The sequence below is a fragment of the Gossypium hirsutum genome, chromosome D12 (genome assembly GCF_007990345.1).
Source record: "Gossypium hirsutum isolate 1008001.06 chromosome D12, Gossypium_hirsutum_v2.1, whole genome shotgun sequence".
Taxonomy (NCBI): Eukaryota; Viridiplantae; Streptophyta; class Magnoliopsida; order Malvales; family Malvaceae; genus Gossypium; species Gossypium hirsutum.
Window position 1 is genome coordinate 11914264 of NC_053448.1, and position 72089 is coordinate 11986352.

Consider the following 72089-nt stretch of genomic DNA (forward strand, 5'->3'; position numbering starts at 1 on the left):
TTGGGAAAATGGTAGCAACATTATGACATGGACATTTTGTATCTCAACATCGTGGGTAGTAGCGAAGAATTACAATAATTATATCGACATCGCAACACCACTATCCTATGTCGCGACATGGCAGACAACCTCCCAGAATTTCAATACTGTAGGGCGTGTCACAACATCGAACCCTGATGTCACAACATGAGCAATCTACTATAGATGTCACGACATAGCTGTAATTTTCTGCATGATCAACTCGACCCAATTTCGCAACCTGACTCTTTAACCTTAAAAACACTAATTTTAAACATTAAAATACCCTATCAAGTTAACCTAACCTAGTTTTAACATCTAAAATCTTCTAAAACCTCTCTAAACCCTCTAATTTCCAAACCACTTTTTCACTAAAGCCTAGGTTTTCAATCCTTCATCCCCAATTCTAAAGGCCACATTGGAGGAAGTCATCATCAATAAATCAAAGAGGAAGCACAAACGAGATTGAGGTTAAGTGCTCTTGACTCTATTTTACTGTTCCATCATTTACTATTCATTTACATTCTTGTTAGAAATTTTGATTATAGAATGTCTTTGCGTAAGAGTAAGAGAACTACTATTTTAGAAACTCTGACTGTTTCAGACCCTATAAGATTTCATCATTTGAATGTTGAAAAATATTTTCTCGGGCCACAGGGGAGGCCTTTCATATAATAACGGGGGTTCAGACCCTCTATGGTCCACTGAAAAGAAATATGGACTTTAGCCTGATATCACCATTGGGAGCGACTCTATATCATTCCCGAAAGAAAACGCAGTTATTCTTGTAGTTCATGAATTTTATGCTTCTTTTAAACATCAAATAATTCGAGATGGCACAGGGGTATATGTGACTATTGTCACAATTTGAGGGAAAGAAGTTTCCTTATTTCCTATCAATATTTGTGAGTTTTATAACATTCCGTTTTATGAAAAAAAACTTTATTGATGGTACAGATTTGGAAAGATTTCAAATATTGATATGGAAGATGTCATAAAGTATTTAACTCAGGTAGGGGTAGTTGGAACTATAGGCCAAATACGGGGATACCAATAAATTTTAGTCAGGTGATTATGTTTCTTATCGCCAAGATATGGATGCAATTCATCGGTACCCGAATTGCACTCGCATTAATGTTTCTAACATTAATATTTTCCAAGTTGTTTTGCTATATGTATTTTGAAGCGTAAACAAATCTGTGCAAGGCGTTGGATCGTCTGAGAAATGAAACGATGCATACAGAATCAGAAAGTCAGACTTCTCTTTCCTCATTTAGTGACAACATTATGCCAAAGGGTGAAAGTACCAATGAGTGAAAACGAGTAGTTCATGAAGCCAAGAAGGAGCATAATTGAATACATATTATATACACAATTTGTTAAGCTTCAGCGAAAGGAAATTACCTAATGGAACCAAAGAAGGGAGGAGAAGGTGGACGTTCCAATGTTGCTAAGTCAAGAAAAACAATCAAAAGTGGGAAGAGGAGTCAGGGGAAGCACAGAGGCAAAGCTCAATGGAATGATTAGATGGATGTAGGGAGATGATGGGGGGCCAGTTTCGAAGATGGAGAGGATACACAAGATCCTCCAAGAACAATGGATGGGTATAAAGCTGCCCTTCAACTGTAATTTTCTACACCTAATGGGCCCATTATCCGAAGCCCAACCCAAAATGCACCCTCAACAGGTAGGAGTTCCCACCAAGAATATGGCTCGGGAAAGGGAAAAGCCCCGATGGAAATAAGGCGGGCGCCACAATGGGATGATGAGGAGGATGATTGAACTTTGTTTAAATTATGTTTTTTTAAAAGACTTGTATTAATTTTTGGATAATTTCAATTTAACTTTGTAGGAGTAGGATTAATAATATATTTTTAGTTATGTTGCATTTTTTAAGTTTTCTATGTAGGAACCCAACACGAAGGAGACACACACAATACGAGCGTTACACGATCAAAGAAAGAAGCACCCACCATTAGCATTTGGAACAACCATGATCAATAATGTAACTTCTTTCCTTGTCTTTTTGTGAGCTACACATGGAGGACAATGTGTCAACTAAAGTGTGGGGGTAACATAGAAATTTTTTTTAAAATATTTACGTTTTTCTTTTATTTCTCTTGTCTTTTGTGTGCTTCAGCTTGTAGAAATACAAGTGATTGGTTAGGAGCATGTACATAGATTGCTTGTGTTTACAAATAAAGTTGGCATGATGATAGGTGATTTTAATTTTTTATTAGACTACTAATTTATGTATGTTACACTAGAAATAGGCATTAAGCAATTAACTGTACCAAATGATATAGAAAATACAAGAAAACGAGCATGCTTGTATGAATGATAATGAAATTTGAGTTTGTTTGGTTGATTAAACTCGTGTATATTGAGATATTTGTGGGGTGACCTAAGGCATTGTTTGGAACATACCCAGAGCCAAAAAGCTGACTTACTTTTACTCACATTTGGAACCAATTTTTGAATCTTGTTAACACTTCTTAATGAACCTTATTACAAAACCTGAACCTGAAAATGTTAATTTGTATTTGCCCTTTTTCTTTAGTCCTACACTGCACTACTCTAGATGTCTAGCCATACGTATTGAGGGTTAATTAGATACATCACAGAAGAGTTTGTAAAAACATAGTGAAATAGGAAAGATTGATGGGATATAGGAACTATAGGTTAGCTTGAAAGTGCAAAACAAAAGAAAAATTCAAAAAGAAAAGTGACAAACTCACAAGAATAAGAAAAACTATTTCATTAGTGCACAGAAACTTTTAGGTTAGCCGTAGTTACTATGTCATGCTATGATTTCCTATGTGGAGAAACAAAGAAGGTGGGAGGAGGAGAAATAACGGAGTGAACGGGTAACGGTCACTGTGGGGAAAGAATAGGGATCGATACGATGTCCCAAACTATTTTCGTGTTTGTAACCCTTTTGATGCTTACTGTTTTTTATTTCCATACTTGTCCTAAGACTCAGAACGTTACAGGCTAAAAATTTCTATGAGACCTAAATGTCCTTATGCATGAATGGACATTATATTAAACAATCATAAAATCGACTATTTGTATTCTACTTAGATAATCAAATTACTTGTATGATTTGTTGATGGATTCGTACAGGTGAGACCCTTAATGTTTGTATACTATTTAATATACGGAACTTAGATGTTTGTAGTCAAAAGTGGTAAGTCAATTATTCATCATGCTAAATTTGTTTATGGAGATGAAATACCTAGTCATGTGCTCTAAAGTCAATATTGTTATGATATTTTCTTAAGGGACGTCTTTTCTATTTCTTGTTTTTGTTTGTGTTGCTTAAGGACAAACAATAACTTAAGTGTGGAGGAGTTTGATCTGTCGTAATTTAGTGTAACAGATTAAACTAATTTCCACACTTTAGGAGCATGAAAGCAAGCATTTCCATTAGGTTTTAGTCATGTTTTCGTAAGTTTCCATTAAGTTAGTAAAATGTGCAAATTAAGTCTTTTATGACTTTAGAGGTAAAATGAGGCCTAAGAGTGAGCTAATAACCTTTGTAAGTGTGCAAGAGACCATCAGAAAGCATACTAAACCGATACTGGTCACTATGTCACAACACGGAATACTGAATGTCGTAACATATAGAGCAGAATAGAGAAATCATGAAACTGTCTTAGGTGTCGCGACATACCCCTGAAGATATCCCAAGAGGAGTACGTTGACTCCTAAGTCATGACACAGGTCCTGGTGTGTCATGACATCGACTTTGGACGAGAATTATACACAATCCAGGGCGTATTTTGGTCCGTAAAATCAAACTTAAAGCTTGGGAACGTCAGCTAACCAAGGGTTAAGGACAACGGCCACCTGAAATCTATAAATAGGCTCCTTTGTCACATGTTATAGATACCAATTACTTAGTTTAGAATTTCTTTTTAAATTTAGTTTAGCTTTTCTTTATTCTTAGATTTTAGATTTATCTTCAAGTTATTCTTGTTTATTTCGAGAGATCTAATTTGTGGAGACAGTCAAACTTGTGGATTCACTTCATTCTTAATACAAATCAGGTGTTTTCTTAAACTTTACACTTCAATTCATTTATCATGTTTTCTCTTTACATCAATTCCATATTGTTTATGAAAATCATAAAAAACTAATCCTTCTATGGGGGATTAGCGAGTGGAGGCATGATCTATCAACTATTTTATAGGGTTACTCAACGGATCAGCTGTTTAGGAAAGGAAAAACCTAAACCTAGGTCTGACAACCCTAGGAAGTCATCAAGGTGGAAATTAACCCAAAATTGGTATGGTCTATCCGTGAACACCTTTACCCCAAAATGGTCTAGATCGTGAGGTCGAAAGATAAGTAGTCTTTGTTGACTCATTATTTGAGTGGAAGACCGAAAGATCCTACTGGGATAGCGACTAGTTGATTGACGAGGAGCTCAAAGCAATAGTTGATAAGGATTACCAAAGCGAGCTAATCACCCATGATCAAATTTGATTTATTCTATTCTTTATCTATTGAATCTTATTTCTTTATTTTATTATTATAAAAAAACCTTAAAAATCCTCTTTTTTATTTCCGTACTATAACTAAAATAAAGTACAAATTAGATCTTTCGGTGTTTAGGTTAAAATTGATCTAACACTCACTTCCGTTGGGTATGATCCTTGGAGTACTCACCTACTCTGTTGTAACTATATTACACTTGGACCCGTATACTTGCGAATACCATCTCATATATCTATATCTTTTACTGCAGTATTCACACTCTAAACATTAGTACGTCTGGAGGCAGTCAATGGTCCTATACCAGTTGGTTTGTAAAGAAAGCTGGTTGGAAAGAAACAAAATGTGAACCAAAAGAGTCAAAGGCTGGAGGAGTATCAGGTAAGTTTCTTAGACGTGGCAGATTTTGATAAGCCACTCAGTCTTTACGTGACATTTATCAAGTCCCCATGAAAACTTAAGTTAGGTTAAAAGGACACTTAGGTTAAGTTAAGGAGGGTTGTCTCCCTTCTTAAGTACAGAAGGGCTAAGCAAAAAGGGGATGCCTCCCAAAAAGACATGTCTGGAACTCTAGTTTTCTGCTAGCAATCTCCCTCTCAACAAGGTACGTTTTCATGACTCTGTCTACTAAAGCAACACAGATCTATGAGTATACTTTAAGAAATAATGCTTCATGATATATATGAGTTAAAGTAGAGGTAAAAGGTTGCCTGAATAGATTCTAAAAATGTGCCTCTGTTTGACAAGGCGAGGAAACCATAGCATTTAGTTGAATGGAAGATCTGGAACTCAAGCTACTGTTGTCACAAGGAAGGATTAGATTTAAAGTTTGACAGCCTTCTAGGTTATAAGGTGAGTCTTTAAGCCAACTCCTACAAATGTATTATGCATGTTAGAACCTTTTGTGTAAATAAGCTAAGATTTGCATAATGTGATAATTCTATATTAAATGTATGTCTAATGAACTTTCATGAATGATTCGTATGGAAAATGGATATGATCTTTGAGGATAATGTGTCTGAATGTGTAATGTGTGTATATGTGTATTTTGATGATATGAATAAGTGTGTTGTGAAAGATTCTATCATGAGCAAGTCAGTTGTAAATGAGTCTGCCAAGTATTAGTCTACATGAAGTGTCTGTGTCTGTATCCAGAGTCGTCTAAAGGGGTCCATCGGGACTAAAAACATGAATCTCTAATAAGGAAAAGTTCATGGAACTCTGAAGGCCATATAGTGTAAGACCATGGTTGGGACATGACATTATATGGAATATGTAAAGGACGGTTAGGTGAGTAATAGCGATGAAGGGCAAACCTCAAGATGGTGAGTTTAGGCAAATCCCTATCATCAAAAACACTAGTTTCCATATAAGTGAGCCTTTGTGGCGATATCTATTATAAGGAAGCCTTTATGGCGATCTTTGTTATAAGGAAGCCTTAGCGGCGATCTCTGTTATAAGAAATCCTTTATGGCGATCTTTGTTATAAGGAAGCCTTAGCGGCAATCTCTGTTATAAGAAATCCTTTATGGCGATCTCTATTAAAAGGATGCCTTTGTGGCTATCTCAGTTAAATGAATGCCTTTGTGGCTATCTCTGTTAAGAGGATGCCTTTATGGCTATCTCTGTTAAAAATATGTCTTTGTGGCCATCTTTGTTCAAGGAATGCCTTGTGGCAAACTCTGTTAAAAAGGACACCTACATGACGAGACTCTGAAAGGAAATCCTCTGTGGCTATCTTTGGAAAGGAACACCTATGTGGCGAAATATGAAGAATGGATCTCATGATGACCATCTGAAAACAACACCTTTGGGGGAACATCGAATGAATGGTGAACCCTGTATAGTTACAATGGATTAATAGAAAGGCTAGTGTGTGCCAGAGTATGTGGTGAGACAAATATATAAGCTAAAAGTAAGTACACATAGTGTACTAAGTAAGGAAGATATAGGCAAATTCTAATATAAGTATTAGGCACAATCTACCCTGTCGGAAGATAATGATAAGACTAGAAAGTATGGAATAAGTTATTAATTCTGATAATAAGGTAAGAGAATAAGTTAAAGAATGTGTAAAGATAAGATTTAAGAAAGGATACAGAACGTAAAAAGATGTTAAGTATAGTATGCACAAGACAAGGATAATGGTTCTGAGGGAAAAAAAATTGGTAGCTTCAGTATTGTACCCGCCAAAGAAGAAAGAAAGGTCAAGGAAAACCCAAAGATTAGCAAAATAACACAAGCAACGTAGAATGAATGAAAAAAGTATTTTAAGGTTTAGCTTACTAAGTTCTTACGAACTTACAAAGGTTGTTTTTGTTTTCAGGTTTGTAAAGGAATGTATGCCGAGATACAATGTCAGGGCTACGCCAAGAAAGCGGTGCATTGGGCTGTTATGCATACAAAGGGAAAACAAATGGCGTGTCAAAGTCTGCAATGAAGTTCATTAAAAAGCATCCCAAAGTATACCCGGTAGACTAAGAGATAGAGTAGGAAAGTCTGAAAGTTTATTGAGCCGAAATAGTAACCATACATTGTATTTTTACAAGAAAATCTATAATAGCTTTAGTCAATTGTACATAGGCAAAATGTAAAAGTAATCATACAATGTACACCAATAAGAGATTTTGTTACATGTTTAAAAAGATGTTTACATAAAGAATAAGAAACAATTTTAAGTTACATCTATAAGAAGGACATAACACCCGAGATTTGGGTCTGGTAGATCGGGTTAGATTAAGGGTATTACAGTGCGAGTAGAATTTCTTGACAAAATTATTACGAAAATTACAAGTTTTGGGCTTTTTATTCGAGTTTAAATCATATTATGTTCAATTTTTAGGCTTAATTTTTATTATATGTGATCCCAATATTGTATTTATTAAGTTCTATTATTTTTTTATTTTTTTATTGCAAATTATGGATAATTTTAAGCATTTTAAGTTATTTAGGAGTTTTACGTCAACAAGAAAGTTTAGTTTAAAACTACTTCTTGTTTAAGTTACTTAGAGTTTCAGTGTACTTAAGAATTTTATTTGAATTTACTTAGCTAGTCTCTTCATTTTACACAATCAAATAATTCATTATTCACTTTGAGTTAATATAAATCTATTTGAGTTTTCTTTTCAAAAACTTCTCTTGAGTTTTCTTTTAGAAATATTTTAACAATCTTTTCAGATTGTGTTGATTATCTTCAAGCTTTTTTTTTTTGTCAAGTTTTCTTTCTTGGAGGGAAAGTAGAGTCATTTGAAATGAGTTGTGGATTCATCGGGTTTCCAAGGCTCCTTAGGACTTCTACACATTATCTTCATCTTCTTCCATCTATCTTCTTTATTTTATTTTGTTTCTATTTAATTATTCAAATTTTTTATTTATTTAATTTTTTTCTATCTTAATTATTTATTTTAATTGATTCTTTTCAAAAAAATATATCTGAGTTGGATTTGTTTGCATTTCAGGTTGTGTCAAAATCCAAGTTTCTTTCTGATTATCTAGAACCCTAAGTCAAATCCACGACTTGAACAAATTTAATGCCTTCTTCCGCACCTCATCTGTACCAAAAATCTTCTGTTTCTCTTAGATTTTAGTTTTCATCCTCTTGAAGATTTGCTAGGGAGGTGGAAGAAAATGGGTAGGTGTGCTCGTTGCTCAAGTTTTGAAATTATGGATATCAAGGTTGATAAACCTCTACCATATCATTTTGATCCCATCATTTAAATCTACCTTGGTGTCAATCAATATAGGCATCTTGGTCTTCTTACTCTTGCTAGTAGGTTCTATAAGGTAGAGACATAGCTTTTTGTTTGAGTTTTACAAACTATGCCAATAGTTATAATATTAACCTATACACAATGTAAAATAATAGATGAATGGTTGTTTCATGCAGTTGGGCACATAAAGCCACTAAGATGGGTGAAGGATGAGGGGTGTTCAGGCAATATCCGAGCAAAGTGTTTCCTTATTAGATTGATCATATATCTTCTGCTAAGTGTTCCCTTGCCTTAATGTTGAAAAAGTGTGTTTATAGAGAAAAGTCGGCTAAACGTAAGTCCCAGCCATCAATGTTGGAAAAATCGATTTAAAAAATAGCATTTTTAAGCACAACTAATGTTTAATTTTTTTTCTTAAAATCAAGCCTTGTGATATTTATAGTAATAAACCCTTAACTGAATTATTACATGTGCTTTGTACAAGGCGATCCAAGTCGTTTCCTGATTTTCTACGAATGATCTTCTCTACTATCATAGAACCCCAAATGGCTTTGAGTGTAGGCTCAAATAAAACGAACCAAGTGCACAAAATAAAAAAATTATTAAATTTCAGTAGGAAAGTTAATTGTCTCTATAGAACTGAAAACTATGAGCTTTTCCAGAAAAATTTAATTTATTCTAAAAATAAATTGCTACTATTTTTCAACAAAACAATGGTGCTCAAATAACTTGTGTAAGTAGGTTAGCCCATAATTGTTATTTATATAGAGAAATGGTATAAGAGTTCTACTTGAACAAAAGTTAATTAAATAATAATATTTTAATAGAAAATATGGTATTATACTAAGAGCGAAATACAAGGGGCAGCGACAATCTTATAGGGAACTAGGATTTGCTATCCCTTATCCCTTGGGATAGGTTTTCGAGCTCGTCTCGTATTTTGTGTACAATTATATGTATTATCTAGATTTTTATTCAACACTTATAATTTGTTCAACCCAAAAGAGATTTTTTTTTCTTTTTCCCAAATATTATTTATTTAATTAATTTTCCTAATTAAATTATTTTCTCAACCGAATTCTAATTCCATTAAATTCATGACAACTTTCTCGTATTAGAGTTTGTGAGGAAATAAATTTAAAGGCCTCATTTAATAAATCTATGATGGCTAATTAATTTAATTCTCACTTTGAACTTCAATTGTTTAATTACAATCAATTAAATAATAATTCGAAAAATTGAATTAATTTTTAAGTCATATTTTGTACTTAGCGAAAAAATGCATTCACTACTAATAGTAATACATGCGGTCTATTTCTCTTACTTATTGTTTTCATTCATTCCACGATTGTTAGTTCTACGTGCAATTCATTTCGGGTTATCTCAAGCTAGTAGAGTGACCGTTTGGACATATATAATTAGGTTTCAAATAATTTGTAATTAATTTTTGGCTCTGCACCTATTAATTACAATATTACTTGATCATGGAGTCATTCCATTATAGTGTCATGATGAACTCTCTCTTATTATATACCCTTATGAAAGCTACTCAATAATTGTTGGTCCAATGGCCTTTTTATAAGTGTGTTTCCTTCATATGATATCATTAATATCTTTGGGATAAAATCTATTCCCCCAACCTGATTATATTTTATCTCATGATATCCATTACATCTTCTAATATGAAAAAGTCAATTGCACATAGTAATTAAGTCATTTGTCTTATGATAAATGACATATGGCCACCTTCCTTTTTCAACAACCATGTAATGTCATTGAGAGGATATCATTTACCCTTATAGAGCTATGATTCCACTATTGTGGATGACGCTACATCATGCAGAATTCGTATACCCAACGTGCCAGCTTTGGGTTCTTTATCTATTTGAACTTAGGTTATCATAATGTCAAAGTATACGAGTCACGCATATATATTCCACCATCCACTTAGGATTAAGATATACCACACAATTAATGTTACAAGTGAATAAATTCATAAATGAATCTAGGATAAATTCACTTGGTCCTGTTCGGTGTATAGTTATTGTAACAGCCTAATTTTCAGTAGTGTCGAAAAAGACAATTTTAGAACTCCATTTTTGTAAATCGAGTCTGTAAATATCAAATACGAATATTTATCAAGCTGGTATAAAATAATATTAAATTTTGGCCCATCAGTTTTTTTCTATTAATTATTTAATTTAGGTATAGGGACTAAACTATAAAGTCCAATTGCTATAGAGTTTTTAATTGAAAAAAAGGCTTGATGACCTAAATGGCAATTAAACCAAGGTCTAAAATAGCAATTAAACCCTGAATTAACATGAGATAGTGGATGATGATTTCAGAACTTATTAAGAATTAATAATAGTTAATTTAAGTTAATAAAACAAAATTAAAGTAATTAAGTTAGATTAGCCTTAATTAATCAAGGTATATAAAGTTGAGATGGTGGAAAATTGCACTATCTTCTTCTCTAAATGATCGCCCTCCATAGATGAACAAAGAGAAAACCTTCCAAGCTTTCTCAACTTTCGGCCAACAATTATTCAAGGCTATTAGGTCTTTTTTCTTGTAATTTTTATAGATTTGAGATCATGGGAGCTTGATTTAGCTAACTCATGTACCAATTTGCAAAACTATTATAGTTTTTGAAAGTTTTCATTATTTATTTCTTAAAGATTTTGGTGTTAAATTAGATTTTGAGCTTAGATTATGAAAAATGACTAAATTATAATAGTTAATAGTTAATTCTATGCATAAGGACTAAAGTGAATAAAATGCAATTGTTTTATGAAATTTTGGTATAAGTAGATAGTAGAGGTTCTCTAGTGAATGTAATTGAATTTGTTTTTTAAACCGAGTCTAAAAATTGAAAGATATGGTTATTTTGAATTTATGGAGTAAATTGAATAAATTTTAAAATTTTAGAGGCATCAAAAAATGAGATTATATAGGTTCATACACGTCATGGAATAATGTACAAATGTTTGGTATTGATGAATTGAATGGAATAATTGTATATATCAAGAATTGAATCAAACCAGTGGTAATCGAGGAAAAGCCGAACTTGTCAATTAGTCCCTAAAAATTCAACTGGTTTGCTATTTTGATATGGTAAGTTTATATGTTATTTATGTATTTAAGTAGTTATGTGTTGATTTGTGAATGTATATTTGAATGTGGATTAATTGGTTGTGAATTGGTATGAAAGGTGAGAATTGGACTAAATTATAAAATGATGGTTATAAGTAGAAAATAGGCCCATGTGAACTTAGTAAAGGTTAGGATACGATTGGCATGCCAATAGGGCTTTATGCGCACCTGTTCGAGATTGATTACAAATGTTACCAAGGTCCAGCATTTGTTGCAGATAGTCAAATATATGTGACACAGGTTTAGCTCAGACGGGTAACCTGACATTTATATATATTCAACTTGGATAAGCAATCAGATGTGTCGTTATAATTATTTAGCCCGAACAAGTAACCTGACACAAATTTATTCAACTCGGACAAACAATTGATGTGGTGTAGTTGCTTGTGTATCCAAGTCCGTTTACTAGGGTTCATCGGGTAAAATAATTTATATGAAATGAGAAGTGGAAATAAGATTAAATGAAATTGAAGTTCAAATGAAGAAGTTCAAATGAAGGGATATTAAATGAATTGAGTGTAATGTTTTTGATATGAATGTGATTGTAGTACCCTTGGATTGAATGAGATAGTGAGATCGACAATCTAAAATGATATGTTTTGGCTTGTTATACAATTTTGATATTATGATTTGATTATAAGTTAACGCTCACCTTGTTGATGTTGTGATTTTCCATGTCTAGCAAAATTGTGTCAAATTATGGTAGCTTATTGTATTTAATTATAAGATAAGATAAGTTTTGTTTAATGCTTATGAACTTACTAAGAATTTTATATACTTACCTAGTTTGTTTTCCCTTTTCCTTATAGATTGTCACCTTGCGAAACACTGATCTACCATAATACGGTGTAGCAAATTAAACTAGTTTTCGCACTTGAGGAGCTTGAATACAAGTATTTCCATTATGCTTTAGTTAAGTTTTCATATTTTAGTTTAAATCCAATAAATGGTGTATTTTGAGTCTTTTATTGACCTTAGAGGGCTGAATGAGGCCTAAAGGCGAGCTAACATACTTAGTGGGTGTGTAGGAGACCATGCAAGTGCAAAAGAACTTAATGATGGTCGTTGTGTTGCAACATGGGAAGTTCGATGTCACAACATAGGGAGTAGAATGCAAGAATCTCGAGACTACCTTCGGTGTTGTGACACAGCCATGGGATGTCAAAACACACCCCTAAAGCTACCCTGAACCTGAGCATACTACCTTCGATGTCGCGACACAGGCACTAGGGTATCGTGACATCGATCCTGGATGGGAAACACTGACGAGCCAAGGGTGTTTTGGTTTACACAATCAAAAGTTAAACACAAGAGCGTTAGCTGACCTAAGGTTGAGGACGACATCAACCCTAACTCTATAAATAGGCTTTTAAACACTTGTTAAAGGACAGCTTTTCATACTTTAAGTTTTCTCTGTAATTTTAGTTTCGGTTTTCCTTTCTTTTAGGACTTAAGTTTATTTTCAGTTCTTTTTTATTTTGTGTTCTTCGGAGAACGTGATTTGTAAATGTGATCAAACACTAGTAGATTTTTTACGCTTCATCTATCAAATACAAATAGGATTCTTTAAACTCTACTCTTGATTTGTTATTTATGTTTATCATTATCATCAAGTTTATTGTGTTTATGAGATCCATGAGGAAGTAATCCTCTTATGGGGGATTAATGAGTGAAGGTATAGTTAATTAATTGCTATGTAGGATTTTCTTAGCGAATCAGCTATTTGGGAGAGGAAGAACTTAAACCACAGGCTTGCTAACCCTAGGAAGTCATTTAGGTAGGAATAAACCCAAATTTGGTATGGTCTATCGATGAACACCTTAGCCCCGAACCGGTCTGAACTATGAGGTCGAGAGATAAGTAGTTCTTGCTGACTTGTTAGTTTAGTGGAAGACTGAGAGCTCTTGCTGGGGTAACAACTAGTTGATTGAATAGAAACCCAAAATAGGAACTAATTATGACCACCGAAATGAACTAATCACCCATGCCTAGATTTGATTAAGTTTATAAGTTAGTTTTCCGAAGTCCTTTTCGTTTAGGTTTTTGTTATTTTATTTTCTTATTTATAAAAACCCAAAAATCTTTCTTTTATGTTTTATCGTAATACAATTTGTTTAAAATACTAATTAGATCTATTTGTGTTTAGGTTAGAATTAATCTAGTAGTTCACTTTCCTTGGGTATGATTCTCGAAGTACTCACCTATTTTGTTGTAAAAACTATATTACAACCTAACCCTTATACTTGCGGACACCGCCTCGATTTCAAATCTTTTAGTGGTAGTACTCAAACTCTAAACGTTAGCACATCCAGAGGCGGTCAAACACATCAAGCTAGATCATCTTGAAGCTCACACTACATTTTCATCGAATTTGTAGCTTTTTGGCCATTTTGAATCTAGGATTATGGCATGTATATAAGTGTCTTGGTGTAATCCTTAAGGTATAAAAGTCTTGATGAATTTGGCATATGATAATTTTTGCATGTTGCTCATGGCAAGTGGTTTGATATATGCTTGACGTAGCAATGTTTGATGCTTTTGGAAAGTTGAAATATGAACCTACTTAAACTTGGTATGTTATGTTTGTGGGATGAGGTGAGTAGAATGGCTAAAATTATGCCTAGTTAAAATGGTAAGCTTGATTTATATGTTTGAGAGATGTGTTGGTTGATTTGGTTCATGTTTAAAGCATTTAAGCCATTAAGGTATAAAATGAACATGTGTATGAGGTTCTAGTGGAATGGTATGATTCAATGAGATATGGCATAGGTATTGATTGGTATTTGAATGGTTTGGTTGATTTGTTTGAATGGCATTTGATGGAATGTATTGAAATGGATACTTTTGTAATAGGTTAAAATTATATTGAATCGGTTTTGATTAAAACTGGCTAAATGACTTGTTTTGGTATAAAATGTTATGTGTTTGGTATGTTTTTAGGTAGCTATATTGGATGGTTTGATTGGAAACTATGAAATAGGTACCGAATGGTTCAATTTTACCAAAAAATAGGTCCACATCTCGACGACCAACCTACCTCATCACAACGTTGACCTATAGTAAGTGACATTGCGACTTCGAGTAGCCTAACATCGTGACATAACAAATTGTTTTGGCAACATCACAAAGTGAAAGAGATAATGTCACAACATCGGCCCTGAACTTTTAAAACTTTTCAAATTGGTCTTATTTCGTGTTCGGATTGACAAAAGAGCTTTCGTAAGCTCGATTAAGACTCGAAATTTATTGTTTAACATGATTTGAAAGTGATTGACATCTAATTGCATGTGCGAATAATTATTTATTATGTATTTGACTGTAGTTGCTCCGTCAACGAATGTGGCATCTTGTAGCTCAGACCTAGTGACTGGGTCGGGCGAGGGGTGTTATAGCTAGTCCAAACAATCACATCTATGTATCTATCTTTTGGGAGTCATCTGCTCCGAAACCCAAGACAAGGTATCTTCCCAATTGGACTTGATAGACAGTATAATAGTTTTTCAATCAATTTACTCAATTTCAATTAGACTACACAAACTGTTTAAATTATCTACTAATATAAGTTGTCTTCTCACATTATGATCTGACCACATAATGCAACTTAATATTACTTAAACTTTAAATAATCAATGAGCCAATATTTGCTTCATTTTGCTTTGTGTGAAAAAAATCGTTGAGGAAAAAAACAAATGATATTAATGTATAATGGAATTTATTTAAACCAATTTGTTCGATGAGGTAACGCAGTGCTTTGATGAGGCTCTTCTCCTAGCGAGGTCGCAAGGCCGAGCTTCATCTAGTTTTCCTTTAACCATAATGTTTGGTGTTTTGGTGATGGGTGATATATGACGAGGATAAAAACACATGTATACATCGCATATAGGCTTAGGCTTTAAGTTAAAGAAATCATGATATAATCGTCGAGGTAACACAAGACAAAAGATCGAATGGAAGGGTTCATAAACAAGTATGTCCCTTGTGGCACACCTTTAACTTAAATCTAAGAGGATTCATCATCTTTTGAAATAGACTACTGGAGATTTTCACATTTCATTTGTCATAATTTTGAATTTAATAAAGAAATAAGAATATCTAAATCAGTAAACAAATAATGATTTGGATCAAGGTCAGGGTTTGATATTTAAAGGATGATGAAAAATATTTACTTTAAGTTGGGGATAATTCTAAAAAGAAATTGTTTTCAACTTTTTTAATTCTCCAAAAAAAATTCCTTGAAAATAATAAAAATATTTGTTTTATTTTATTTTTTCACATTTTTTATTTTTTATTTTTTATTTTTCAACCTATTGAGAGAAGGTTGGTCTCGCTCTTTAGAGTCTTTGAAGTATCATTCTTTGAGAACCAATGGACCCCTCAATAGTGGAGGTATTGTGCTCAGAGTGTTTTGTCTCCCGATCTAAAGAAAGCCCTATCGGGTTCACAAAACTAATATCATACAAGGGTATGTGTTTGAATCCTACCAAGATCAAATGCTCACATTTCCTTGGTGGCGAGACACTCCATAAACTCCGTGAGCCCAGTTGAGCTCTCCTTGGAGTGGGGAGACAAAACCCGAGGATAATATCAAGTATAGACACCTTGAGCAGAATACCTCCATGATTGAAGGGTTCATTGGCTCCCAACGAACAATACTTCGAAGACTTCTCCAAAGTACGACACGGCCCTCCCCTCAATACAACCAAATTTTTTTTTTCAAAGAGAACTAAAATAATTGTAATTTTTTAAATATTTCTTCATCTTAATTATTACTGAATAAAAGAGAGATTATACAATGATTAGAAAATAGAAAAAGCAGATTATAAAGTGAAGTCGCAAACATTTCTTATTTCTTAGTCAATCATGACAAAATTGGATCTTTCACTCAAACATGTCGTTAAGTGGATTCTTCATCATCCAAAGATTACCCTTTTTTTTTATCTGTCCAAAAGTGGACTACCGGTAGTGACAGCTATGGCCTCTTGCGAGTGAAAAACGATGACAATGTTTTTTTCTTTTTCTTTTATAAATAAAAGGCGAATACCTTAAGATAGAGAAATATTACTGCAAATATGAAACATAAATTTGGATTTGTTAAAATTGACGTTTGCAGTGGGAGACACTGTATTTTTGTCAAATGGAATAGGCTTTTCTGTTTCTCCCAGAAAACTGTATTTATCATTCGTAAGAAAAATATACATAGACTACTTTAGTCATGGTTATAATTATTAGTATTTGTAAACTAATATATTGACAAACAGCCCACTAGAGTTGGTTGGACTGATTATCTTTGCTTGTCTCCCTTGATAGTGATGCTTTGTACAAAGAAATAACATAATCAACAACATCACGACTGGTTTCATAGACTTTTATATGGATTAGCAGCCCCACAGTTTAACCTCTTATTTTCCCCTCTTTCTAAATATTTTATTATTTTATTGTAGAAAGAGTAGACAGTAGATTTGAAAAATCATAAAGTATATATGCAATACTTGGGGACGAAGAAGGTGTCCCTTGATTTCGTTGGTGACAAAATTTGTATTATAACCCAATGGTGGAAAGGAAAGCCTAATTCTTTACTTAAAAGACGTTACTTCTGTTTCCATCTTTGTCATATAGTCTATTAAGATGCCGAAGACCTTTTCACAGTCCATTAATCACTTATTTAACAAATTGCGGTGGGATAACTCAGATTTTAAGTAGTAAGTAGAGGTGTTCATATAGACAGATCGAATTTGGGTTAGGTCGAAATATATATTATTATATTTTATATTTGTTCAAGCTTAATTTGGCTTGAAATATAATTTAAAATTTTGTTAAAATCTACTCATATTTGTAAATGATTAATTTAAATTCATTTTAAATCCACTCGTATTAATTTTAAAAGATATATTTATATCATTTTAATTTAATATTTAATGATTTCATATCTTTTTATTTGTTATAATTCTTTTTGAAAAATCTGATTATAGGTTCTAATCATATCTGTTCTTTTTGACACAATACTTAGAACTGCTCATAATTCCTCCCCAACATATAAATAGAAGAATAATGCACTTCAGTGCGCTCGATTTGAATGTCCTCATGTATTGGCAACAAAGTTCATACTAATCGAGCTAAATCAGTTATTTATTATAATTTTATCTATAATCATTTAAAATATTTTAATGTTTACATTATAATAATATTATATATTACTATAGATTTAATTTTTATGTGTTATAGATTACATAATATATAAAAATAACATAATCTAAAACATTATAAACTTAGAGAAAAAACAAATTAGCCAAATTAGACCTTAAACCCAAATTTGATTCATATTTTAAATTATCCTAACTTTTTGTTTGAACTCATTTTTCGAGCCTAATATTTTTATCTAAATCCTTCCAAATATCAAGGGTCTATTGAATCTGACAAATAACTCAATCCATGAACAGATTTATAGAAAAACATCCATTGGATGAGCTGGATGAGCCTCACTATTTGAAGGTGGGCGGCATTGGGTTTAGAGAGTTTGATGACTATAATATTGCACATGTGGCAAAGCAGGGAACCAGGGTACCAATCCACGTAAGGAAGGCCCAATCCACTATTGGGCCGATAAATAGCGGGGATGGTTTAGCATTGAGTTTTCTATCTGATTGCCTTCTATCTCATACTCTGCTAAATATGCTATGATAAGTTGTCCCAACAATTTGGTGGCTTTCCGTAGCAGAAGCTTTTAAAGCTCCTTCCCCTGTAATGATAGTTCCTTTTTTGTGTACAAGTGGTACCGCTTGTTTTTTTTTCCCCTTTTTTTTAAAAGAGTACAGTATTCTAGAAAAATCTGAAATAACTAATCAGTTTATGTTGTTTTAAGATGAGAAAAACTTCTCTTGAATCTCGTACCTTAAATCAATGAGTTGCAAATCACACAATATATAGCCTACGGGCATATGAATGGAGCCACATCCCAGGAATCTCTCTTCTTCCTGAAGTGGGAGGTTTACTGTTTAGCTAGAGGTATTGAACTTAAAAATGGGTGTTGTCAGTCCCTATGCTAGAGCTGAAGTTTGAAGTTAAAAGAGGTCACTGAGTATAAATGGATTGTTTAATTCAGCAACCATAAGCTTATTGCTGACCAAACAAATACAAAATTCTGATTCACATTCGAACTTATTGATGCTTTCAACCACAAAAGTTCCAAGATTGATGAATGGCACAAAAAGATTGCCAAAATGCTATGCTTACAAGTATTTTATTGCATCTCTGTTCTCCATAACTTATGCCGGGCTGAATTGTCGGATCATCATAACCCATTTGCATTACAGCATGAGTTTTAATAGACACGAGCTTTAGGTGGGAATGACTCGACTTCATCATCTAATGTGTTCATGTGAACTGGCCGATAATCCAGTCTCACTTTCTCATTCTCCCAATAACTGCAAATCAAAGTAGAAATAGTGAACAATCGAATAATGCTGCAATTTGGTGATTTGCATTCTTCGTATATCCTAGAAAATTACTGATAACATAGAATAAATGATTATCGGTAGCAAGAGTAATTGTTCTTTTATTCACTCTGCCAATGCCAATAATAAAATCCTAGATTTGATCATATCAGATGCATGTCACTAACTCTCTACAATGAACATAAATACCATGGAGAGCCCTAAACTTTATGGTCTTCACTGCAAGAAACATTCTACAGCAAGCATTGATACAGAAATGCCTCACCTAAACTACTTTTTTCTTTTAAGTGACTAAGGTTCATATTCTAAATAAAACTAAATAGCTTAAAAGTTCAAACATTATAAAACTATAAGTACGGATTATGCTAGATTGTTAATAACAGAAAGTTGTTCTTAATTCAAATAGACCTGTCAATAAATTCTGAACCCCCCCCCCTCTTTTTTCTTTTAAGTGACTAAGGTACATATTTTAAATAAAACTCAATAGCCTAAATGTCCAAACATTATAAAACTATAAATATGGATATCACTAGGTTTCTCAATAACAGGAAGCTGTTCTCAACTCAAATGCACCTGTCAACTAATACTGAACACCCCACCCTCCCAAAAAAGCAGCACAGATAAACCAATCTACATGTTCACATTGTATTCTTCCAAGTGAAAGAGATCATACCCCAATGTGTGTTTCATCCAGTTCTCATCATCTCTTTTCTGCAAAGTAACAGCAAAAGGAAACCTTATTGTACCAAAACTAAGCAAAGAGGACATAGCCAAACTAAAGAAAGGTAAAAAAAACTAACCGTAAAATCTTCACGAGCATGTGCTCCTCTGCTCTCTTTCCTAGCTTCAGCAGAGTGCATGGTGATACAGGCATTTATCAAAAGATTTTCCAACTCGATAGATTCTATCAAATCAGAGTTCCTGCAAAACATTTTATATGTGAAGTTTATGAAACAAACTGAAACTGAAAGAATTATTAGGTCACCAACATCTTAAGTCCCCACAATCTTACCATATTAAACTGCGATCCTTCAACTTAACATCATGGAAGCTTTCCCATGTCTTATCAATTAACTGACAACCTACAAAAAGTCCAAAGAAAGAAAACAGGATTTCCCAAGTGTCATCAGTGAGTAGGAATCCCACGAGCAACATAAAGCTAAACTAAATTTGCCTGCAAAAGGAACAAACAGAAGACCAAAAGGCAAGAAGAAGACACAAGACGGAGAAAATGAAAGGGGCAAATGGCACACCTTCCTCTAGTGTTTCCTGTGTGCGGAAAACAGCAGCATTATTTTGCATTACTCGTTGCATATTTAATCGAATGTTTGAAGTTGGAAGAGAACCATTAGAATTTCTTATTTTGTCCAACCATGCAATTGTTCTCTCACCAGCATCCTTTTCCAAAGGTTTCTGCTTCTGCCCTGAAAATAACTAGTAAATGAATCAACATTCAGGCATAAATGGCAAAGCTATTTATATGTTGAGGATTGCAACACAGCTTGCCTGGCCTTTGGATCTCTGCAACTCGGTTTGCACAAGCCCGACCAAAGACGACAATGTCAAGAAGGGAATTTGCACCCAACCGATTAGCACCATGAACTGATGCACAGGCTGCCTCTCCAGCAGCCATCAGTCCAGGAACCACAGAATCTGGATCACTGCCTCTGATAGTAACTACCTGCAAATCAAAGCAAAATTATTTGTGTCAAATGAGCCTGAAAAATAGCAAAAGATATACACAATTTTTTAAGAACCTGATTGTTGCATGTTTCATTTTCAGTTAGTATTACATGTCATTCATATTTTAAATGCGTTTAATAGTTAAAAGATCATACAGACATATATCAACATGCATTTGTTTTGTTTATATCTAAAATAACACAATTGTTGTGTGTATCTAAAATGAATAACACAATTAAGTTCCAGTAAACTTCTAGAATTACATCCTAGTATATCAACATTATGTGCACTGAACATTCACACCTCTCCATGATGATTTGTTGGAATTCCACCCATGTTATAATGTACAGTAGGCAAGACTGGGATGGGCTCCTTCGTAACATCCACACCAGCAAAAATGGCAGCAGTCTCAGAGATACCTGGAAGCCTCTCCTTAAGCACCTCTGGAGGCAAGTGATTCAAGTGGAGATAGATATGATCCTTCAAAGGTCCTATTGGATATAAGTATCACAGTTAACAACCCAAGTTCAAATAATCTTGCATGTAACTAGTAACTGTCTGCATCACACAAACCTAGAAACAAACCTATATTTCTTACAATGGCACCTACAAGAATGAGTGCAAAAAGAACATCTAAACCTTCATAGAACAAGGTCTAAACAATCATATGAAACGAACAAGAAAAAAAAAACGAAACCAGATATCTACTATAAACAACAGGCACCATAATGCAATACCTCACTGCACTTCTGGCAACCCCGCCTAAAGGAACAAAAACACAGATAACACTGGATGCTGGAAAATAGAAATGTCAATAATAATAAGATAATCATACCTACACCACGACCTTCCCTGATTTCCATGGTCATAGATCTCGAAACAACATCCCTTGAAGCAAGATCCTTGGCTGTAGGAGCATATCGTTCCATGAAGCGTTCACCTTCACTATTTCTAAGGATGCCACCTTCACCACGAGACCCTGCAAATTGCAGATGCAAATTAGAAACGAACCCACTCAACTTCAACTAATTAAGTGGTGCAGTAAAACTAAATTAAAAAAGGAAAGGTATAATAACTATCTATATGATGTAACCCAAAAATCAACCATAATGCTGCTCTCAGTAAGTTGTATACGCACAAACCTTCAGTAATGAGGCACCCAGCCCCATAGATTCCAGTTGGATGGAACTGCACAAACTCCAAATCCTGTAGGAAGCATAAATAAAATTGGATAAAAACAAAGGTAAAGAGATAGAAGATTAAAAAATAAGAAAAAGGTTGCAGCAACACAGAAAAGAAACCTGGAGGGGAAGCCCAGCACGTGCAACCATAGCATTGCCATCACCAGTGCATGTGTGAGCTGAAGTTGCAGAAAAGTAGGTTCTACCATATCCCTGAAAGAAACAGACAACACACACAAAGGTCCTTCAATTTATTTTGATCATTCATTTTGAAAAAAATAAAAAATAGATCAGGAATGCATATATACCCCTGTGGCCAGAATTGTTGAAGAAGCCTGGAAGCGATGTAGTGTTCCGTCCTCCATGTTTAAAGCTATCACTCCCTGGCAGCTTCCTGCACAAATCATAAATAATCAAGTTATCCATGTTACACTAAAAACAAGGATAAAACAGAAAATGGAGAAGGTGACATGCTCATCAAAATTAAGAGAACAAATAAAGCTCAAAATTATGGACAGCTAAACAATAACAAGGGCTGCAAATGAAAGTAATATGATTTACATTGATGAGGACTTAAATTCCCTACATGAACCTACCATCACTGTTCATCAATAGATCCAGAGCAAAATATTCCACAAAGAATTGGGTATTATGTTTCATAGCTTGGCCATAGAGAGTGTGCAGTAGAGCATGCCCCGTTCGATCAGCAGCACATGCACAACGATAAGCCTGTCCACCTGGTCAAGATAGAAAATGCCAAGCTAAAATCAGAATTCTATCACTAAGCACAACAATCAAATTTATGTACTTATACCTTTTCCAAAGTCTAGGCTTTGACCACCAAATGCCCTCTGATATATTTTCCCATCTTCTGTTCGAGAAAAAGGCAGCCCATAATTCTCGAGTTCAATCACAGCTTTTGGTGCCTCCCTGCACATATATTGAATTGCATCCTGATCACCTACAATCATACACCCGCTTTTTGTTATAACAAGGAAACAGATTGTTAAAAAGGTAGTCACAGCACTACAGACATACAAGTAAAATAGGTAGTTTAGTGCAGCATGGCTCTTCTGCCTTTAGCTTCAGCCAAATTACTTTGGCACAATCAACTAATATCAGTATTTTGAATAGAGTTCAAGGGGGGGGGGGGATCAACAGATGTGGAAACCACTTCAAGAATGCAAGGAAATATAATAAACTACATCAGGCAAGACTGAAGTGTACTTAAGGGGGAACATGTACTTTTCGTAGAAAAGAGAAAGCTGATAAAAAAATAAACTATTCTTAGAGAGCCAAAGATCAAGTAGAAGCATATGCTTAAATGCATTCCATGTACCAACTGAAAACCACAAGAGATACAAATTCAAACAAATCATATACCTAACCAATCACTTCCTTTAACTGTGTCATACATGTGCCATCGCCAGTCATCTTCAGTCATATTTCCCAAAGCAGCATTTATGCCACCCTAAACAGAAAAGTCCAGACAGATAAATGAGTCAATAATCTTTCAATGGAATGGAAAACAAACAGCATCACTAACAAAACCTTTCTACAGACTTTGCTTTAGACATGTAAATAAACAATGGATCTGTTTTATCAGAATGATCCACTTTTAAAATGAAAACAAAATACTTAAAAAAAATTGGAGAAGTGCATTGTATCTTATAAAACACATCAATATAAGAAATTTACATAAACATGTATTGCACTTTAAAATGCAAAAGAAACAAATAGATCATAATACAAAAAGTTTAAGAGTGGCAATTTATAGTATTTGAAGAACTTTAAAAGGAAAATCATGGTTATGGTAATAAAAATGCTTTTGGTATAATTCATGTTTGTTCAGTCTTAGTTGGACAAGAGAAATTTAAATACCCATGTATTACACTTCAAAGTGCAAAAGACACTATATTTAAGAAAAATGCAAAAGAAACAAATGGATCATAATATGGAAAGTGTAAGAGTGGCAATTTATGATATTTGAAGATGTTTTAAAAAATTCATATTTGAGGTAGTAAAAATGATTTTGGTGAACTTCACGTTTGTGCAGTCTCTTTTCTTCTTCTTCTTCTTCTTCTTCTTCTTCTTTTTTCTTTTGAACATGTTTGTTCAGTCTTGATTGGACAAGGAGAACATCAGTTATTGTGCAACACAGACATCTGTGATAAGAAAGGGAACAGTAGCAAAGAGACAAGTACCATGTACAGAAACCACTAAACTGTAGAACCAATATGCCCATAAAATCAAGAATGATGAATCCCATTTATCTAAAGCCACCGTAACACAAGCATGCCCTGAATAATAGCAACAGCATAACTCATAATCATGAACACCATATAGTCTAAAAACCTGAGCCGCAACAGTATGTGAACGAGTTGGGAAAAGCTTAGTTATGCAAGCAGTATTAAATCCATGCTCTGAAAGACCAATGGCTGCTCTCAGCCCCGCACCACCAGCACCAACCACAACTGCATCATACGTATGATCCACTATTGTATAAGGGGGCCCCTGCAATGATCGCAAATGTCCATCACCAAAATACTTCTGGTTCAGTTTTTTTTTCTTTTAATAACTATATAAATTCTATAAAACATTCCCAACCAATCAGAAGAAAAAGATAATACTGAGAAACAAATCGAAAATATATGCATTTTGCATAAAATCAGCTAAAGTAATCAACATGGGCAGAAAACGGAACTTGTCCCATTAGAAAAAGATGTTAACTAAGATCAAGTTCCAGATGGTATTTGTTTCTACTGTATATTAGGGAAGTCAACTGAATGGAGCTAAAATTAAAGATGATTTAAGAAAATAATGCGTAGATTCTATGGATTCTTTTCCTTGGACACCTTTCTCAGCAGCCAAACAGTACAAACACTAAAACGATTCAAATTACATATAGGTTTTAATCAGAATCTACCCGAAAAAAACCAGCAACCGTTGAGAAAACGAGAATATAAAAACAAAGCAGGAATTGATTTTGAAAGCAGAAAAGAAATAGAAATTAAAAGCGGAACAAAAAGCTCAAAAACCCTAGAAAAGAAAGAAGCATACAGCATGAGTGGAGAAGAAACTGGAAATGTTAGATCTAAGAGAGTTAGCGGCAACTGATCTGTTGGAATATGGAGCTCTAAGGCTACGAGAAACGCAGCGCCACATCTCCGCCTACTTTGTTGGATGCTTTTTTTCCTTTTGCGAGTAGCGGGTATTGGAAGGCGTGTGGTTAATTTTGTTTATGTATAAATATATATATATATATTTGCTGGGAATAGTTACTGCCTGGCCGAGGGAAGAGAGCAAAAATGATGGCGGCGTAGTTGGAAAGGGCCTAATTGCTCATTTGACGCAGTATGCTGTTACACTTACCCTTTGTTTTTCAAGATAACTACCGTAATGCCATTTCTTTTGCATTCTATGAATTTTTTTGAGGAATATAATTAGTTTTTAATGTATTTTTATCTTAATCGTTTTTATTTTATTATAATTATATATAAAGTTAAATTTTAATTATTTAATTAAATTATTGAATTTTTTTAGTAATCTTAAATTTTATATTAACGTATAAATATAGTTATACATATGTAATTAAAATATATTTATATAATATATATAATTATTTAAAAACAAAAAAAAACAATATACCTATGAAAAGTAAAAGTATCACGAGATTTAAGCGTCAAACTATGAAACCATTTTTTATTGGGGGGGGGGACATTTTAATTTTTGAAATATGCCAAATTTTATATCAAAATTATATATTTTTATGTCAACAGTTTTTTATTTTAATAACAAAAGCATTATGTTTATAAGTATAATAGTTTGAGTTTAATCTCAAATAACTCTATTTTTTCTCACTAATTATAGAAAAAAAACTATGTGTTCTTATAATTAAATTTAAATAAATTTTATACTATAACAGGTTAAAAAAAATAGTCATGCTCACATTAACATTTTTTTTTGACACATAATATTCTCTATTTAAAGCACTTATTTATAATTTGAGTAAATTACTCTTTTACTTCTTTGGCCTTCTAATTTTTTTTAAGTTATTTTATGCCTTTTGTTTAAATTTTTTTTATAATTTTATATATGTTAAATATAAAGTTGATTTTAAATAAAGTATCTCCTTATTTTAAGATTTTACTTGATTGAATTACACTTTAATGTTATAATATTAAAATTAATGAATATTAAAATGTTAAGTTCAGAATATAGTTAAAAAAAGTCACATATTAATAATATTTATCAGATTAAATTTATATTCCTTTTTATAATATAATAAGATTTAATTACATTCCTTGATTAAATAGAGCAAAGAGAAATATAAAATTAAAATAAATGACAATTTTAACATTAAAACAAATTAGTTTAACAATATATATAATGAATAACCTATAAGAAATTATTAATAATATTATTTAAATTTTAATGTATTAATATTAATATTCAAATTATGATAAATTTTTGTATTATTTTTAAAATTGAATATTTTGTAATTATATTACATTTTTAATTTATTAATATTTTTTGAAAAAATCGATTAAAAATTAAACAAAAATTAATATTATAAAATTATAAATTTAATATATACAAGCTATGAGATGAAATAATATTCGCACCCTAATTTTATGATGTTAAACCATACACGATGAAACATTTTATGTTGATAAATTATTCCTTTTTTGCAAGTCGGTATCAATTACAGGTCCTCTTCATGGACTGCAAAAACTTTAATTTAAGAATGTTATTAGAAATCATTTCTCAAATTAAAATTTTGCAGATGCTTTAGGATTAATGTTAAAAAAATATATGATTTTTAAAAATGTGAATCTAAACACTTAATTTAGCATAATTGTTGCTGTTAGAAAATTAAAAGTGGGTTTTCAAACAAAATCAAATGTCTACACTAAAATGAATATTATTAGATCTTTTGAAATGATAATTAAGTAAATTAGTTTTATTTTGAAAATATATAAATATGTCATGAGAGTTCATTTTGAAACTTTTAAATAAATTTAAAAATAAAAATTTTCCTTCTAACAATTATTTTATTTTAATAATATTAGAATTTATTATAAATAGATTATAAGTGAATAATGGTTTACATTTAAAAAAATTTCTAAAACATAAATGTATACCTATTATATAAACATGTAAAAATGAAATTATTTAAATGAATATAAAAGATGACATTAAATGTGTGAATAAAGTAATTTCGTTTTTGAGAAAAAATAAAAGAAAACACTTCATTTTCTTATGAATTATTTGATTTATCAAAGATTATTAGGAATAAGTTGAATAGTATTTAGAACCGAAAGCCGAGGCTGTTTTTTGTTGTTTGACTAATAAGGCAAAAGGTCAAGGGTGGAAAGCTGATGTTTTGCAGGTTTAGCGTCGGTCCATTATTCTTTTTTGCATGCATAAGTTAACTTTCATCATTAGATATTAATTGATGAAAAAAGAAAGTTTAAACCAAGTTGCGTGGGGGATAAGCATTGATCCATGATCCAAATGGTTCCACGTAGGAGAAACAAAGAAAGATAGGCGCTGGTGCATTTCCCAGCCATGACGGACCTTTTGGGTGGAGACAGCAGCCACGTAGCCTCCACATTCACCATTCACAACAAACAATTCATTGCTTCTTCTATCGGGCTTTGCGTGTATGGTTTTATCAAGAGAAAAATGGAAAGTACTGACCAAATATAAATTTCCCTACTTAGAGTTCCAGAAATGGCTTCACATTGACAAAGGTAATAGAAATTTCCTCTCCCTTTTCTTCACCAGTTTCTGTCGACAACTTCTCAAACGTATGGGAAGCAAAATACCAAGCCATATAGCCATAATGGATAGCCAGTAGTGCCTAAAATAAAGGGATAAATACGATAATAACATTAGCATAATAAATGCAATGGCCCAAAAAGTAGCCACACCTACATCAGTCCTGCATCAAGCCAACGGATTCTCATCAACAACATAGAAAACCAATGTAAGACATGATATGTCCGAAAAAGAAAATTGTACTCAGTAGGAATTATAATCTCTGACTGGCACTATACTTATTATAAGTGTAGTATTATATGATATAACTCCAGTTTTAGTAGTAATAGTCAAAGATCACCAAAAAGCTTCAATCAAATTTTAATTAAAAGCAGACTGTCTGGTGAGTGGACAATAGTTACGCTATTCAAGGGCTTCTTAAAGCAAGATGACATGGTGCGTGCTATCTGCATCAGGATATTGCACTTAGTTATCTTGCACCTAAAGCAGTTAATTACTGCAATTTGGTCCTAGTACATCCCATTTCAATTCAACAGCAGTATCTAAGTACTAAACCCATGTATGGGACCAAATGTGGGTCATCATAGCTTGTTTACCCCTAAAATGAGTATTACCTCTTTCACTAGTAAGCAAGCTAGATAATTTCATACAATAAAAAATGGGATTCAAAAATTAACTAAATCCATAATCAGATCACCGTCAGATAAAAAATACAGTTAGACCATTGTGACTAAGCATCTTTCATTGACCTTGCTGTTGTAACTCAAAAACTTAGGAGCTAAAAGAATGACAATTAGGAATGACCTAATACTCTTTGTTCAATTGCATGGAATCCATTGATGGACATTGGCATAACAATGACTTTCTAATAGCAATAATCAAAAGCCTGAAGAAAAAAATATGTGCAGTGACTACCGTATAACATCACAAAAAACCACTCGTGTTATATTCATGGTGTCAAAAGTTGGCTGCTAAATGGCTAGACACCACAAGTAGAAATCTACCTCATTTGAAGTGTTTTGAGGAATTTCAAGTCACCCTAGCTGGAGAACAACCAACTCATCAAAAATGTAAGCCCCTTTCAAAAGAGAAATTAAATGTGACCAACATAAAATTCATCCTTCGGTTGCCTTAGACTCAAGTATTACAATTTCAGTAGTGAATCAAATATGCTCTCACTTCAACAAAGATAAATTCCACTTCAAATGCTAACCCTGGGATGAACAATAGAATTTTAAACAAGAATCAATAATTTTTTGCAAAGTTACAAGCTACACCAATGCATTTAAAGAACGTCACGGAAACCACAATGTTCCACAAGCTCAAGTACTTGCATGACCCGATTGCTGAATAGGGCAACCATCAATTATCCTTCTTAGAAGCTAAACGTGGAGATTTTCTCACTTTGATCGATTTAATAATTGTCAATACTACCAGCAATATGATGATGGAAGTTGGAACAATACCAAATTTCAAATCCACTCGGTTTTTATTATATGTGAAATTACTCTTTTATAGAGAAAAAAAATTGAAATATATTTTATATGTTAGAATTGTGTGACCCAAATTCTAAGAGATTGCTTGCAAGTCAAGTTAAACAAAAATATATTTTCTTTCTAGAAGATTTAGTATTTATTAGTATAATATATTTAGCATTTATTAGTATAGTTTATTTGACTTACTAATTTAGCCTATAAATAGGCTCCTTTACAATCTTAGAATTAAGAGACACCCATTAGATTAGAACTCATAACACATTCAGAGAATTTTGTGTTTACGTTTGAGGGTTCTTTGTTTTTTGGGTTTTCGGGGTTTAGTTTTTATCTCCATCTTTTGTACTCTTCATTCTTTAGCCATTATAGTAAAATTATCTTTGCCCGTGGTTTTTTATCCTCTTTTGAGGGGTTTTTCCACGTTAAATTTGTGTGTTCATCTTCTCAATTTCTTCTACTATTTTTACTTGTTCGTTGCTTATTCGGGACGATCCTAACAAGTGGTATCAGAGCTAGTTTAACTTTCATAGATCAGCCCGTTCAGAGATGGCAGCAACAAGGTTTGAAATTGAGAAGTTCGATGGTGAGACAAATTTCAATCTGTGGCAAGTTCGGATGATGGCAATTCTAGTTCAAAATGGCTTGAAAAAGGTTGTTACAGGGAAAAAGCCTGAGAATATAAATCAAACAGAATGGGAAGAGCTTGATGAAAAGGCCTTGTCTGCAATCCAGTTGTGCCTCGCGAATACAGTATTGCAGGAGGTATTGATGGAGAAGACCTCATTCGCCTTGTGGAAAAGGTTAGAAACTCTTTATGCGACTAAGTCTCTGGCTAACCGTTTAGTGTTGAAACAACGTCTATTTACGTTTCGCATGAGCGAAGGTGAGCTTCTTAAAGATCACATCAGTCAATTCATCACTCTTTTAAATGATTTAAAGAACGTTGAGGTTCATATTGACGATGAAGATCAAGCTATGCTGTTATTATGCTCTTTACCCTCTTCATACAAGTCTTTCAGAGAAACCCTGATTTATGGCAGAGACAAACTCTTGTTCGAAGATGTGAAGGGTCATTTGTTGAGTAGAGACAAACTCGACAATGAGTTTGGTTTGAATAGCAAAGCAGATAGGCAAGCTTCCGTTTTGGTAGCATCAAAGAAACGAGACAAAAGGTGTCGCTATTGTAAAAAGTTAGGTCACCTCAAAGCAGATTGTTATAAACTGCGAAATAAAAAAGCTGCTGAGAGTAACGAGGAAGATGTAGCTGGTGCTAATTTGGTCGATGAAGGCGATGATGATTTCTTGTTAGTGTCAACGAGCGATAATTCCAAGCTTACGTCTGAGTGGATCCTAGATTCAGGATGTTCTTTCCACATGTGTCCTAATAGAGAATGGTTCTCCACATACAGTTCAGTTGAAGGTGGAGTTGTGCACATGGGAAACGATTCATATAGTAAAATAATCGGTATTGGTACTGTTAAAATTAGGATACACGATGGGACGATTAGGACACTCTCAGATGTCAGGTATGTACCTGATTTACGAAAGAATTTCATCTCCTTGAGTATTTTAGACTTGAAAGGATGCAGAATCAACATCGAGTCGAGCGACATTAAAGTATCTCGTGGAGCTCTCGTTTTGTTAAAAGGTAAAAGAACCGGCAGTCTTTATATTCTGGAAGGTTCTACAGTGACCGGTGAAATCGGACGTCCCTCGTCCGTTACGGAGTCAAAGTCAACTCATTTGAAGCGGAGGCAACTTGGTCATAGGAGGGAAAAAGGTATGACCGTTTCGTTGAAGAGAGGTTCTCTTTTGGATGCAGGTTTTGAAAAGTTAGGGCATTGTATTCGTGAAAATCAGACCCGGGTTAGTTTTGATTTGGCAGTGCACAAGTCGAAGGCTAGAAGTCTTCCAGCTTCTAAGCATAGATTCGACTCAGTTAATTCCCTGCATAGTTCAAGATAGGCCCGTGGCGGGTTTTGGCAAAGATGGCATTGAAAGAATTTGTGTCAAGGTGGAGATTGTTAGAATTGTGTGACCCAAATTCTAAGAGATTGCTTGCAAGTCAAGTTAAACAAAAATATATTTTCTTTCTAGAAGATTTAGTATTTATTAGTATAATATATTTAGCATTTATTAGTATAGTTTATTTGACTTACTAATTTAGCCTATAAATAGGCTCCTTTACAATCTTAGAATTAAGAGACACCCATTAGATTAGAACTCATAACACATTCAGAGAATTTTGTGTTTACGTTTGAGGGTTCTTTGTTTTTCGGGTTTTCGGGGTTTAGTTTTTATCTCCATCTTTTGTACTCTTCATTCTTTTGCCATTATAGTAAAATTATCTTTGCCCGTGGTTTTTTATCCTCTTTTGAGGGGTTTTTCCACGTTAAATTTGTGTGTTCATCTTCTCAATTTCTTCTACTATTTTTACTTGTTCGTTGCTTATTCGGAACGATCCTAACATTATATTTCTGATTACAAACCGAACAAATAAGCAAGAAGTGATATGGAAAAGGAAAAGGAAAAGAAAAATTGGAAAAAATGATATTATTACTTTTTCAAATTTCCAACCCAGCAAATATTATACTTATATTGACATTAATTTTCAATTCAGAGAATATAAAAAATATTTTATTAGATACTGGAGTTACAACCAGTAATTGCAGAAAAAATGTTATTCCTATAGAAAAATGGAACCTATGAATAATCCTATAAATAGGTAAATTTATACATAGAAACACGCAGATAAAAAAATGCGAAATTTAGAAGTAAAATATTAAACAAAATAGGAAAAGGAAAAGAAAAATAAATCGTACCAAGAAGTGATATGGGGTTTGGGAGAGAAGAGGATAAGAGCAGGGCATTTGTTTTGGGACCTGATCTGGTAACCTCTGAGTTGATCAACGAGCTTAGAACGAGTTATCATTTCTCGAAATCGGAGATATTTCTTCTCCGACCTCTGTAACCAAACACTCCTTGCTTCTCTCCCAACAGAAACAAACAAGCTCTGTTTGGGTTTATTTTTCCTGTTTTATAGATGGTATTGGAGACTTTCTTTGCGATTAACTATGTATGATAATTACAACTGATCGCATGGATGAGGTACCGAAGCCTGCATGCAAGTATTTGGGCTTACATGTGAATTTTCGCTGATTTTGGTGCGGAGAGTTACCACAATATTTGATTTGGGTTCAAAAATCGACCCGGATTTAATACGCTTCTCCATTGGTATAAATCCGCAATATTTCTTTTATTATTATTATTAGCAAAATATATAAATCAGCCTTTAATTTCATTTTCTTTTTTAAAACTAAGAGACAGATCGCAACAGATTTCATTGATTCATAAATCCATAAATTGAAATTCACCTCAAAATGACAATTTGCTTAAAGTTATAGGTTGTTAAACAACTAATTAATCAATAACCGATGCTATCTAATTCTACTTTGTAAGTCTACCGCCGGCATTTACAAAATCAGCTCCCTCGGACATTCATATAATCCATGGTTCAATGAAAAAGAGAGCTTTTCTTTAGAGCTATATTTCAGCTTGACCACAAAAAATCAAAAGAGGTAGTCGATGCCCATTTAACTGTTGAGCGTTGAGAGCATGCCTCCAGTACCAGTAGGTAGCACAACCTCCCAACCAGGGCCTTTGAGGGGAACTGCATCAGCACTAGCCTGGGCCTTCTCTTTATCACTAGTATCAGCAATAAGGTCGCTGCGATCAAGAATCCTCTCAAGATCCTCATCACTGATATCTGTCTGAATCATCTTGTCCTCGGCAGTTTCTTCATCCCGGAGTAGTGCAAGTAGATCTTCTTCCTGAAAGGTTTCTCAGGAAATCAGTCTGCATCTAACATGATAATCTTTCACAAGGACAAAGGCATTGGTGAAAGATCCAAGAGCAGGTAGTGAGAGAAATGGATGGATGATAAAACGAACCTCAACAAGATCATTACTCTGCTTCCGTTCTTGGTGGAACTGCCCTTTTCCAATCACCACATGTTCTAGCTTCAACTTACTATAAGCTCTTTTCAAAATGCGACACTGTTAAAAACCACCTCTCAGTTTTTCTCAATCTCGATGGGCAGTAGAAATACTTACCAAAAAGGTCCACATATAGAAAAGAGAAACAGTGAATACCTCAACAGATTGTGCTGTTGCAAGTCTGTAAACATGAACAGGTTTGGTTTGTCCAATGCGATGACATCTATCCATGGCTTGCAAATCCATTTGTGGGTTCTGCAGTAGACAGTCAACATAACAAATTAGGCTTTAAATCCATTAACATTTCAGGAATCACAGAACAAATAAACACGAGAAATTAGCACTGAATACCCAATCACTATCATAAAGTATACACGTATCAGCTGCAGTCAGGTTGATACCCAGACCTCCTGCCCTTGTGCTGAGAATAAATATCCTATAGTCACTGTTCACATCATTGAACTCCTGGATCTATTTGGAAAAAGAAAAACAATACAAAGTAGCCAGTTAATAAATACAACTAATAAGAAATCCAAAACTGCAACATGTCCCATGAAGCACATACAGGCAGAGAACATAATTAAAAAAGACTAAAAGACTAACGGGCTCCTTCGGGGACACTTGGGAAATTTTGTTCTTATGAAAACCATACTACACAGATGAACTAATTTCTGAGCAAAACATGTATATTTGCTCGATGTAGTTTCAATTTTAAGCTGATTTGAAAGAACTAAATCAAATTACAATGTATATACAGTACTCATGACTTCATACATACCTGTCTTCTCCTTTCTTCTAATTTCACACTACCATCAATCCTACAAACATTAAATCCCTTTTCACTAAAATAGTAATCCATTATATCCAGAACCTTCGTCCACTGGCTAAAGATGAGAACCTGTTGATGAAAGGCAGGGAGAAGGAGTAGACAGCTTTTAGCTTAAATAAATCAACGAGAAAACATACAAACTAAGAGAGCTTATAACATAACTTGTGTTTACGCTCAAATAACCGAGTCAACAACCGTTCAAGCAATTGAAATTTCCCACACTGTTCGACAATCTGCTCTACAGGTGGATAAAAATCTGTCACAAACAATAGAGCAGGGTAAGTGAAACTGCCAAGTATTCTTTCAGAACAATTTTTCAAAAAATTTCACAAGGAAGGTACATGATCCATCAAAGGCAGCTTCTAGGAGATCTGGATGGTTGCAATTCTTCCGAAGCTGAATCATCAAATTGTTAAGCTTCCCTTTCATACCACATCCTGCAGCATTGCAATGTAAACTATCATACAAATTGCAACAGAATATAATGCAGAATGCTTATAATTAAGATTTTGTGTTTATCAATCAGCAGAGTAATAAAATTTCTGAATATCGATCTCTTAGTTCCTCTGCCTTTTCCTTGTTTTCCTCAAATTGAAATGTTAGTAGTGGTGCTTCTAAGATCAAAACTCAAAGCTGATCTAATATACCCGAGTCACCCCTATCTCGTAGATGTGATTCCAAAGTTTTATTAAGCAAATGATCTTGGAAATTCCTTTGGTACTCAGTCAGCGAAGCATATAATATGATCTCTTTTTTACGAGGGAGCATCTGCTCCACATCAGATTTCATTCTTCGAAGGAGAAAGGGGCGCAATATAGCATGGAGTTTAGCTACCACCTGCAAGTAAAAAAAAAGGGCCAAGAATTGTAATTAATTTATAATTCTTGTTTCAGAGGTAGGGGAAGGAAAACAGTCAGAAAGGTGCATACTTGAGCCCTTCGTTTCTCTTCCATTTCTTCCTTTGACACCTCACCATTACTTTTTCCCGAAAAATCAAACCTAAACATTTAAACCATTTCATAAATGAAATAGCAGTAGAACAACGCAGCAAATATCATCCAGCAAGAGGAAAAGCCAAATGGATCAATAATTCAAAGAATAGAAACCCTAAAAATGAACATCATAACATCCCTGCCAGCAAATTTTAAGGACCTAAGAGGCCAAAAGAACTAGAGAAGAGGACCATGGTTTTCAAGATATGCACTCAGGTTAACATTAGAAATCAATATAGTAAGCTAAATGAGTAATTCTGGAAGAATAGCCCATGATTATGAATGTCACAGGGCAATTACTAGAAGTGGAACCTTGACAATGTAACTAGTAAGCTAATGTGTTAGTTCATACCATATTTTAAACAACATACCATGACTCAAATTCTTCATGAGATTGAAAAATATCAGGCAAAATGAAATTTAACAAAGACCATAGCTCTGCCAAATTGTTCTGCAGAGGTGTTCCAGTTAAGAGGAGCTTATTGCCAGCACGCAAGTGTTTCAATTCTTTCACTAATTTGCATTGGAAGTTTTTCAATCTGTGCCCCTATAAGAAAAAGGATAACAGTTTGAATGGATCATTTGCGCATCCACAAGTTTCAAGTTTTCACGTATATAGAAGTAAAGCCAGACCAGGCTATAGACAATCTGGGATAAAATACTACTAACCTCATCAACCACAACATATTTCCACTCATAATGCCTCAAAAATTTCTTTGCATCATTCATTGCCATCTCATAAGAAGTAACAACTACTGGAAAACTGGGGCCAATTACTTTAGGCATGTGCTTCCTACGAATCTCATCCCTTTCTTTCTGAGTTCCATGATAAATAATGGCATTAATTGAGGGCGTAAACCTATTTAACAAGAGGAGAAAGAATAATTAAAAGATGAAATTTGAATTTATGCTTGTATACATGAAACATACAGCTGATTTTACCTTGCAATCTCATTCATCCAATTAGAAAGAGTCGACAAAGGAGCAATAATCAAATAAGGCCCATCCATCCCATTTCCTTTCAAATGTGCAAGAAAAGCAATCGTTTGAATTGTCTTTCCAAGACCCATCTGATCTGCAAGGATCCCATTTAGCCCATTTTGCCATAAGGAGATCAACCATTTCACACCTTTAAGCTGATAAGACTTCAATTTTCCACCAGTCAACAATGGTACAAGTTCTCCCTGCTCCTTCTCATTTTTTTCCTCCTCAGTCAAGTTTTCATCTTCAGCGTTCTCAGTCTCTCCCTCTTTAGATCTTGTAAGCATTGCTGCAACTGCCCTCTTGACCTTCCTCTGGAAAAAAAAAGGAAATCAAAGAATAGTGGCTTAATACCACTCAAGGTTTCAATTTAAATTACAAAGATCTCAATGTTACCAGTAGATCAGAAACATACCTGCATACTAACAATGTTCTCAAATAAACTATTGTCATACAAGAACTATTGAATTAAACCAAATTGTTACAGAGGGAACAGGAGAACTGAATAATTTGCATACATTGCAAGCCAAGCAATAACAGAAGAAGAAGAAAGAATAAACACAACTAATTTTGTGATAGCATGTATATAATATGTAGGCATTCCATGTTGACAGGGTAAATAAAGCAGAAAGAATACATTGTTGTACTGGTTAGCAGCTCTTCTTTTTGAACCTCGACCTCTCTTTGTCTGAGCAGCTTCAGGCTTAGGTACACTCTACCAATATTATAACAGATGATCAGAAAAAACCAGACCAATTAAAATAGTAAAAGTGCACGCAAAAGAAAGGTGAGAGCGGAATACAAATGTTATGTCCTCCATCTTTTCAAGCAAAAACTCTGAGTACATCTGGGTTTGGGTCAAAAGCTCATCCAATCTAGTAAACTGAGTATCATTCAAGTGCACTGACTCTTCAGGCTCCCCTTGATTTATCTCCTCTTTCAACCGAGCTTCCCTTAGCTTCTCTTCTTCCTCGACCATAGCCTCTGATAAAAGAGAAGTATCTCCATTTTTGGCATCTAGAACTGTTTCCTCCTCCAACTTAGTGATTTCCTCTTTGCACTTCTACATTTTTGTAAGAATAAAAAAATATTATATAAAAACAAAAAGTAACACTTTTCAATCCTCAAAAACCTACATATGACCTAAAAGTTTGTTTTAATACATAATAGAAGATCATATTTGAAACTTTCTGTCTTCCTTTCAACTTTCTTAGCTTACATTTTTCTTCATTTTCTCAACGACTAAACATAAGCAGTGAAAAACACTAAAACCTTTCAAACCACAGGGAACCAAAACCCTAGCGGGAACAAAAAAGAAGAGATAAAGTATATCCCAACAAACCTCATCTTCGAGAACCGAAGTCGGTGATTCAGCAGAAACGTCATTTCCCTTTCCATTCTCAGCCCCCATTTTCAAACCCTAAATGTCCTTACACCAAAAACAAAAAAAAATCAATAAAGTGAATATAAAAAAGGAAATAATCAAATTCTAAGAGATTAAAACATATGAACTAAAGCTTCAGTTTCAACCAAATACAGAAACCAGCCTAGGGTTTTGAATCGTCGAAAGCGAAGTAACGCCACTCCAACAAGTAAAAGCACGAAATGTATAACAAAGAACTCAACATACAGTGAAAGAGCTTCTACTCTCAGCGAGATACCAGAGAGAATCGAAAGTCGGAAACGTCGAAAAGGAAAAGCGAGCAGAACAGAGTGGAGCAGAGCAGAGCGCAAATGAGAGTGAAATTTATTTCGACACGAGTGGAGCACTTAAAATAAACATTAATTATGTTTATTTATTTTCTAATTGACTGTCTTGGTAGTTTGGGCGGGAAAATGAAAGTTTGAGAAATGCCCCTAAGTTGTGCCATAAATAACACACTGGACTGAAATCTGTTTCTCATTCTTGGAAGGGTATTTTAGCCAATGTAAAATTCTTCTGGGCCTAGATTATGTGGCCTTTACTGGTAGGTTATGGGTTCCCAAAATTGGGGCATGCTTTGTGCCTTCCACTATGATTTTCTTTTTCCTTTTTTAGACTTTCGAGGAGCGGTGTTGGATTTCAACTTTCTAAATGATCTTTTTTTTAATTTAACTTTTCAAATTATTTGATTTGATTAATAGTAAGACTGTGCGTCTCGTTTGATAGTAGATATATTTGGCTTTTTTCTCCATATGATTTTATTGGTTTATGTTTATTTAGGTTAATAGGAACATAAAATAAATGCTAAAATTATAATTATTAAATTATAGATGCTTTCTAAAAATCAAGATCATTACCATATATTAGAAGATTCAATCTCGCGTTCACAAGCTTGAGATTGAGAAGACCTGATATCTTATTTAGGAGTTTGAGAAGATCTGATATTTGATTTTTCTTCATTAATAATAGAAAGTTGAAGAATTGATTAATCATTATTACTTTCTGAAATCTTTTTCTTGAAAAAAAATTCAACCTTTTTGTTAACCATAATTTAATCGAAAAACTTGAAGACTGTAATAATATATTAAACAACAATGTATTGGGAAAAAGAAAAAAAATAATAAGTCAAATAAAAAAACATAATTTATGCAAAAATGTTTACCAAGAGGTCTTGTACTTAAGGAGCCGAAAAGAAAATAATTTGTATTTTTTTTTACTTTATACTCTCAATATTGACATCAAACTCCTTTATTTTTCTCTTGGCAGTGTCAAGACCTTATCAAAGCAAGATAATTCCTCAGCAAGACATATAAATCAAAATAAAAGAAGTCACTAACATAATATGTATGGATATAAACCAAATCAATTAATTCTGAAATTTAGCTTTAAATCTTATATTAGACCCTTAAGTTTAGTCTTTCAAGACCCATTGATGGGCATCGAAACCACCAAATATAAATTTCTAAAATAAAATAACAGTAATAGCATTATAGAGCGGTAGGGTCGAATCCACAGGGACTGACTATCTAACTTCGCCTTTTTCTATGATCAGATTCGTTGTCGCAGTCACAGTCGTGCCCACGACCTGTGCGTAATAATGCTGAAAGAATAAAAATGGGAGTTTAAATTGATAAATATAATAAAATAAGGAAATACGAAGTGTAATAAAATAAAATAAAATAAAAGCATAATCGAAATTTCAAAAATAAATTTAAGCAAATAAAGTAAATTGGTAAATAAAATATTTTTAAGCTTAGCTTTAGCCTCAGAGTACTCTAATCTTGAATCAATCCTTTAAATAGATTTTCCCTTCCAAGCGATAAATTGGTTATAGCAATCGAGGATCTCTCAAACCACCAACTCTTCCTCTTATAGTTGATCCCGATATTATCTCACGATTACTTTGTCGCAGTGATGACCGCGCTAAAGCTAAAAAGAGTTTAGTTAATCATGGAGAGAATTATGCTTGAAAATAAATGGTTTAAGTAGAATTGTGGAAGATGAAAAGGGGAAGGGCCTTGGAAGGTAATAAAATCAAAAATGTTGAAAGAAAAAAAGAAACAGAATATAAATTGTAGAATGAAAGTCACGCTGGAAAGGGAAAGAAAATAAATGAATTTGATTAATTCCAAAAGTCAAGTGTGTCTTTAATTAGCTTAGCCACTATGTATTTATATATACTTCAAGTGCTAAAATTTAGCTAGACTTTTCCTAAATATTATTACTAAATAAATCAAAATTTTAAAAATTAAATTTAAACTAATTACAGAGTTTTAAAAAAAATCCTTCAATCTTTATCTAACCACTTTTTTTAAATCTTCAACCCTTCAATCTTTATCCAACTAATTTTAAATCTTCAATCTTTCAATCGAGCCCTCCTCTTTACTTTTTGTTCCAATTTAGCCCATTTTTGTAAGAGTTTGAATTCAACGCATCAACTTCATTCCTAATAAGAAAAACCCCAATTTAATAGCACTTTATCCGATAATTAGTCAAAAATAAATATATTAAAAATATGAATTTATCTTGCTATCACCCATCATACATTAATATTTTATTATTATTAAAATTATATAATTAAAAACTGAAAAATACTTTGTTAATATAAAGTATAACATTATGGCTTGGCGAATTATATTAAATAAAATTTGGTCAAAGGAGACGAATGTTATACAATATAGACATCAAATCTAAAATACATGATAATTTATATATATAATTCAAATATCTAAAAATTTCTAGGGGGCAACCACCCCTACGCCCTTCCTAGATACATCCCTGGATTTTTATGATTTGTAATGTTGAGAAGGGAACTATTGAGCATATGGTCTTGATTTGTGGTTGAGTTAAGGGTGCATAGTATGAGGTATGTGTTGGCTTGAAAATTAGAAGGGAACATATTAGATCATTGGATTTATGGTTTTATTGGTGATATTATCAAAGAAGAATAAAGAACAAGAAGCAAAAAAGTGCAACAAATGAGTTTGTATTAGCTCTATCATTCAACAAGAAAACAATACATTGAAAGTTAAATGCATCACCAAATACTCAACTAACCCACTAAGCTATCTTGAAATTTAAAAAAACATTACTTGTACATAAAGGTGTCCATGGGCTAGGCCAAAATACAAATTTAGGCCCGATTAGTAAGCTCGAACTCGACCCAACCCAAAAAACGGGCCTAATTTTTTATCCAAGCCTAATCCAAATTATATATGCTAAACTCGATCCCAACCCAACCCATATTGAAAGAAAAATAATAATGAAATGAAACCTAAAAGGCCAAAACAAATAAAAGTTACTAAATCAAAACAAACAAAGAATAGGTCTAGGTAAACATCACCAGACAGATTCATCAAACTTGAAATAATTCAAGTAAAAACAAACTAAAGGCAGTTTAGATCTCATTTGGAAGGAAAAAAAGTTTTATATTTTAACCATGGCTAGTACTAAAATAAAAATCAGCTAATTCATAATAAAAGCAGAACCCACTGCATGATACAATTTTCAACACAACTCGAACAAATATAATGTACATAATATAATTACAAATTCTACAATCGCCAGCAACCCTTACAACATATATATATACACACACAACATTTCAGCTAACATTACAAAAAAAAAGCATTAAAAGCAAAGTATTACAATGGAAAACAATACAGATAGACAATGTATATTAAATAATAAAATATACATTGTCATTACCATTACACACTTTCGAAAAAAGAATAGAACATACGATTCTTGAAAAACCAATTTAGTATAATGTACACGAGGTATTATAATGGAAAACAAAATAGACTATACATAATAGAATGACAACAATGGTCATCGATCGGATCGAAACATAAATAGAAAAAAACAACCAATCTTATTGCTTCAAAAAACTTATTTTATTTGTTCAAAGGCAGAGCTTTAAAAACATAAACAAAAAAGTAGAGAGTTGAAAGAAAAAAAGTTCAAAAAATGGTGAAAATGTTTGCGGCTGAGAATGGACTAAAAGGAGACTCAAGGCTTCAAGCTATATCAAACGTCATAAGGGTTGTTACCTTCGGGTTCTCAATCAAGGTGTAATCTCGTACTTCACCACTTCGCAGTGTCATTTCGCAATTCACCACTTTGCGATGTTGTTTCGCAGTTCATCTCGCAACTTGCCATTTCGCACTTCATCATGTGTTTAAGCTGCTGCATTGTTGACCAACTTGTAACACTTCTCATTGGCCTTTATGCTACAAACACCAATATTGTTTCTCAAACTCTTGAACTTGTCTGATGTATATTCGGTTCCATTGTCTGATTTGAGTATCTTCAATTTGCAGCTAGCTTTATTTTCAACAGATGCTTTGAACTTCCAAAAGACTTTTGCTACTTCTAACTTTAGCTTCAAGAAATATACCCAACAAAATCTTGTGCAATCATCAATAAATAGAATGAAATACATGCTGCCACTCAGAAATTGAATTCTCATAGGTCCATACACATCAGTGTGAACCAAGTGAAGCTTTTTAGTGGCTATCCAAGCCTTATTAGCTGGAAATGGAAGCATAGCCCGCTTTCCAAGTTGACATACTTCACAAATGCCACTTTGATGTTCAAATTTAGTCATATTCTCAATTATTTTTATAGGTTTTCAACTAAATTATTTTTGGACAACTGACTTAGAGACATGTAATTAACATGGCCCATTCTCATATGTCATAACTTAGTTTTATCTACTGAGCTTGAATAGACTTTAGAAGTTGCTAATTTTTATTCCACAATAAAACTTCTATCAGACATAGAAACTTATACAAGTTCACATCCACATGGATCAAGAATCAAACATTCTTTATCTTTAAACACAACTGAATAACCTCTTTCAAGTAGCTGACCAACGCTTAACAGATTTTGATAAATTTCAGGTACAAAAAAAATCTGAAACAAGCTTTGTACCTGATGGAGTGTTGATTAAAACATCTCATTTCCCTTCTACCTTGATGTATTGACCATTTCCAAATATGATTCTGTAGTTGAAACTTTTGTCAATCTTTTTAAAACTACTTGCATCTAAGGTTATATGATTAGTACAGTCACTATCAATAAGCCAATGCTTTCTGATGTTGCTATTGGTTGCAAAATAAGAGGTAGTGAACATCAACTCCTCTTGAGCTTGGTTCCCGCCAGCTGTTTGAGCCTGAGCATTATGCTGTTGTGGTTACCCTTTGTTTTTGCACACCCTCTCTATATGGCCAAACTGCTTACAGCTCTACATTGAATGTTTGGCCTGAACCAGCAATACCTCTCCAAGTGATTGGTCTTTTGCAGTGAGATCATGGTGGATATTTCTTCTTCATACCATCTTTTCTTGGATTCTATTTCTTCTCTATCCAACTTTTCTTTCCCTTGTAGCTTGATAAGCTTGAGCCTTCCTTATTTCTGGCTTGAAAGGCTCCTTTTGAATACTTCTCCTGTCTAGAAGCTCTTCTTTGCTCTTGAGCATATATAGCATTTATCAGCTCGGATAGGGAGATTATTGATAGGTCTCTTGAGTCTTCCATGGAGGATATTTTTGACTCATACATCTTAAGAAGTGTTATAATAACCTTTTCAATAGCTCTACTGTCACTGAATTGATAGCTTAATGTTGTTGACCACTACTATGATCCTAACTAAGTATTGCTTCATTGTCTCAGCCTATTTCATCTTAAAATTTTCAAAACCTCTCTTGAGATTGATGAGTTTTTGCTGCCTAGTATTCTCTAAGCCTTGAAACTCCTCTTTCAGCTTATCCCAAACTTGTTTATAAGTCTCACAGGTCATGATTCTTGTGAAGATAACATCTGAAACACCATTTTGTAAGTATGTCATTTCTTTATGCTTCTTGGCACACTCCTCACTGTGTTGCCTCATTTGAGCAATAGTTGGATTTGCTCTCAAAGTTGGTGGTTTAATGCCAGCATTCACAACCTCCCATAAATTGAAAGCTTAAATATAAGTATTCATTATGACTACCCAAATGTGGTAGTTCTCTCCAGTAAAGATAGAAGGTGAAGATGGTGAAAAACTTGCTAAAGATAAATAAAAAAAAAAACAATGAAGAAGCAAGACAAATTCTTTCTTTCTCGACAAGAAACTAAAAAAAAAACAATGACCTTTAAAGATTAAGGCTCTAGATACCAATTGTTGGTGATATTATCAAAGAAGAACAGAGAAAAATGAGCAAAAAAGTGCAACAAAAGAGCTTATATATGTTAGCTCTATCATTCAATAAGAAAACAATACATTTAAAGTCAATACATCACCAAATACTCAACTAACCCCACTAAGCTATCTTGAAACTTGAAAAACATTACTTGTACACCAAAATAAATCAAATAAACATGCCATTCATCACCTAAGCATATCAATGCATCAGCTAACTAAGCTGTAAATATAACAAAACTAAGTTACAAATGAACTAAATTACTCTACCATGCAAGTCGATGAAACCTACATGCACCAAGGCTTCAGTTGCATCTCGCCACCTACGAAGACATCTCGTACTTTGCCACTTCGCAGTGTCATTTCACAATTCACCACTTCACAGTGTCATTTCGTAATTCATCTCACAGCTTGCCACTTCGTGATTCATCATTTGTTCAAGCTGCTACATGATTGTCCAACTTGTAACAGGTTAATCGAGATTATAAGTAAATTAAAGCCAAATGATAAGATGAAGACCAGAATTACATATACCTATTGGTATATTTGGAAAGTTCGATGTGAAATTGCACTTGGTGAAGATAACCTAGAAGTGGGTAAGATTATTCGAAGAATTAAGTTTTCATCTTAGAAGTTCATAAATTGTAAAGAGTCTAATGGTGATGATTATAACTGTAAAGAGTTTGCTCATAAAAATGGGGATATTTGGACTAAACCCGCTCAGAAATGGGTTAACATCATCTGTGATAAAGCTTATACAAATGATACTAAAAGTGTAAGCATTTGAGCAATTAGGAGAAACTCAAATGGTGTGTTTCTTGATGTTGTTGGGAAAAAGAGAAAAGGTTGGTTTTGTAATATGGCTTGAAGCTTAAGTGGTGGTTGTTAGCATTAAAATGGTGGTGAAGAATGGATGGATTAGGGTGATTATTGAGAGTGACCCTTAAAGTGTGGCCACTAAGTTTGAAATATAGCCGTCTTATGGAAATTGGAGGTTGAAGCTGATCTTTCTTCAATTTAGTTGACTAGCAACTAACTTGTCTAAGATTAAAATTAATTAGATTAAGCGAGGAGCCAACAAGGCAACTGACTAGATTGCAAATTAAGCTCAAAGTGAGGTGTGATACAATGGTTAGACATGTCAACTACCATCTTGATTAGTGGTCATACTTAAGGATGTACTCTCAGCTCCTCCATCGGTGTAGTTCTCTCTCTTGATTTACAGTGAGGAATTTGAGACTTTCTTATGGTTATGCTTGCTGCAGATGTAGTAAAACATACATACATACATGTATGTATGAAGACATTTCGTATCTATAACATGAATAAAAACATATTTCTTGAAAACAAAAATAATTACATGAAAGGCTGATTCATAAAAATGGTTAAATTACATGAATAAAAATAAGGTTATATTTAAGCAAAGTTAAAACTCACACTTGGAAAATGATAATGGATGACTTGGGGTTAAAACTGATAATGAGATAGAGCACTGGCACAAAAATTCCATCACTTGACGTTGCACCAAGGAATCCAGCAGATGTTCCCACAACTATTTTCCAACCTACTCAAACAATGATTAAAATCGAGTGAATCAAACAAAGTGACCGTGAAAAAGATTAATCACATAAACAGATCGAAAAATTCATCATCAGTTGTTGCATAAGATAACTGGCCAGACATGTGCATAGGCAAACTTCCCACATTGCTAGAGGAAGTTGACAACTCTAAAAAGAAATCCCTTGTGTTTTTAACTATTTCTTTGGGAACTTATTGGTTCCTTTTGTCTTTCAATAATCTCTTTGCAATCCCCACACTGCTCATAATAAGAAAAACCATAAAGACTATCCATACTAAGATTGTCAATCCTCTTCTATTGACTTTAATTTTAGCCATTTTTGGCTACTGTCTGACTTATTAAAAATGAAGGACTATAACTGACTTAAAGTATTAATTAGATATTTAATTGTTTAGGTTAAAATTGATTTAGTACTCGCCTTCATTGGGTATGATCCTTGGAGTACTCACCTACTTTGTTGTGAAATCTATATTACAACTCGACCAGTATACTTGCGGATACCGCCTCATAACTCTCTCTTTTATAGCAGTATTCACACTCTAGAAGTTAGTACATTCAGAGGCGGTAAGTTGTTGGCGCCATTGTCAGGGAGGCAACATCACTAGATTGATTTTAATTTTCACATTGCAAAAGAATAATTAAGAAATTTCTCAACTATAGATACAATTTTATTTTAGTATTATTAATCTTTTTTTTCTAGGTTTGGTGTATGACTCGGAGTAGAGGCACACCTATTGTAGCAGCCACAGATCTAGAAAAAATAATTCGAAGAAATCGCCTACAACAGTAGAAGCAACAAATGCAGTATCTACCACCACCAGTTGTAGTTAACGTACAACGTGACAATCCATTATTTCGTGATGTTGAAAATAACGCCTTAGGAAACCTACCAACACCACAATTACCTTCAAACATCATATGGCTCGGAATAAGAGAACTTTACAGGACTATACCCACCAAGTTTAGATATGGTTCAAGAAAATATAGCGAGGTCAGTAGTCACAGCTAATAATTTTGAGATCAAACCGGCAATGATACAAATAATCTAAAATAATCTGCAGTTTAGGGGCACTATAAGAGAAGACCCTAATCAACGATTGAAATAATTTCTTCAACTCTGTGATACTTTTAAGTATAACGAGGTCACTGATGACGCTATTCATCTTCGGTTTTCCTCTTTTCTCTGATTGATAACACCTTTTCTTGGTTAGACTCGAAAGCTCTAAGATCCATCATGACTTGGGATGATCTTGCTGGAAAATTCTTACAGAAGTTTTTCCCGATCAGTAAAGTAGTCCAATTAAGAAGATATATTACTTTCTTTAGATAGATGGAAGGGGAAAGCTTCTATGAGGTGTGAGAATGCTTCAAAATGTTGATTCAAAAATGCTCGCACCACAGATTTCCTGAGTGGATGAGATTGTAGATATTTATAATGGGTTAGATGCAAACACAAGATCTGGATTAGACGGAGCAGCAAAAGAAGCCCTTATGAATACGACGTAGAGGATGCGTATGAAATTGTTGAAAATATGACATTAAACTCCTGTCAGTGGCCAACTTAATGATTCACATATGGCTAGAAACCTGCTATGATCAAAGCTATTCAAGAGGATGATAAGCATCAGCAATTAATGGATAGACTCACCTGTATTGAATCTACTTCGACACCGTCTATGCATGGAGGAGACAAGCCACTATTCCATTATATCAATAATCTTACTGAGGATATAAATTATATTAGGACTAGGGTTGGAAACCCTTATTCAAACACATACAATCTCGGCTGGAGAGATCACCCGAACTTAATATGGGGAGGAAACCAATGAGGAGGTAACAATTCAAATAAAGTTAAAATACTAATTACCAACCTCCTTATTTGCAGAAATCCAATGACAAAACCGACCCAAGCGACTATACCACATGTGGTTAATCTCTGGATAGAATTGAATGAGAGATGCGGTCAATGAGAACAGATGTCAATGAGGTGCAGTTTGAGTGCACCAACTCAACAATAACATTGATAAGCTCGAGGATCAAATGAGCCAATTGATAAGCATGATGGGCGATATCAAAAGACAAATTGGGACATGCATTCCCAGTAACACGGAGGATAATCTATTTAAGGAAGGTAAAGACCATGTGAAAGCTATAACACTCCGATTGGGCAAGGTACTAAGTAGCCTAGAAATACCTACCTTAGAGGTAACTATGGATAATACTGATGAACCTCAAGGCAATTCTCCAGAAGGGAAAGACGGGCCTAAACCAGAGGAGGAGAATGCGCCAGCGACTGAGACATGAAAAAAGACACCTAAAGATGTTGAAATCACAAAATTCTCATTTCCATAAAGATTAAAAGAAAGAGAAAATTAGGATAAAGATAAATTTGTAAGTTTTTTTTTAATTTGTTTAAAACCTTAAATGTTAACCTACTTTTGATCGAGTTAATTGAGAAGGTTCCTAAGTACGCCAAGTTTTTAAAGGAGATGATGGCAAGGCGTAAGAAAATAAAGGTAGGAGAACAAGTTAATTTAAGTACTTCCTATAGTGTAATTATTTCCAGACAAGTACTACAAAAATTGAAAGACCCGGGTAGTTTTACTATTCCCATAGAAATATAGAGTATTCATTTTAATAAAGCCTTATGCGATTTAGGAGCTTGTATTAATTTAATGCCCTTATCAATTTTTGAAAAACTAGGGTTAGAGATTATTAAAGCAACTCAAATAACATTGCAATTGGCTAACAGGTCTTTAGTACACCTAGAAGGGGTACTAGAAGATGTGTTAGTCAAGGTGCAAAGCTTGATTATTCCTACAGATTTTGTAATACTTGATTTTGAGGAAGATCGTGAGATACCAATCTTACTAGGAATACCTTTTCTAGCCACTTCTAGATCCACTATTGATTTAGAGAAAAATGAGTTGACAATGAAAATTAATGGTGAGACTGAAACCTTTAAATGTGGCTATCAACTGAACGAGGAAAATAAGAGGAAATTAAGGGAGCATTGCAATAATTTACCTATTTGTGACGTTCCCAAATAAAGGGAAATGCTTTATTTGATGAATATAGAGAGAATAAACAAGTTTAAGGAACAAGACAAATGAGCAAGGGCGGAATGGCACGAAGGATGGTGGACCAATATTAATAGAACAAAAGGATCGTCCATGGGTGAATTGACAATACTGCTGGATAAATCTTAAAATTTGTGAATTGCTGCATGATATTTGTAAATTATTGTATATATAACTAACCACGTAATTTAGATTTTAACCTTTATTTAATATAGGTTTATCCTTAGATTAAAACATCTTTAAGATAGAGTTCTGGGCCAAAACAGAGTCATTGTCGTGACATGACAATAGTAAGTCGCGACGTAGCAGACAATCCCTGAGAATCTCCAAACTAGCGGATGTGTCGTAAGACGGAACCTATATGTCGCAACATTGCTGCAAGTTTTTGCTGGGTTGACCCGACCCATTGCGCAAAAGATTAATTGTACTCAATTTTAAAACCTTTAAAACCCCATTTTATAACCTAAAATCATATTTACTCTTAATTAAAACACTCTTTAAACCCTAATCCCTCAAATTCTCTTTAATCTTTTAATACTTCTTAAACCCTAAACCCCTAATTTTTTTCAAGTTTCCTTTCATAAACTTCTCAGTCATACTTGGTGCAATGAGGAACGGGAACATCGCAGGGAAGCAAGGAATTCAAAAATAAACTTTGACTATATACTTAAGGTTAATGGTTCCTAAACTTAAACTTTTTATTATTTTATTGAATTCTTTGTTTAAGGTTGAAATACAATGCCTCCTAGAAAAGTTAGGCGAACCATGAAAACGAAGACATTGATGGTTCAAATTTCCTCTAATTTTCCAAATCTGAATGTTAAAAAGTATTTCAATGACCTTCAAGAAAAAACATTCATTTAGGGAAGAGGATTTGATCCATCGATGATCTTGTGTCAAGAAATATGACCTTTGGTCAGGTATCGTCGATGGGAACATTTTTGGACAATCCCAAAAGATAATGTTGTGGTCTCCGTTGTACAAGAATTCTACACATCTTTACAGGACCATGAGTCTTGAAATACTAAAAGTCATATATGGGATACAATATTTGTGAGATGGAAAGTGGTACGAGTAACCCCTCGAATAATTTGTGACTTCTATAATGCTCCATACAACGAGAACGATTTCATTGATGAAACTAACTTAGAATATTTTAGATACATCGATATGGATAGTATTATAAACTTTTTAACTGAAGGAAGGGGTGAATGGAAGTATCGCGCAGGTACAAATATCCCAGTATCTTTTCATCAAGCCATTATGTTTCTTGAAGCTAAGATGTTGATTCAATTCATTTGGACATGAATTATACTTACTTTAAATGTTTCTAATGTTAATAATTTTAGATCAGTTTTACTCTATGCTATTTTTCAAAAAAAGAAGGTTTATGTTGGCAAATGGATCCACCAGAACATGGGACGATGCATTAGTAGCCAGAAGGTAGGAGTGTTCTTTCCCTATCTAGTGATGAATTTATTCAAAAAGGTGGGTGTACCTATGATCTCCACTGAGCAAACGTTAAAACCATTCCGAAGCATTATCAGGGACACTTTATTCCAACAATACATCGAGTTATGGGCCAAATAGATAAAAGACGGGAACAAGTAAAAACAAAAAAGACAGCTACACCCACCTCGTCACAAAGGTTGGCATGAGCTTAACAAGATGTTGGTGAGAGTAGTCATCCAAGGTGAGATTGGATGATTCAGTGGATGCAAGAATCATGGCAAATTTTTTCAAGATTTTGCGAGGCAAAACAACATTCGGGTTCCCAATTATACACTTTGTAACAACCCGTTTTCAATGAAATCAGAATAGTGGTTTTTGGACCACAAATTTGAAGTTATAACTTTTATTTTATTATTATTTTATGGTGTATAGCATGATAGTATTACCGTATAAAAATTTTGTTAAGAAATTTTACCGTTTACATGCTTAATTTGATAAAAAAAAGACCAAATCGCGTAAAGTGCAAAAGTTGAGTTCTAGTAGCTAAAGGTATTAAATAGCTATATAAATTTAAATTGGAAGTACTTATATGGTAAGTAGACCACTTAACTTGATAGTGGATGTACATGACTTGGCAATTGTGTAAATATTAATGTTTTAAAGGTTAATTAAGTAATTAGTAAATAAAGTTAATAATAAATGAAGCAAATGAAAAAGTCATCATCTTTTACTTGTTTCAACTGAAACTAAAATGGAAGATTAGCCATGGAAGAAGCTAGGTTCGACCATATTCACCTTTGCTAAATTGGTATGAAATTTATCTCTTTCTTATTATTTTTACGTTTTGGGCATCGTTGTAGCTTAATCTAGATAACCCGAGGACTTATTTGTGAACCTGTTAAACTATTAGGGTTTTACCATTGACGAATAGATATGATTTTTGAATTTTAATGGTAAAAAATGAATGGTTGTTGTTAGATAAATAACTTTTGTAAAGGGATTTTTGGTGAAATTGTCAATTAAGGGTTAAATTGAAAAAGGTGATAAATTCATGGTAAAATTTATGATTTTGTGAAATATATGGGCAGCTATTAGTATGTATAAAATTTAGCTAGGCTTGGGTAGGGGTAAAATTGCATGAATTTTATTTTCGGAGCTTAGGGACTAAATTGCAAAAAAATTAAAAGTATAAGGGTAAAATGGTAATTTTTCCAAAAAATGTATTGGACTAAATTAAATGAGAAATATATTAAATTGAGTTAAATTTATCCATATAGATCCAGTTAGACCTCGAACGGAGATAGATCGGGGTAAAGAGAAAGTCTCGGATTAATTACCTCTGTAGCTATGTTTACTCGTCGAGGTAAGTTCGTGTAATTAAATTGAGTATTTATATGTTTTAATTGAATTATATGCATATGATTCGTATAATTGTCATGTATAAATATCGATCGCATATCCGACGACGTACGACGATTACCGAGTCCCATTTGAACCTTAGGAATTCGTAGGATACAAATGACATGCCATTAGGGATTACTGATTACAGCTCGTGAGAGCTTACCGATTCTCAACTCGTATGAGCTTATCGATTACAACTTGTGAGAGCTTACCGATTCTCAGCTCGCAAGAGCTTACCGATTTATAGCTAGCGAGAGCATACCGATTCATAGCTCGTATGAGCATACATGTACAGGAATTGACGGATTACAGTTTAGCACACTATGTATGAGCTCTCTTGAGTATCCAACGATATTTTGAATGATTCAACGGGCAATATTCTGTTACAAGATGATATGAGTTCGGTACGAACTATTACAAGTATATACATGAAATATATGGAAATGATATTACATGACATATTGAAACATGAAATGAATGATACATGTATATGAAACTTGCTTAGTGGTTATGTTCATCCATGTTTATTGGCTATTATATGTGTTTTACATGGCTAACATGTTGGTGAATATATTCTTAGGCATTTGGCCAAATTGAGTTGGGATATGCTATGTTTACTTACCTAAATTGTGACTAAATGGTAAGTTAAATTCTATGTTCTACGAACTTACTAAGCTTAAATGCTTACTCGGTGTATTTTTTGTGTTTTTAGTGAATTGAAACCTCGTTTGGGTTGGAAGCTTTTCGGAGCTATATCACACTATCCATCGGCTCATTCGGTACTTTTGGTTGGTTTAAGTTTGGTTATAATGGCATGTATAGGTTATTTTGGCTAATGTTGGCCTATATGCTTTGTTGATATTTTGGCCATTTGTTTGGCTTGTGTTTTGGCATTTTGATGATAGAATAAGTTCAGTATATGGTATGTAAATATTTGATCTCTAATGGTTGATGAATAACTTAGTATGGTTGAATTATGGAAGATGAAAATTGTAGCATGATTATACATATTGAATATGTTCTTTGTGATAGGATGTAATTGTGGTAAATTGGTGCTTTGGTGCAAATGATTTATATGGTCATTTGATGCTAGTTTTAGTTTGGATTTTTGGTACCAAATGGTATGTTTTGTTAAGTGATCTACATGATAAGTTTTGGTACAAATATGCATATATGTAAGCTGAACAATTAGTTATATTAAACACATGATTAGTCATATTTATAAATTGTTATTTGAGGTGCCTAAGGGCATATTGGTTGTATGTGATCATACCATTTGTATAAGGCATGATTATGCTTGTTTTGGATGCCTTATTATAGCTTGTGTATATGTGCATTGTTGGGTGTAGGTACATGTCAAATTGACTAAGAAATATGGCTTGTAAAATTGCCTATTTTAGTCCACACAGGCAGAGACACGGGTGTGTGTCTCAGTTGTGTGTGATACACGGCCAGGTGACACGATTGTATGTCCCTTGTAGCTTTCAAAGGGTTGCAAGTCAGGCTGTTACACGGCCTAACACACGGACCTAGGACACAGGCGTATGACGTTACTTCGAAGGGTACACGGCCTAGCACACGAGCGTGTGGCTTGGCCGTGTGGCCCAAGTCAATGAGGTACACAGGTACAGACACGGTGTAACACCCAAACCCGGCCTAGACATTATGGTCGAATTCGAGAGTGTTACATAAAAGGGTTTTGAAACTGATGATACTTCGATAAAACCATGTTCAGTTACTTGATAAAACGTCCAAGTTTTATAAAACATATTTATATATATTACTGAAACTGTTACATGTTGTCCTTTAAAGTTAACCAATTATTTTGAGTGGAAGTTTGAAAATCGTTTAAAACAAAACCACGCTCGTGTTTTTAGAAAAACATTTGTTCTCGTAAAATCGATATTTTGTTGAATCATCGCATTTTAGAAATCATAATGAAATCAAAGCCCAAAAATTCAAACCAAATAGTAAAAAAAAAGTCCGGAGAGTCCAAAAATTACAAAATTCTCACGAAAAATGGAAATTTTAGTAAAACCGTTAAATAATTATGATAATAAAAATAGTTTTCGTCAATGGTCACCGCTGAGCCTCCGTCACACTGACCCGCCTATATCTGTGGATTACTTGAACATAACAGACAAATAGATGTGAGTTTTCGTAAACTCAGTATGTAACCCAACAGAGATTGTCATGCAACATATATAGAATTTCATATACAGTCAGATACATATTCAAACCTAAGTCCTTAACAGAAACGAATATCAGAATAAGATGTATAGAACATATATACAGAATCCTACCTCCATCCTCTACATACCATTTTCGACCATCCCATCACACCATGTGGGTTGAAATACTCTCACCCATCCCTACACACCATATAGTGTCGATGCGACACATAACAGATAATATGCAATCAAGCTGCCAGAATATAGGCAAAAGGTCGCCGTTCAGACCACTTCATCCACATATACAAATCCCACCCCAAACACAGATACAAAATAAAATGCTTAACATGCTTGTATACAGATAAATAGATACTTAATAACACATTTAGGCATACATATCAGTTTCCTACTCAAATCAGACTATCAGAGTATCAGCTCACATAAAATAGAGCTTGGTTAGCCCTCATCGACCGTATGGTAGGCCCACAGTCGATCGGAATGACTCGTGCGACCCTAGAGAAATTTTTAGAATTCTGGGCCCACATGTCCCTGTCGGCCCACACGCCCAGAATGGCCTTGCCCGTGTGGCCCATACGGCTTAGCCTTAAAACCTACACGCCCAACCTGGCCTAGCATGTGTGGCCCACACGACCATACATTTGCCATCGCACGGCCGTGTCTTACACACGGCTAGCCACACGATCTGGCACACGCCCGTGTGACGTCGACAGTGCCCTTTTTGGCTTTCATCGGGTACACACCAGGTTCTTTTTTTGAAGAATTCACACCCTCGAAGCGAACAACTCCTAAAATTGTCAACCAAAAACACCCACAATTAACTTTAATTCACAAATCCAACCGTGACACTTCTTGGGAACAACTCGAAAACACAACAGAAAACTGCACTAAAACGATCAAAAAGCTTACCATTGAAAATAGTAGCCTCAAAACTTATGACACTTACGACCATGAACCTCGTAAGGTGCCATCTAGATGCTATACTGGAAACTATTATTGTAGGCGAACTCAGCTAACGGCAGAAAATCCTCCCAACTACCTCGAAAATCAATCACACAGCTCCGAAACATATCTTCTAGTATCTGAATCACCCTATCAGATTGACCATCGGTCTAATGATGGAACGCAGTATTGAAGTCTAATCTCAAACCCAAAGCTTCATGCAGTTTCTTCCAGAATCGAGAAGTGAAGCGAGGATCCTAATAAGAGATTATTGAAATCGGTACCCTATGCAATCTTACAGTCTCGGAGATGTAGAGCTTTTCTAACATTTGCAGAGAATAGTCTGTCCAAACCGGAATAAAATGAGCAAACTTGGTCAATCAATCCATGATAACCGAAACAGAATCCTTCTTAGTGGAAGTTAAAGGCAACCCACTAACGAAGTCCATCGTCACACGTTCCCATTTCCATAAGGGAATTTTAACGGGTTGGAGCAAACCCGAAGACAACGAGTAACAAAATCTAATACCTCTCATTTCAAACCCGACCACCAGTACAATTCACAAAGATCTCGATGCATCTTATTACCACTGGGACGCATAGCATAAGGACTAATATGCGCTTCCCTTAGAATCGACTGTCTAAAATTAGAATCGTTCGGTACACAAACTCGTCTTCGAAAATACAGAATCCCATCTTTATTCAACCTAAAATCAGATGCACTGTCGCTCTCAACCTGATGGAACCATAGAACCAAAGAATCATCCCCTAATTGCTTATCTTAAATCTGGTCAATCCAAGTCGGCTTAACTTGTAACTCGGCTAACAAACATCTATTATCAAACAAACTAATACGAACGAACATCGCCTTCAAATCAGACATTGCTCTACAGCTGAGAGCATCAACCACCATATTAGCCTTACTGGTATGATATTCTATCGTACAATTATAATCCTTAAGCAGCTCAATCCTTCAACGTTGCTTGAGATTCAACTAATTTTGAGTAAAAAGGTACTTGAGTCTCTTGTGATCAGTATAGATTATACACCTCTCACTATACAAATAGTGCTTCTAGATCTTTAAAGCAAACACCATGATAGCTAACTCGAGATCGTGCGTCAGATAATTCCCCTAGTGTGACTTAAGCTGACGGGACGTATAGGCCACAACTTTACCATCTTGCATCAGTACACATCCCAAATCGACGTGCGACACATCACTGTAAACCACAAACTCTTTACCAGATTCAGGCTGTATTAGAACAGGAGCCTGAGTCAAAACAGTCTTGAGCTTCTCGAAGCTCGATTGTTACGCATAGGTCCAGGAAAAAAGAACTTTCTTATGTAAAAGTTTAGTCAGAGGAGCTGCAATCAGTGAGAACCCCTTAACAAATATCTGATAATAACCCGTAAGACCCAAAAAAATATAGATCTCAGAAATGTTGTTAGGCTGTTACTAATCAAGCACAACCTCAATCTTTCTAGGATCAGCTTGGATCCCCTAAGCAAAAACCACGTGCCCCAGAAATGTTACCTCTCGCAACCAGGATTCACATTTGCTCAACTTAGCATAGAGCTGTTTCTCTCGGAGTATCTGAAACACTACTCTAAGATGCTCATCATGCTCATCCACAGTCTTAGAGTACACCAGAATATCGTCGATGAAGACTACGATGAACTGATCAAGATACGGCTGAAAAACTCAGTTCATCTGATCCTTAAATACAGCCGGAGCATTCGTCAAACAAAAAGGCATAACTAGAAATTCGTAGTGCCCATAACGAGTCCTAAAAGTCGTTTTATTAATATCAACTTCCTTAACCCTAAGCTGATGGTACCCAGAACGAAGATCTATTTTTGAGAATAATACAGCTCCATGAAACTGATCAAAGAGGTCATCGATCATTGGAAGTGGGAACTTATTCTTCACAGTCAGTTTATTCAACTGTCGGTAGTCAATGCACATCCTCATAGTACCATCCTTTGTCTTCATAAACAGAACCGGTGCCCCCCACGGAAACATACTAGGACAAATGAAACCATGATCCAGAAGCTCTTGAAGTTGAACCTTAAGCTCTGTAAGCTCTTTCGGTGCCATACGGTATGGAGTGATGGACACCAGAGTTGTACTCAGTAAAAGCTCAATACCAAACTCAACTTCTCAATTTGGAGGCAAACTCAATAAATCATCAAGAAAGACATCCAAAAATTTCCTTACTATTCTAGTATCCCCAATAGAAGAGTCTCTAGAAACTAAAAAACTGATATAGGCCAAATATGCTTCACACCCTTTCCGAACCAATTTCTAAACCACTAGAGCGGAGATTACATTGGACAGGTAATCTCGACGTTCACCAATCATAACCACCTCCTTATCATCCTCGGTCCTCAGAACAACCCTCTTTGCCGTGCAGTCTAAACTAACTCAGTGCTCAACTAACCAGTCGATACATAGAATTAAGTCGAACTCCCCAAATGGTAGCTCCATTGCCAAAAACACAACCGATTGTACTTCTAATAGAACACTCATATGTAGTCTACTAACCCGAATAGATTACCCCAACGGACTTAGTACAATAATCTCACTAGAAGTGCACTCAACAGAAATCCCCAAGTTCATAGAAACAAAACTAGCTACATAGGAGTGTGTAGAACATATGTCTATCAAAGCAGTTTATGGAGCATAAAAAATAAAGAAAGTACCTGTGATCACATCAGGGGCATCTCTGTCCTTTCGGCATTGAGCAGCATAAACCAGTGTAGGCTGCCTTGCCTTAGTCTGATTAGCACCTCTTCCCATTGCTATCTGTCCTTAGCCCATACCTGTACCACCCCTAGCTGGTCCACGGTCCCTAGGTGGCTACTGTATTGCCCACTGAGGCTGAACAGAACCTGGTTCCATAGCTTGCATCTAATCAACATGATGTGGACACTTTCTAATCCGGTGCTTCAAAGACCCACACCGTAGAAAATCCCCTAATCTTTTCCAACACTCGCCCGGATGACACCTACCAAAGTCACTACAAGGCTGAACTCTAACAGACCCATCAGATCTGGCTTGTTTTTTAGGCCTCTAAATAAAACTAGAAGGCTCAAAATCCCTCTTATTTTTGCTTCTCTCTCGACCTCTATTCTAGCACTCCACGCCCTTAACCTCATCGGAGATCTTTGCCTTTTCTACCAAAACAACAAACTCACGCTCTCTCTGCGGAGTAATCAGAACCCTCATACTATTATCCAACCTGTCTTCAAAACAGACACATTTCTCATACTCAGATGCCACCATGCCTTGAGCATAGGAGTTCAATCTCAAAAATACAACCTCATGCTTGGCCATAGACTTATCACTTTGCATGAGATTCATGAACTCACACCTACGAGCATCAACATAGCTCGCGCCTACATATTTTCCCTAGTGGGCAGTCTTAAAGTAGTCCAGTTCAGATGATATGGTTGAGCACCCTCCTCAATCGACAACCATCACTGATAAGCTTCGTCGCGAAACAAAGAGACTGCACTCTTCAATTTCTGCTCAGGAGTGCAGTCAATGTCATTCATAATCCTCTCGATGGCCTCCAACCAATACTCGGCCACAGTAAGGGTGACTCTAGTGACGCCCCGAAACAACTCAGCTCCATTGGATCGGAGTCATTCAGTTACTGAACCACGGCCCCCAAATCCAGAATGGGGTCAAACGACCCTCTCTAACACTCTCAACATGGCTTGGACAGTGCATAGTCCCCAGTTGAGCGGCTTTGAGACCCAGTCTCAGTAGCACGTGAAACAGGTGTCTCACTCGTATCTAAATTCGACATATTGCCCAAAGAGGAAGACTTAGCTTAAGCCTTCTACGGCGCCCGTCATGCCCACGAATAACACGATCGCGAGTTTCACGAGCGCTCATCGTATTTTTAGTTTTATCTACATTATAAAATTTTATGCATCAGTTCTAGTGTTTATTAGACTATATTTTATGCTTAAGTTATTAGAAGTTTAGAAGTAATTCGAAAGTTTTAGTCTTTAACTAACTTAGTACAATTTCAGAAAGTACTAACTACAGTGTTTTCAGAAAGTTCTATCTAAGTTCAAAAATACTTAAAAGGATCAGCGCCAGAGACTCGGTGTACCACATACTCATTCATGATAAAACAAAATTTTCTTGAAACTAGTCTTTTTCAAATGAAATTTTGGAACCCAAAATTCACATCCTGAGTTTTGTAACCTGGCTTTGATACCACTAAATGCAACACCCTAAATTTGGCTTGGACGTTATGGCTGAATTCGAGAGTTACGAAGAAGGGTTTTGAAACCGATGATACTTCGATAAAACCATGTTCAGTTACTCGATAAAACGTCCAAGTTTTGTAAAACATATTTATATATTACTGAAACAGTTACATTTTGTCCTTTAAAGTTAACCAATTATTTCACAGCGGAAGTTTGAAAATCGTTTAAAACAAAACCATGCTCGTGTTTTCAAAAATAGCATTTGTTCGCGTAAAATCAGTATGTTGTTGAATCATTGCAGTTTAAAAATCATAACGCAATCAAACCCCAAAAATTCAAACCAAACATTCCAAAAAAAAATCTGAAGAGTCCAAAAATTACAATACTCTCACAAAATAAGAAATTTCAGTAAAACTGTTAAATAATTATAATAATAAAAAAATTTTAGTCAAGTGGTCACCGCTGAGCCTCCGTCGCACTGACCTACCTATATTTGTGGATTACCTGAACAAAACAGACAAATAGATGCGAGTTTTCATAAAATTAGCGTGTAACCCAACAGAGATTGTCATGCAACATATACAAAATTTCATATACAGTCAGATATAGATTCGGATATAAATCCATAACAGAAACATATATCAGAATCAAATGTACATAACAGATATATAAAATCCTACCCCCATCCTCTACACAACATTTTCGACCATCCCATCACACCATGTGGGGTTAAATAATATTACCCATCCCTACACACCATATAGTGTCGATGCGACACATAACAGATAATATGCAGTCAAACTGCCAGAATATAGGCAAAATTTCACTGTACAGATCATTTCCTCTACATATTCAAATCTCACCCCAAACACAGATACAGAATAAACATGCTTAACATGTTCGTATATAGATAAATGCATACTCAACAGCACAGTCAGGCATACATATCAGTTTCTTAATCAAATCAGATTATCAAAGTATCAGATCACATGAAATAAGGTTTGGTTAGCCTTTACCGACCCTACGGTAGGCCTACAGTTGATCAGAACGACCCATACGACCCTAGGGAAATTTTTAAAATTCTGGACCCATATGCCCGTGTGACCCACACGTCCAGAATGGCATTACCCGTGTGGTTCACACACCCAACCTGGCCCATCCCTTGTGGCCTACACGGCTACACATTCACCATCACACGGTCGTGTCTTGCACATGGCCACAACTATGACATTCACACGGTCGTGTCTCGCACATGGCCAGCCATATGGCCTGGCACATACTCGTGTGGCATCGACAATGCCCTTTTTTAGCTTTTACGGAACCTCAATTTTCGTGTTTAGGGTACACACCTGGTTTATTTTTTGAAGAATTCACACCCCCGAAGCGAACAACTCCAAAATTGTCAACCAAAACACCTACAATTAACTTTAATTCACAAATCCAACCGAGACCCTCTTGGGTACAACTGGAAAACACAACAAAAAACTACACTAAAATGATCCAAAAGCTTACCTTCGACAATAACAGCCTCGAAACTTCACTACACCATTGAAGGGTCTCAGTTTTCTTGAAGAGCACCTACCAAAACGGTATACCGAATTAACTCAAACATCAACAAAAACAAAGGTACACAAAAAGTTCTACAGCACTACGACGAACCCTTACCTTCAAAATCGTATAAAGGAAATAAAAAGTAAAACACCGCGATTGGAAGAGGAAATTTCGACAAAAATTAAAAAAGAAGAAAGAAGGAAAATTTGACAAGGGAAGAGTATAGAAACGTCAGAAAGAGAGAGTTTTCTTTTTGTTTTTAGGAAAAAGAAAATAAAATATTTTTAACTCAAATTAAATTTTTTTGTAACACATCTCTAAAATCTTTCTAACTCCTTACTACTCCACTAACCCAAACCAACCACATCAGAATTCCATCCCCACCGAAACTCTATCAGACAACCGAGGCAAAAATTAACATCCACGCTTGCACAAGGATTCAAACACGAGACCTCAGGGCGAGCTAACTCTTTACCACTCGAACCAGCAAGCTCATTTTGATATGAGTTTACAAGCAGTATAATATAAGCCCACCCAACAGAGATAAGTCTTGGATAAAAAATAACAAAATTTTCCAAATGTGGGGCTTGAACCAAGGACCTCATACACATTCCCAGAACACTTAATCACTAAAGCAGATATATTTGTTTCAGATTTCACAAAAACAGACTTAAATTATTCAGGGTGTTACACACCGGCTGAGACACGACCGTGTGTCCCTATTTCAAATGCCCACACGGCCTAAGACACAGGCATGTCTCTTGGATGTGTGAGTCATACAATCGTATGACCCCTGCGACTTTGAAATTTTTCAATGTTTTTCGAAAAATTCTCTGAGTTTTCGATTTAGTCCCGACTTATTTCTAATAAGTATTTAGGGCATCGAGGGCTCGTATAAGTGACAATATGCATGTTTTGAATTGGATTTTTTATATCTATTGAAATGATATGAAATGTTTGAAATATTTGTCCGTTTGAATTGTAAACTCTGGTAATGCTTCGTAACCCTATTCTGGCGACGGATACGGGTTAGGGGTATTACACACTTGACATGTTTGGGCTGACAGATATTGATCAAGAAGAAGACGCGCATGAAAGTGAAGAGGAAAGAGTAGAAGAGGGGGATAACGAGGATGAGGAGATGAACGATAAGGATGATGATTAAACTATTTTTAATTTTATAAAGACTTGTATTAATTTTTAGACAATTTTAATTTAGAGTTCGTAGGAGTAGGATTAATAAGTTGCTTTTAATATGTTGCATTCTGTTTAAACTCTCTATGTAAGAACCCAACACAAATGATGCACAAACATATTCGAAATTTACATGATCAAAGGAGGAAACACCCACTAGTAGCATTTAAAACAATCACGATAAATCGGGTAACTTTTGTAACACCCCGAACCCGAAACCGTCATCGGGGTCGAACACGAGGTGTTGACTGGCTTTACCCTCTTACAAAATTTATTTTCCAGACACTGCCCAATCTGTGTACTAGTCGTTTTAAAATTCATATCTTGAGTTTCGTAACTCGAAAATCAGTTTCGTAATTTTTCCCAGAAACTAGACTCATGTGCCCATCTATGTATTTTTTTCTAGAATTTTTGGTTGGGCCAATTAGTACAGTTTATTAGTCAAAGTTCCCCAAGTTGCAGGGGTCGACTACACTGACCTTTGCCCATTACGACTGGGATATCTCCCTGCACGGGGCTTCAATACTGTTGCCGTTTGTTTCTATGGAAACTAGACTCAGAGAGGAATCTGCACATATATGGTACGACCCCTAATTATCTCTGGTTAATTTATAATGAATTTCCAAAGTTGGAGCAGGGAATCCAGAAACCGTTCTGGCCCTGTCCCACTAAAATCTGATTATCTCTTAATATACTGCCCATATGATCTTTTCGTTACTTCCTCATGAAAACAGACTCATCGAGCTTCGATTACATAATTTATTCATCAATTAATTCCACTCCTACTATTTTTAGTGATTTTTCAATCTCATGACACTGCTGCTGCCAGCATCTGTTACAAAAGTAACTAGGTCCATTTCATGCCTACCCTCGATCCAACTCAATCGAACATTCGTGCCATTTTCGCATGGCTTAAAGTTTACATGCCATAATTCAAACACAACGTACTAGCTTATACATGCCAAAATGATCTTCTAAGCACACTAAGAAGAAAGTACCAAAACTAGCTATCTGGTGTGATGACTTCGTTGACGGCCCGACCCCGCAAAGATTGATGAGTCCAAGCAACCTATAATGGGTGACAAGGAAACACCGGGTGAGTTTATAACTCAGTAAGTCATAAGCAATGCTCTACTATACATCAATAACATTATCACAAGAGGAATAAAATGGAATGAGACAATTTACTCCATCCATACCGAACCATACCATAGTTCCACCAACCTACCGATTCAATTTCATATCAATTCATGCCTTCACAATTCATATACTCATCAATAGGACATTGAAGCATTTTCATAAATCAATTTATTTTCGTTACAATCAAACCACAAAACGGCCTTTCACCCATCCTACGATAAATTTTTATGTACGTGACTTCAAGTATAGTTGTCACATAGGTTCAACTTACCGAGCTCAACACCAAGTATACGCATAGCACATATTAGCCATGTCCTCAAGACACTTACCCGATCCGCTGTCCGCGATCAGCTCAATAGTGTCGCACACATAGTGTCCATAATGATTCACGAATGTATATTGAGCCCGCACACTCAGTGCTATATAATCAACTCGCACATTTAGTGCCACGTAATCAAATCGCACACTTAGTGCTACATAGTCAAACCCGCACACTTAGTGCCGCATGGTCAATTCGCACACTTAGTGCATCATATTCATTTCGCACACTTAGTGCAACAAAGTAGAATCGCACACTTAGTGCTGTACAATTTAATCCCGCGCACTTAGCACCAATCTCATGGTCATAAATGGTTATCCCGCACATTTAGTGCCGAGATCAACAACTCATTACATCTCACCTCATTTATTTCATTCAACAATTTCATCATCACATACGTACATGCATATATATATGTACATTTATTCTTTCCATTCAGCATCAATACACAACATTATGACCATTGAAATAATACCAACTACATGCTTAATGACTTACCTCGTGTTGGGTAAGACGGTTCCAACTCGGCTACTCGATAACCTTTTCTTTGCCTTTGCTCGATTCACCTCCTTTAGCTCCTTGAGCTATATCAATAATTTAACTAGTTTAACCACCTTGCTAAATATTTACAATCCAATCTCACATGTATATGTATGTTAGTATATTCGGCTAATAATCTCATGCAACTACCAAAGCCGAATCAACTAAATATACTTATGTATACACACATATATCATCATCGAAATCACCTAAGCTTAGACATCGATTTTTAATTTCAAGTAAGTTGCCGAATGCAACCTTACTAAATTCTCATGGATTCAATATACCATTACCATGAAATCAACAACCAAATTCATAGACAATTTAGGAAAATCACATTACAATTCTCATATTCAAGCAAAGACCATGGCCGAATGCACATATGACCTCATAACAAAAATATTGAACCTTTGGTTGCCCAATTAGCTTAACATCCATCAAATTTTTAAATCAAGAAGCTCACCTCATCTATAATCAACTCTCAATGCCCTAAGGCATCAAAAACAACATCAAAGAAATACAACCATCCATGGCCGAATGTCCTAGCCGAATTGTTTTAACCATGAGTAACATAACAAGCATAGATCGTGTTTATGGATATACCGTGGCCGATTCAAGCTAATCACCTCCAAAATCATCAACCATTTTCGTTGCATATAACATATATAAACATGAATAAGTTTCATATAATCCCTTAACACATTAATTTCTTTCATCAACAACCTTTTCCTTGAACACTTTCTCATGACCGATTGCTCATGTTATCAACAAGATTCAAAGTTTAAACATGGGCTATTTAAAACATGCATGCATCTCAAAGACAACATCAAACATACCTTAGTCTAACCACCACCATAGCCGATTTTTCTCAAGCCTTTTTCCCCTTCCTTTCTTTCCTCTATTCGGCCAAGGATGTTCAAGAATGAACACTTTTTTTTTTTTTCTCCATCACCCTTCTTTCATTATTTAATCACCATGCTTATTATTTTATTATTCTTAACATGCATCACTAGCATAACATGTTGGAGACATGTTTCCACCTATAGCATGGCCGGCCACTACATATTAGGGAGGGGAATTTGACATGCAAGTCCCCTTTTTCTTCCACATGCACTAATAGGTCCTCATGCATTGACCTATCACATTTTAAATTTTCTCATATAAGTCCTATTGACTAAATTCACATGCAATCGACTAAATCGAAGCTTGAAATTTTTACACATTCATGATTACATATTCTAGACAATAAACATCACATTCAAACCTTTCGGTAACTCGGTTTAGCGGTCCCGAAACCACTTCCCGGCTAGGGTCAATTTTGGGCTGTCACAACTCTCCCTCACTTAAGAAATTTTCGTCCTCGAAAATCTTACCAGTAAATAGGTTTGGATATCGTTCCTTCATCGAGCTCTCGGGTTCCCAGGTTGCTTCCTCGATCCCGTGTTTGAGCCACAACACCTTAACCAACGGAACCCTTTTGTTTCGCAACTCTTTCACCTCACGAGCTAGGATACGTATCGGTTCTTCTTCATAACTCATATCGGCTTGAATTTCAACCTCTGATGGGCTAATTATATGCGACGGATCAGATCGATAGCGTCGAAGCATCGAAACATGAAAGACATCGTGAATCTTTTCAAGCTCAGGGGGCAAAATCAATCTATACGCAACTGGCCCCACTCGTTCGGAGATTTCGTACGGCCCAATGAATCTCGGGCTCAACTTGCCCTTACGGCCAAACCTAAGTACCTTTTTCCAAGGCGAAACTTTAAGGAACACTTTATCTCCCACCTGATATTCAATGTCCTTCCGTTTCAGATCCGCATACGATTTCTGACGATCTGTGGCTGCCTTCAAACTTTCACGGATTACTTTTACTTTCTGTTCAGCATCTTTAATCAAATCAACTCCGAAAATTTTACTTTCACCAAGCTCGGTCCAAAACAATGGTGTACGGCATTTACGACCGTACAAAGCCTCGTAAGGTGCCATCTTAATACTTGATTGAAAACTATTGTTGTAAGCGAATTCAATCAAAGGTACATACCGTTCCCATGAACCACTAAACTCAAGGATGCAGCATCTCAGCATATCCTCGAGTATCTGAATTATCCGCTCGGATTGACCATCGGTTTGGGGATGAAAAGCGGTGCTAAAATGCAGCTGGGTACCCAAAGCTTCTTGCAATTTCTTCCAAAATCGCGAGGTGAATCTCGGATCTCTATCCGACACGATAGAAATAGGTACTCCATGTAATCTCACAATCTGAGAAACATACAACTCGGCTAGTTTATCCAATGAGAAATCCGTACGCACGGGGATAAAGTGAGCCGACTTAGTCAGCCTATCAACAACAACCCAAATCGCATCCTTCTTACTTGCGGACAATGGCAGTCCGGACACAAAGTCCATTGTGACTCGGTCCCATTTCCACTCGGGTATCATGATCGGCTGAAGTAACCCTGAAGGCACTTGATGTTCCGCTTTCACTTGCTGACATATTAAACATCTCGAAACAAAGTCGGAGATGTCTCGCTTCATACCATGCCACCAAAATCGACGTTTCAAGTCGTTGTACATTTTCGTGCTCCCCGGGTGAATTGACATTCGGCTACAATGGGCTTCGTTCAGGATCATCGGAATGAGTTCCGAATTCCTTGGAACGCACAAACGACTTCTAAACCTCAAACAACCATCATCATCAATCTGAAACTCCGATTCCTTGTTTGGAACACACTCAGCTCGTTTTGCAACTAATTCATCATCGACTTTCTGAGCTTCATGAATTTGATGAGTCAATAATGGTTTGGCTTTTAATTCAGCTACTAACACATTGTCAGGTAGAACAGACAAGTGTACATTCATCGCTCGCAAAGCAAACAGTGATTTCCGGCTTAAGGCGTCCGCAACCACATTAGCCTTTCCCGGGTGGTAATCAATGACAAGCTCATAATCCTTCAACAATTCAAGCCAACGTCTTTGTCGCAGATTCAAGTCCCGTTGAGTCATCAAATATTTGAGACTTTTGTGATCCGAAAACACATGGCACTTCTCACCAAACAAATAATGTCGCCATATTTTCAATGCAAACACAATGGCGGCTAGTTCGAGATCATGGGTCGGATAATTTCTCTCGTGTGGCTTCAATTGTCTCGACGCATAGGCCACAACTCGACCTTCTTGCATCAATACACAACCCAACCCGAGTAGGGATGCGTCACTATAAACGACAAACTCTTTACCCGATTCGGGTTGCACCAAAATTGGAGCTTTAGTCAGATGAGTTTTCAGTTGATCGAAGCTTTTCTGACATTTCTCCGTCCATTCGAACTTAACATCCTTCTGAAGTAGCTTCGTCATTGGTGTGGCTATCATCGAGAAACCTTTGACAAATCGTCGGTAATAACCGGCGAGCCCTAGAAAGCTCCGGACTTCGGTAACGTTTCTCGGAGGCTTCCAGTTAAGTATGGCTGAAATTTTGCTCGGGTCAACCCGAATACCCGATGCGGATACCACATGACCCAAGAAGCTAACCTCTCTTAGCCAGAACTCACACTTACTGAACTTAGCATATAACTGCTTATCCCGCAAAATTTGCATCACTAGCCTCAGATGCTCAGCATGTTCGGCCTCATCTCTTGAATAGACCAAGATGTCATCAATAAACACAACTACGAACCGATCCAAGTACGGCCTAAAGATCCGATTCATCAAATCCATAAACACCGCAGGGGCATTAGTGAGCCCAAACGGCATCACTAAGAACTCATAGTGACCGTACCTCGTTCTGAAAGCAGTTTTGGGTACGTCCGAATCTCGAATCCGTAACTGATAATAACCCGATCTCAAATCTATCTTTGAAAACACCGATGCTCCCTTTAATTGATCGAACAGATCATCTATACGCGGTAACGGATACTTATTCTTTATCGTCACTTTATTCAGTTGACGATAGTCAATGCACAACCTCATGGTTCCGTCCTTCTTTTTCACGAACAATACTGGTGCACCCCAAGGCGAGAAACTCGGTCGAGCGAAACCTCTATCCGTCAATTCTTGCAACTGAGCTTTCAACTCTTTTAACTCAGTTAGTGCCATACGATACGGAGCGATCGAAATTGGCGTAGTTCCAGGTACAAGCTCAATTCCAAACTCTACTTCCCGAACAGGTGGCAAACCCGGTAACTCTTCAGGAAAAACATCCGGGTATTCACAAACCACCGGCACCGATTCGGGTTTCTTTTCTAACTCCTTGTCATCAAGTACATACGCGAGGTATGCTTCGCACCCTTTCCTTACATATTTCTGGGCCAACATTGCTGATATTACAGCTGGCAACCCCCTTAAGTCCGCAGACTCAACTCGGATTATTTCGTTATTTGCGCACCTCAAATCGATAGTCTTGCTTTTGCAATTCACAACCGCATCATGCGCGGTTAACCAATCCAAACCAAGAATAACATCAAACTCGTCGAACGGCAAAAGCATCAAATCAGCCGGAAAACAGGATTCTCGGATTAATAGAGGGCATCTCTTACACACTTTATCAACAAGTACGCATTGACCCAAAGGGTTTGATACTCGAATTACGAGCTCAGTAGACTCAACAGGTAGAGTCTTACTGGTTGCTAAGGTTTCGCATACATATGAATGAGTAGAACCAGGGTCAATCAATGCAATCACATTAGTATCAAGAGAGTGAAGGTACCAGTGATGACGTCGGGGGAGGATGCCTCCTCTCGTGCGCGAATGGCATATGCTCTAGCAGGAGCACGGTTCTCGGCGCGATCGGCCGTATCAGAAGCCCCCCTCTGACTACCACCCCTGCCTCCAAAATTCTCGGTGGTCTACCTCTAGATGTCACTCCACTAGGTCTTGCACCTTGAATCTTATTCTTCTCATCCAGCTCCGTGCAATCTCTAATGAAGTGGTCCTTCGAACCGCATCCGTAACAGGCCCTGTTAGTAGACTTGCCCCAACATTCACCTAGGTGTCGTCTTCCACATTGGGGACATTCAGGTTTCTCGTGCCGATTATTGCCCACACTAGCTACCGAAGTAGCTCGGGAGCCCATCGATGGTCTTGCCCTGATGGAAATTCCCGTAGTCGCCCTCGACTTACTAATGTCCTCCCTGAACTTCTTCACAGCTGAGAACGGAGCTTTACCCGTCGATCTTTTACGATAATCTCTAGCTTCAAATTCAGCCTTCCTCTTCTCCTTTCCAAGTTCCTCCGCCTTGCAGGCTCGTTCGACTAGTGTTACGAATTCCTTTATTTCCAGAATACCCATTAGTAGCTTTAAATCTTCGTTCAATCCTTCCTCAAATCTTTTGCACATAGCAACCTCATCAGCTACGCACTCCCGGGCATACCTACTAAGTCTTACGAATTCATGTTCGTATTCAGATACAGTCATACGGCCTTGCTTGAGTTCCAAGAACTCCTTACGCTTCTGGTCAATGAACCGTTGGCTAATAAATTTCTTCCGAAATTCCGTTTGAAAGAAGTCCCAAGTTACTCGCTCGTTCGGGACTATGGAAATCAATGTCCTCCACCAATAGTAGGCTGAGTCTCGCAACAAAGATACAGCACATTTTAGACATTCATCGGGTGTGCATGACAATTCATCGAACACCCGAATGGTGTTATCAAGCCAGAACTCGGCCCTTTCGGCATCATCAGTTACTATGGCCTTGAACTCCTCGGCCCCACGCTTCCTAATCAAGTCTACAGGTAGCTTACTCAGCCTCACAGGATCAGCGACTGACGGCCTTACAGGCTCTTGGGGTGGGTTATTCAAATTTGGGAATTGTTGGACAGCCGGGTTGGCTCGGGCATATTGCGCGACCCACTCATTCATCATGGTAAAGAAGGCTTGTTTAGCCCCCTCACCTTGATTATTCGCAGATGACTGGGGTTCAACAGGCGGCGTCCCTTGTGCAGGAGCAGCCGCTACGCTCTCAACGTCATCCGCTAGGGTTCTTTCTTCACCGGGATCCATTTACTAATCAAGACAAAAACATTTCAACCGTCAGAAGTCATCACCCTTTTAAACATTAACATTATGGCATGTATAGCTAGACTCATACGTGCTATGGAAGTCCTAGAACCGACTAAACCATAGCTCTGATACCAATAAAATGTAACACCCCGAACCCGAAACCGTCATCGGGTCGAACACGAGGTGTTGACTGGCTTTACCCTCTTACAAAATTTATTTTCCAGACACTGCCCAATCTGTGTACTAGTCGTTTTAAAATTCATATCTTGAGTTTCGTAACTCGAAAATCAGTTTCGTAATTTTTCCCAGAAACTAGACTCATGTGCCATCTATGTATTTTTTCTAGAATTTTTGGTTGGCCAATTAGTACAGTTTATTAGTCAAAGTTCCCCAAGTTGCAGGGTCGACTACACTGACCTTTGCCCATTACGACTGGGATATCTCCCTGCACGGGGCTTCAATACTGTTGCCGTTTGTTTCTATGGAAACTAGACTCAGAGAGGAATCTGCACATATATGGTACGACCCCTAATTATCTCTGGTTAATTTATAATGAATTTCCAAAGTTGGAGCAGGGAATCCAGAAACCGTTCTGGCCCTGTCCCACTAAAATCTGATTATCTCTTAATATACTGCCCATATGATCTTTTCGTTACTTCCTCATGAAAACAGACTCATCGAGCTTCGATTACATAATTTATTCATCAATTAATTCCACTCCTACTATTTTTAGTGATTTTTCAATCTCATGACACTGCTGCTGCCAGCATCTGTTACGAAAGTAACTAGGTCCATTTCATGCCTACCCTCGATCCAACTCAATCGAACATTCGTGCCATTTTCGCATGGCTTAAAGTTTACATGCCATAATTCAAACAAACGTACTAGCTTATACATGCCAAAATGATCTTCTAAGCACACTAAGAAGAAAGTACCAAAACTAGCTATCTGGTGTGATGACTTCGTTGACGGCCCGACCCCGCAAAGATTGATGAGTCCAAGCAACCTATAATGGGTGACAAGGAAACACCGGGTGAGTTTATAACTCAGTAAGTCATAAGCAATGCTCTACTATACATCAATAACATTATCACAAGAGGAATAAAATGGAATGAGACAATTTACTCCATCCATACCGAACCATACCATAGTTCCACCAACCTACCGATTCAATTTCATATCAATTCATGCCTTCACAATTCATATACTCATCAATAGGACATTGAAGCATTTTCATAAATCAATTTATTTTCGTTACAATCAAACCACAAAACGGCCTTTCACCCATCCTACGATAAATTTTTATGTACGTGACTTCAAGTATAGTTGTCACATAGGTTCAACTTACCGAGCTCAACACCAAGTATACGCATAGCACATATTAGCCATGTCCTCAAGACACTTACCCGATCCGCTGTCCGCGATCAGCTCAATAGTGTCGCACACATAGTGTCCATAATGATTCACGAATGTATATTGAGCCCGCACACTCAGTGCTATATAATCAACTCGCACATTTAGTGCCACGTAATCAAATCGCACACTTAGTGCTACATAGTCAAACCCGCACACTTAGTGCCGCATGGTCAATTCGCACACTTAGTGCATCATATTCATTTCGCACACTTAGTGCAACAAAGTAGAATCGCACACTTAGTGCTGTACAATTTAATCCCGCGCACTTAGCACCAATCTCATGGTCATAAATGGTTATCCCGCACATTTAGTGCCGAGATCAACAACTCATTACATCTCACCTCATTTATTTCATTCAACAATTTCATCATCACATACGTACATGCATATATATATGTACATTTATTCTTTCCATTCAGCATCAATACACAACATTATGACCATTGAAATAATACCAACTACATGCTTAATGACTTACCTCGTGTTGGGTAAGACGGTTCCAACTCGGCTACTCGATAACCTTTTCTTTGCCTTTGCTCGATTCACCTCCTTTAGCTCCTTGAGCTATATCAATAATTTAACTAGTTTAACCACCTTGCTAAATATTTACAATCCAATCTCACATGTATATGTATGTTAGTATATTCGGCTAATAATCTCATGCAACTACCAAAGCCGAATCAACTAAATATACTTATGTATACACACATATATCATCATCGAAATCACCTAAGCTTAGACATCGATTTTTAATTTCAAGTAAGTTGCCGAATGCAACCTTACTAAATTCTCATGGATTCAATATACCATTACCATGAAATCAACAACCAAATTCATAGACAATTTAGGAAAATCACATTACAATTCTCATATTCAAGCAAAGACCATGGCCGAATGCACATATGACCTCATAACAAAAATATTGAACCTTTGGTTGCCCAATTAGCTTAACATCCATCAAATTTTTAAATCAAGAAGCTCACCTCATCTATAATCAACTCTCAATGCCCTAAGGCATCAAAAACAACATCAAAGAAATACAACCATCCATGGCCGAATGTCCTAGCCGAATTGTTTTAACCATGAGTAACATAACAAGCATAGATCGTGTTTATGGATATACCGTGGCCGATTCAAGCTAATCACCTCCAAAATCATCAACCATTTTCGTTGCATATAACATATATAAACATGAATAAGTTTCATATAATCCCTTAACACATTAATTTCTTTCATCAACAACCTTTTCCTTGAACACTTTCTCATGACCGATTGCTCATGTTATCAACAAGATTCAAAGTTTAAACATGGGCTATTTAAAACATGCATGCATCTCAAAGACAACATCAAACATACCTTAGTCTAACCACCACCATAGCCGATTTTTCTCAAGCCTTTTTCCCCTTCCTTTCTTTCCTCTATTCGGCCAAGGATGTTCAAGAATGAACTCTTTTTTTTTTTTTTTTTTGTTTTCTTTCTTCAATTCACGGCAACAAGGGGGGGTGAGACCATGTACTTTTTTTTTTTTTCTCCATCACCCTTCTTTCATTATTTAATCACCATGCTTATTATTTTATTATTCTTAACATGCATCACTAGCATAACATGTTGGAGACATGTTTCCACCTATAGCATGGCCGGCCACTACATATTAGGGAGGGGGAATTTGACATGCAAGT

The 72089-nt window shown here is 35.5% G+C and overlaps 2 protein-coding genes, 1 long non-coding RNA gene and 1 other non-coding gene across 9 annotated transcripts; all 4 read right to left on the reverse strand.

Annotated features, from left to right (window-relative positions):
* Positions 1-18456: 18456 nt before the first annotated feature.
* LOC107942584 (succinate dehydrogenase [ubiquinone] flavoprotein subunit, mitochondrial) lies at positions 18457-25013 on the reverse strand. Of its 2 annotated transcripts, XM_041108474.1 has the most exons (16): positions 24760-25013; positions 24055-24213; positions 23083-23170; positions 22514-22660; positions 22296-22436; positions 22008-22093; positions 21820-21912; positions 21661-21724; positions 21354-21497; positions 20822-21009; positions 20342-20516; positions 20089-20259; positions 19848-19917; positions 19636-19756; positions 19509-19546; positions 18457-18805 (listed from the first exon to the last, which is right to left on the reverse strand). In XM_041108474.1, exons 1-16 carry the CDS (start codon positions 24862-24864, stop codon positions 18703-18705), a joined length of 1893 nt encoding a protein of 630 aa, XP_040964408.1. In that variant the 5' UTR covers positions 24865-25013; the 3' UTR covers positions 18457-18702. The 2 variants fall into 2 exon arrangements, with proteins under 2 accessions (XP_040964408.1, XP_040964409.1); XM_041108475.1 differs by lacking the exons at positions 24055-24213; positions 24760-25013 and adding an exon at positions 23746-24033.
* A 3394-nt stretch (positions 25014-28407) lies between these two features.
* Positions 28408-31930, reverse strand: LOC107939007 (uncharacterized). Its single transcript, XR_005922382.1, has 2 exons — positions 31799-31930; positions 28408-28697 (listed from the first exon to the last, which is right to left on the reverse strand). It is a non-coding gene; the product is annotated as an uncharacterized lncRNA (long non-coding RNA).
* A 372-nt stretch (positions 31931-32302) lies between these two features.
* Positions 32303-37560, reverse strand: LOC107926688 (ATP-dependent DNA helicase DDM1). Of its 5 annotated transcripts, none has more exons than XM_016857627.2 (16): positions 37404-37560; positions 37116-37202; positions 36576-36836; positions 36411-36488; positions 35735-36087; positions 35462-35651; positions 35164-35339; positions 34730-34799; positions 34448-34637; positions 34142-34237; positions 33962-34056; positions 33750-33869; positions 33323-33442; positions 33128-33226; positions 32927-33031; positions 32303-32806 (listed from the first exon to the last, which is right to left on the reverse strand). In XM_016857627.2, exons 2-16 carry the CDS (start codon positions 37182-37184, stop codon positions 32570-32572), a joined length of 2259 nt encoding a protein of 752 aa, XP_016713116.2. In that variant the 5' UTR covers positions 37185-37202; positions 37404-37560; the 3' UTR covers positions 32303-32569. The 5 variants fall into 5 exon arrangements, with proteins under 5 accessions (XP_016713116.2, XP_016713141.2, XP_016713147.2 ...); XM_016857652.2 differs by having other exon boundaries at positions 37116-37193; positions 37404-37544; XM_016857658.2 differs by having other exon boundaries at positions 37116-37193; positions 37304-37538.
* An 8696-nt stretch (positions 37561-46256) lies between these two features.
* On the reverse strand, positions 46257-46362 carry LOC121224788 (small nucleolar RNA R71). The gene has a single exon (XR_005922533.1). It is a non-coding gene; the product is annotated as a small nucleolar RNA R71 (small nucleolar RNA).
* Between the last annotated feature and the right edge of the window lie 25727 nt (positions 46363-72089).

Excerpts from the sequence above, each read along its gene's own strand:
- LOC107942584 (XM_041108474.1), bottom strand. The coding sequence starts at position 24,864 with ATGTGGCGCTGCGTTTCTCGTAGCCTTAGAGCTCCATATTCCAACAGA. Across the intron at positions 22,437-22,513 it reads AAGCCTAGACTTTGGAAAAG|GTGGACAGGCTTATCGTTGT; the intron begins GTATAAGTACAT and ends TATCTTGACCAG. Across the intron at positions 22,094-22,295 it reads TCTATTGATGAACAGTGATG|GAAGCTGCCAGGGAGTGATA; the intron begins GTAGGTTCATGT and ends TGATTTGTGCAG.
- LOC107926688 (XM_016857627.2), bottom strand. The coding sequence starts at position 37,184 with ATGGGGGCTGAGAATGGAAAGGGAAATGACGTTTCTGCTGAATCACCG. Across the intron at positions 36,837-37,115 it reads CTTCGGTTCTCGAAGATGAG|AAGTGCAAAGAGGAAATCAC; the intron begins GTTTGTTGGGAT and ends ACAAAAATGTAG. Across the intron at positions 36,088-36,410 it reads CTGCTAACCAGTACAACAAT|AGGAAGGTCAAGAGGGCAGT; the intron begins GTATTCTTTCTG and ends TTTTTTTTCCAG.